The 70,451-nt window shown below is 42.5% G+C and overlaps 5 protein-coding genes and 2 long non-coding RNA genes across 13 annotated transcripts in view; 3 read left to right on the forward strand and 4 right to left on the reverse strand.

Moving 5' to 3' along the window:
• Nucleotides 1-533: 533 nt before the first annotated feature.
• Nucleotides 534-12,748, reverse strand: LOC134867221 (uncharacterized). 4 transcript variants are annotated; one of them, XR_010166131.1, is made up of 5 exons: nt 12,587-12,732; nt 12,434-12,468; nt 11,918-12,021; nt 11,039-11,413; nt 534-805 (listed from the first exon to the last, which is right to left on the reverse strand). It is a non-coding gene; the product is annotated as an uncharacterized LOC134867221 (long non-coding RNA). The 4 variants fall into 4 exon arrangements; XR_010166132.1 differs by lacking the exon at nt 12,434-12,468 and having other exon boundaries at nt 12,587-12,748; XR_010166133.1 differs by lacking the exons at nt 11,918-12,021; nt 12,434-12,468 and having other exon boundaries at nt 12,587-12,744.
• Nucleotides 12,749-12,787: 39 nt separating this feature from the next.
• nmi (N-myc (and STAT) interactor) lies at nt 12,788-20,397 on the forward strand. The gene is made up of 9 exons (XM_063887623.1): nt 12,788-12,998; nt 13,072-13,140; nt 16,603-16,761; nt 16,842-16,958; nt 17,161-17,323; nt 18,039-18,145; nt 18,546-18,732; nt 19,598-19,701; nt 20,019-20,397. Exons 1-9 carry the CDS (start codon nt 12,975-12,977, stop codon nt 20,208-20,210), a joined length of 1,122 nt encoding a protein of 373 aa, XP_063743693.1. The 5' UTR covers nt 12,788-12,974; the 3' UTR covers nt 20,211-20,397.
• Nucleotides 20,398-26,049: 5,652 nt separating this feature from the next.
• mmadhcb (metabolism of cobalamin associated Db) lies at nt 26,050-32,769 on the forward strand. 4 transcript variants are annotated; one of them, XM_063887019.1, is made up of 8 exons: nt 26,050-26,102; nt 26,451-26,502; nt 28,004-28,136; nt 28,546-28,763; nt 29,641-29,740; nt 30,023-30,153; nt 30,994-31,080; nt 32,071-32,769. In XM_063887019.1, the coding sequence occupies exons 2-8, from the start codon at nt 26,494-26,496 to the stop codon at nt 32,263-32,265; spliced, it is 873 nt and encodes a 290-aa protein (XP_063743089.1). In that variant the 5' UTR covers nt 26,050-26,102; nt 26,451-26,493; the 3' UTR covers nt 32,266-32,769. The 4 variants fall into 4 exon arrangements, with proteins under 4 accessions (XP_063743089.1, XP_063743087.1, XP_063743086.1 ...); XM_063887017.1 differs by having other exon boundaries at nt 26,051-26,275; XM_063887016.1 differs by having other exon boundaries at nt 26,074-26,368.
• A 2,880-nt stretch (nt 32,770-35,649) lies between these two features.
• Nucleotides 35,650-41,011, reverse strand: dbi (diazepam binding inhibitor (GABA receptor modulator, acyl-CoA binding protein)). Its single transcript, XM_063887020.1, has 4 exons — nt 40,848-41,011; nt 37,706-37,823; nt 37,377-37,439; nt 35,650-35,960 (listed from the first exon to the last, which is right to left on the reverse strand). The coding sequence occupies exons 1-4, from the start codon at nt 40,860-40,862 to the stop codon at nt 35,887-35,889; spliced, it is 270 nt and encodes an 89-aa protein (XP_063743090.1). The 5' UTR covers nt 40,863-41,011; the 3' UTR covers nt 35,650-35,886.
• Nucleotides 41,012-62,270: 21,259 nt separating this feature from the next.
• LOC134867395 (uncharacterized) lies at nt 62,271-62,779 on the forward strand. Its single transcript, XR_010166140.1, has 2 exons — nt 62,271-62,493; nt 62,726-62,779. It is a non-coding gene; the product is annotated as an uncharacterized LOC134867395 (long non-coding RNA).
• A 104-nt stretch (nt 62,780-62,883) lies between these two features.
• On the reverse strand, nt 62,884-66,938 carry LOC134867393 (uncharacterized). The gene is made up of 4 exons (XM_063887933.1): nt 65,120-66,938; nt 64,854-64,973; nt 64,158-64,451; nt 62,884-64,020 (listed from the first exon to the last, which is right to left on the reverse strand). Exons 3-4 carry the CDS (start codon nt 64,439-64,441, stop codon nt 63,636-63,638), a joined length of 669 nt encoding a protein of 222 aa, XP_063744003.1. The 5' UTR covers nt 64,442-64,451; nt 64,854-64,973; nt 65,120-66,938; the 3' UTR covers nt 62,884-63,635.
• Nucleotides 66,939-67,176: 238 nt separating this feature from the next.
• The window catches only part of c7h2orf76 (chromosome 7 C2orf76 homolog), a 3,485-nt gene continuing 210 nt past the window's right edge, over nt 67,177-70,451 (reverse strand). Inside the window, exons 1-5 of the mRNA XM_063887934.1 lie at nt 70,351-70,451; nt 70,182-70,232; nt 69,934-69,971; nt 68,150-68,231; nt 67,177-67,459 (exon numbers count right to left, since the gene is read on the reverse strand). The exon at nt 70,351-70,451 is cut by the window's right edge and continues 210 nt beyond it. Of these exons, the coding sequence (XP_063744004.1) occupies nt 67,383-67,459; nt 68,150-68,231; nt 69,934-69,971; nt 70,182-70,232; nt 70,351-70,451 (349 nt within the window). The 3' untranslated portion in view covers nt 67,177-67,382. The remainder of the gene's footprint in view (nt 67,460-68,149; nt 68,232-69,933; nt 69,972-70,181; nt 70,233-70,350) is intronic.

Consider the following 70,451-nt stretch of genomic DNA (forward strand, 5'->3'; position numbering starts at 1 on the left):
AGATGAAACACAAAAGGAGAAAGTAAAGAAAGTGCATTCTATCTGTAAGAAAGAAGTAGCGGAGGTTAGAGCGTTTGGAGAGCGAGGTGCAAGAGGAGTCATTTCAGGAGTGGCTCTTGGGGAAAATAAAGAGGAAATGAAGAGAAACATTAAAGGAGGAACAGTGGCTAGTTTTAAAAGATTGATGGCAACGCGGGATGGACTTAGGGTTGAGAGTACGTCACTATTTTTGGAATTTAAAGAACAGAGATTGCCTGAGAGAGTAATGATAGGCTTCATGAGTTTTTACGTCCGAGAGTTTGTTCCTCCCCCGATCAGATGCTTTAAATGTCAGAGGTATGGCCATGTAGCAGCAGTGTGTAAAGGTAGTCAGAGGTGTGGAAGGTGTGGGGGAAATCATGAGTATGGTCAGTGCGGGGAAGAGGTGAGAACATTTTGCAATTGTGGCGGGGATCTGTTGGAGCGTGGACCTGCTCTGCGTGTTCTTTTGAATGACGAGGAAGCGTTCTTCTTAAATTGAACACAATCAGCTTTAATAAAGTAAAAACAATAAGACACAGGTTACAGAGCGCTCTGGGCCACACTGTCCCTACACACAACAGAGAGTGTCAGGGCACGAAGTCTGACAGACTATATTTCCCTCAGCCCAGTTTTTATACATGTTTGCAAAAAATAGACAGTTAGGGTAGTGTTGATCTTTTGGGCATTGTTCCAGCTTCTCCTTCCGTCTCCCGCGTTCAAAGATTGTTGCTGCCTCTCCCACGGTGTCATGCCATGCAGCCGGTCTGTAACTTCTGCGCACCAGCTGTTGAGGGGAAAAAATATTTTTTGCATATTTTTTTTTAAATCAATGTCAGTTTTACTTAATAGTGTGTGTGCCTACATGCAATTTAAATCATTTAAACAACATTTCCACCAACTAACACTCATTAAACAGTGAATTTCCACTGACAGACAGTGTATCATTCTCTCATGGGGCGATCGGCAAAGTGCCCCTGACCGGCAGCTAAACAGCCAATCCGGTTATGGTTGCTAGGGGGAAATTATGAATAATTGGCCTATCAACGTCGCCAAATTTAACGCCGGTGGGGCGCTGGAAATTTAGCCCCAACTGCTACGTAAAATGCGTGAAGGTTTAGGATTGTTGTAGCTACATAAGGAGCCAGTGATAGTTTTTTTTCGTAGTGCGACTCCCAGACTCTGTCCTACGCTACGTGGGGAAAAAATACGCGCGACGACGAAGAGAGATGATGGCGATGGCGGTGACAACTGGAGTTCAAGAGCAGCTTCCACCAAATTCGGTGAAATCGTTAATAATATACCCTTTTGCGAGACGGACGACGGAGGAAAAACTTCTCGTTAAGGAGCTGGGACCCGACAAGCCTGAAATCAGCATTTCCCAGCAAATCAAGCTGAAAGATAAATCTTACAAACGGAGTTTTTGTCGGAGCTGGTTCAACCATAAGACGTGGCTGGCAGGTTGTGGAGCAGCCAATGCACTTTTCTGTTTCCCCTGTATCCTCTTCAGAAGTGACAAATGTGATTCGACTTGGACAAAGACTGGACTAACTGACTTAAAACACCTCTCTAAACGGATCAAGAAGCACGATCGATCCAAAGTTCACATGGAAAACTGCGTAAAGCTAGCTGTGTTTGGAAAGATTAGCATAGCAACGCAGCTCGATGATGGGCACCGCATCGCTGTCAGAAGGCACAATGAAGAGGTAGATAAAAACCGCAATATTTTATCTCAGATCATCGATTGTGTAAATTTTTGTGGTGCTTTTGAATTAGCAATGCGGGGACATGATGAAAGGGATTCCTCAGACAACGCCGGAATATTCAGAGGTTTAGTCAACCTAATGGCATCCATTGATCGGGACTTGAGGGAGCACCTTGAAAATGCGACCGTATTTAAAGGCACCTCGAAGACCGTTCAGAACGAGCTCCTGGACTGTATGCTGGCAGTTCTAAGAGAAAAGATCGTGGATGAAGTGAAGACAGCTGAGTTTTTAGCTATCCAAGCGGATGAAACTACCGACATTTCCACGCACTGTCAGCTAGTCCTGGTCCTAAGATACATCGATGGACACAACAACATACAGGAGCGCTTCTATGAATTCATCAAGCTACCCAACAGCTGTGCGGATTCAATAGCCGGTGCCTTATTGGAGAGCCTGCACAGCATCCTTCCTGAGGGACAAAAAAATAAGTTGATCGCCCAGGCATATGATGGGGCAGCGGTAATGAGGGGTGCCACTGGAGGAGTGCAGCGAAAGGTACAGGACATCTATGCAAACGCTCACTACATTCACTGTTATGCCCATCAGTTAAACCTGGTAATGCAGCAGGCGACCTCCCACATCCCTCAGATCAGTCACTTTTTCACCGACATGGGGGGATTTGCTTCTTTTTTCTCAAAATCGAGCAAGAGAACGGCAGTGCTAGATGAGCTGGTGGCGCACCGACTTCCAAGTGCATCCTCAACACGTTGGAACTTCAACAGTCGTGCAGTCAACACAGTCTATGAGCACAAGAATGATCTGGTGAAGTGTTTTCAGACCACCCGGAACAGTGAAGCATTTGATGGCCAAACGAAGAGAGAGGCTGGAGGCTATGTGAGAATGCTGGAAGATGAAGCTTTCTGTTTTTTCCTAGCCTTGTTCCACAAGATCATGCCACTTGTAGACATGCTGTATAATCAGCTCCAGAAGAGAAACATCGATGCTGTCTACATCGCAGGAATCACCCAGGCATTCATGAACCGCATGCAGGCTATCAGGTATGTTAAATGCATTATTATGTAGCATAGCCTAATTGTTAATTCTCTGCATATATTATGTGTAGCCTTAAATGCTTATATGTCATCTTATTCAAATAATTAATTTATTTGTGAAGTTTAGATGAAATATAATTGCCAGTAATTATAACAACCTTGGGTTTGGTTAATATATCCCTAACCAGTTTTCTTATGCATTGGATCAGGGAGGCTGTTCCTAATCTGGCTGAGGATGAGGAGTACAGGGGACCTGTTCAGGATCCACCCACAAAGAAACGGAGAACATTGGGAGAAGACACACAGCACCATTTGGCACTAGAGGTAAGCACTTGCTTACACACACACACACACACACACACAGAGGAACAGACACAGAGAGGAACAGACACACAGACACACAGAGAGGAACAGACACACAGACACACAGAGAGGAACAGACACACAGACACACACAGAGGAACAGACACACAGACACACAGAGAGGAACAGACACACAGAGACACACAGACACACAGAGAGGAACAGAGACACACAGACACACAGAGAGGAACAGACACACAGAGACACACAGACACACAGAGACACAGAGACACACAGAGAGGAACAGACACACAGAGAGGAACAGACACACAGAGAGGAACAGAGACACACAGACACACAGAGAGGAACAGAGACACACAGAGAGACACACAGAGAGGAACAGACACACAGAGAGACACAGAGAGGAACAGAGACACAGAGAGACACACAGACACACAGACACACGGAGAGGAACAGACACACAGACACACAGAGAGGAACAGACACACAGACACACAGAGAGGAACAGACACACAGACACACAGAGAGGAACAGACACATAGAGAGGAACAGAGACATTATCAAATCTAATGAATGCTCGCCACTTGATATAGTAGTCCAGACTCAAATGTATCTTGTCATTTGACGATATCTATGAATAATTACAGTTAACCATTTTGGTTTATTACACAATATAGGCTAGCTATTCAGAACATTGATTGTAGTGAGACATGTGAAGACCTAATTCTTTCCCTTTTTTAAAATTGTATATTATCGCATAGGTATGTGACACCATCATGAGCCATTCCAAGGAGAGGTTTTCTTTCACCAAGCACCTCATCAGCGCCACACTCTTGCAAGGAGACTTGTTCCAACAACACAGCAGAAAGTTCCCAGATTCAGCACTGGAAACCACGGTGGAAGCCTATCCCTCATTGGACAAGGCCAGACTTAAAACAAAACTGTCCCTGATCTACGAGAATGAGGAGTTTCAGAGTTGCAAAGGTGCACTGGCTCTCTATCAGGTTTTGATGGAAAACAACCTTGGAGAAACATTCACTGAAACTGTAAGACTTCTCAACATCATCATCACAACACCAATGACAACATCAGAGTCTGAGAGGTGCTTCTCTACCTTAAAGAGGATAAAACTTTCCTAAGGAACACTATGTCACAAGATCGGCTCAACGCTCTGGCTATGCTCTCCATCGAAAAGAAAATGACAAAAGACATTCCTGATTTCAACACCAGGGTCATTGAAAAATTTGCCTCCCAAAAACAAAGACAAGCGAAATTCTTGTACAAATAAAACCTAGAAAGAGAGAGAGACAAACACGCACACAAAGAGAGGAACAGACACACAGAGGAACAGAGACACAGATGAACAGAGAGGAACAGACACACAGAGGAACAGAGACACACAGGAACAGAGAGGAACAGACACACAGAGGAACAGAGAGGAACAGAGACACAGAGGAACAGACACACAGAGGAACAGACACACAGAGGAACAGAGACACAGAGAGGAATAGACACACTCAGAGGAACAGAGACACACAGGAACAGAGAGGAACAGACACACAGAGGAACAGAGACACACAGGAACAGAGAGGAACAGACACACAGAGGAACAGAGACACAGATGAACAGAGAGGAACAGACACACAGAGGAACAGAGACACACAGGAACAGAGAGGAACAGACACACAGAGGAACAGAGAGGAACAGAGACACAGAGGAACAGACACACGGAGGAACAGACACACAGAGGAACAGACACACTCAGAGGAACAGAGACACACAGGAACAGAGAGGAACAGACACACAGAGGAACAGAGACACAGATGAACAGAGAGGAACAGACACACAGAGGAACAGAGACACACAGGAACAGAGAGGAACAGACACACAGAGGAACAGAGAGGAACAGAGACACAGAGGAACAGACACACGGAGGAACAGACACACAGAGGAACAGACACACTCAGAGGAACAGAGACACACAGGAACAGAGAGGAACAGACACACAGAGGAACAGAGACACACAGGAACAGAGAGGAACAGACACACAGAGGAACAGAGAGGAACAGAGACACAGAGGAACAGACACACAGAGGAACAGAGACACAGAGGAACAGACACACTCAGAGGAACAGAGACACACAGGAACAGAGAGGAACAGACACACAGAGGAACAGAGACACACAGGAACAGAGAGGAACAGACACACAGAGGAACAGAGACACACAGGAACAGAGACACACAGGAACAGAGACACACAGGAACAGAGAGGAACAGACACACAGAGGAACAGAGACACACAGGAACAGAGAGGAACAGACACACAGAGGAACAGAGACACACAGGAACAGAGAGGAACAGACACACAGAGGAACAGAGAAGAACAGAGACACAGAGGAACAGAGACACAGAGGAACAGACACACAGAGGAACAGACACACACAGAGGAACAGAGACACACAGAGGAACAGAGACACAGAGGAACAGACACACACAGAGGAACAGACACACTCAGACGAACAGAGAGGAACAGACACACAGAGGAACAGACACACAGAGGAACAGAGAGGAACAGAGACACAGAGGAACAGACACACAGAGGAACAGAGAGGAACAGACACACAGAGGAACAGAGAGGAACAGAGACACAGAGGAACAGACACACAGAGGAACAGAGAGGAACAGAGACACAGAGGAACAGACACACAGAGGAACAGAGACACAGAGAGGAACAGACACACAGAGGAACAGACACACAGAGGAACAGACACACAGAGGAACAGAGGAACAGAGACACAGAGGAACAGAGACACAGAGAGGAACAGACACACACAGAGGAACAGAGAGGAACAGACACACTCAGAGGAACAGACAGGAACTGACACACTCAGAGGAACAGACAGGAACAAACACACAGAGGAACAGACACACTCAGAGGAACAGACACACTCAGAGGAACAGACAGGAACAAACACACAGAGGAACAGACAGAGAGGACCAGACACACAGAGGAACAGAGAGGAACAGACACACACAGGAACAGACACACAGAGAGGAACAGGCACAGAGAGTGTCTTTTATGTTTATTTTACATTCAATGGGCAATATGTAATAATATTATAGTATGTAATTGTAATATAGTTGTGGAGAATGCTTTGTTGTTTCTCTCAGGCTGTGACATGCAATGACAACTGTATGGCACTGATGCTGTTTTCTCCAAGTAAATGCATTTTTCCTTGAGAGAGGGTATTAAAATAATCTGTTTATGTAAAAATTTTGAAAATAACTTGGTTCTAAATTCTTTGTATATGTTACATTTTAATAGGAAAGTTCTGTTTCATTCTCTCTTCTCAACCCACACTCACTCATTCACTCACTCACTGTTGATTTGTATAGATTCAGCTGAAATCATACCCTTGTTGTTAATTTATCCCTTGATTGTATTGTATAGTATTTGATAGCATAAAGTCTAATATAGCTGTAAATTGTTACTTTTTCTGTGAAGCTGGAAACTGTGAAATTAAATTATTATTGTGGAACTGTAGTCATTTTCCGACTGTTCATTTGAATGCTTATGCTAGATTAGGCAGGGAAATCTGTTGGCACTCTAGCCCCACCAAGATTTTTTTTCACCAGCCGCCACTGGCTACAGCATCTGTGGACAGAGCATAACGACCTTGCAACACACCTCCTCCCCTTTTACCAGTTCCTGTCCTCATTCTTTGTTCTCTGTTGCCCTGTCCTCGACTGCCTCCAGCCCCCACATTTGCTGCTCTCCTTTGCCTTGAATGTGAGTAGCCCCCACCTTTGCTGCTCTCTTACTTTGTAGGTGAGTCCTCTGTCTGACCTGGTTTCACCCTGCTGCTCCCCTAAGCTTTGACCGCACCGTTTGTTATGATTCATACATTCTTATACAAGTAAGTAAATCAACATTAAAGTTAAGTAACACACTCTTGAGTAACACAATTACTAAGTATTAATCTGAATATAAGTAAATCATATTTCTAACCAAAACATTTAGCATGAACAACTGAATTTAACTACAATAGATCATACTGCTGCCTATGGGGGTTGTCGACTTGGAAAAAGGCTGTTGAAGTGCAGCAGGTGAGAGTAGCTAGGAAGCTTTCCTATGCTGATGCCGTGAAAGAGGTTGAGAAAGAGAGCAAGGAAACAAATAAAAGACAGAATAACATGCAGGGTGAAATCATGATTAATTCAGAACGTTTGGTACTGTTTATAGCCTATGTGATAAACTGTACTGTACCAAAAACAACACAGAGAAAATCAGAATCATAGTGAAGGCCGCTGCTAAGTTCCTAAATTTGAGTAATTTATCTTGGGAAAAGATAAGTGCTGATCTTAACAAGATAGACGAAGCACCTGAGACTATTCCTCCATCACCATTGACATAGTATATAGATAGTTGAAGAGTTTTTAGATGATAAAGAAGTTGTTTGTTTGAATGATGGTTCTTATACAAGAATTGATGTTGCAAAAGGTAGTGGGTCTGCCATAGATCTCTCAATTGCATCGCAAGCTTTGGCTAGTAGGTGCAGTTGGGAGGTGCTAAATGAGAGTACTTTTGGTAGTGATCATTACCCCCTGGTGGTCCAGTTGGAGATTGAGCTAGTAAGAGAACAAGTGGTAAGGAATGAGAGATGGATGTTAGAGGGCAAAGTGGGGATCCTTTTGGGTATTAGGGATGGTTTCAGTGTTGACCTCATGTGCCATGCAGTAACTAATAGCATAATTAGTGCTGCTGAGGTAACTATTCCTAAGTCAACTCCTGGTAGTGGAGGAAGAATGGTCCTTTGGTGGTCTCAGACATGTAATGGGGCTGTCAGAGACCGAAATAAGGCTTTCAAAACCCTAAAGCAGACCTTAAATTTTGAAAATGTAATTAAATGTAAACAGAGTGCAAAAAAGGAATATTGGAAAAAGTTTTGTGAGTCGATTGAAAGAACAACTCCAATTCAAAGAGTGTGGGGCATGATTAGGAAGATGAGAGGTAATGGGAGGGATTTTGAGTATCCAGTGATGATTGAGGAGCAAAGATTTATTACTAATAGTAAAGATAAGGCTGAAGCTGTAGCTAAGGCATTGGTAAAGGAAATTAGGAAATCTAACTCAGGAGGAAAGAACTGGAAGAGAAACAACACTAAGGAAATACAGAGAAGTTTTAAGCGAGGATGTAGGAGATGGGGAAATTCTTAATGCCCAGTTTACTTTGAATGAACTTAATAGTGCTTTAAAGAAGGTTGGGATGTCTACTCCAAGGAGGGATATGATTTGCAATGAAATGTTTGACAAGTTAGCTGATAAAGGAGGTAGTATTGAGGTTATTCATTAAGGTGTGGTTGGAGGGAGTTATTCCAGCAACATGGAAGCAATCTGTTATTGTACCCATCAGGAAACCTGGGAAGGACGCAAAGAATCCAAGCAACTACAGACCGATAGCATTAACGTCCCAAATTGGTAAGGTGATGGAAAGGTTAGTCAATGACAGATTGGTTTAGTGGGTGGAAACAAAAAATCTGCTTCACAACTATGGATCCTGTAGTTGTTCTAGAGAATTCAATCAGGAAAGCCCAGGTTAATAGAGAGACAGTTTTAATTGTATTTTTTGATGTGGAAAAGGCATACGACTTGATGTGGAGAGAGGGCCTTCTCATCAAACTGAGAGAGATGGGTATCAAAGGAAAAATGTTTAAGTGGATTAGTGACTTTTTAACTGGAGGATCATAGTCAAAATTAATGAAGCAGTTAGCAATCAATATGTAGTGGAGAATGACACCCCGCAAGGTAGCATTATAAGTCCAGTGCTATTCTTGGTTCTGATTAATGACATTTAAAAAAATATAGACAGATCAATTAATGTGGCACTATTTGCGGATGATGGGGCTATGTGGATGAGGAGTAGGAACGTGAACTATGTTGTCAATAACATGCAACAGGCAGTGAATAATGTTCAAATGTGGGCCCTTGAGTGGGGATTCAGGATCTCCATAGAAAAGACCAAAACAGTTTTCTTTACTAGAAGGAATATTCCCCAAGAGTTTAAATTGAATTTATCAGGTGTAGGTTTGGAAACAGTTGATTGTTTTAAATAATTGGGACTATGGTTTGACAAGAGACGTACTTGGTCTCAGGGGCGGATCTAGAAAAATATGCATGGGGTGGCAAGAGGGTGGCAGGAGATTTTGAGGGGTGGCATCCCCCGTCAGAAGTATATGCCTGTAACAGCTGAACTCGGCGATTACCATGTTGTTCAGCAAAACGCCTCACAAACTTATTTAGATCCAAAGCTTTAGAGCGTTTTGATTCTATGCTGAGTACAGCCAAACTTGACAGTCTCTTCTCTGTCATTGTAGACCGCAAATAACTCTTAATGATCCTAAGAGTTGAGAAACTTCTTTCACAGGATGCACTGCTCACAGGTAAAACTACTGCTATTTTACACAATCAGACAACTCATAAAAAACATCTTGGTATGGGTCCAAAAATCAGAGTGGTAGGACTTTTCCTTCTTCTTTCTTTTTAGTACTCTCCTTGTCTGATGTAACTCGTGTTTAAGATCCTCTATATTTGAATCATAGGCATCAGCCAATAAAATAACAGCCACCTCTCTCAAACAAGTAGTACTCGACGGATTTAGTGCCTGGACATCCTGCATTATGTTGCAATTTGTGTTAGAAAATCGTCTTTCTATTTCTCCAATCATCTTAGCCATAACTGGATAGTACACATTGATGCAAAAAGAGTGTTTGCTATCTGGAACTACATGCTGCCAAAGTGGAAGGGATTACACTACCTTGAAGTGTCCTTGTCATCTGTCTTGACCTCTTTGGCTTTCGCTGAGCTGTATCAGTGCTACTTCTTTCACACAAATCGAGCGTTTCACTCCACACTTCATCAAAAGAGGCTTCACTACGATATTGTACCAATGTCTCTTTAAGTGCTTCAGCTAGTTCAAATGCCTTAGCATAGTCCAATGGCTTAGAGTGGAGCATGTCTGACAAAAATGTATAGTCACTCAAGACCTTTCGGAACAGTACAAGGTATCCAACAAAATTCAGATCAATATGTGCCAATATCCCCCTAGCTTCAACAGCTGTTTGTGGATGGCTCTCAGAGACAATCTCTTCAAGCAGCTGTACTATCGCAGGTAACCTATCCATAACATTGCGACATGCTACATGCCTGCAGGCCCTACGTGTATCACTAAGCCTTTGGAATTCCCTTGGTGCACCGTCAAACATCTCCCGCTGCACTTCCAGCCATTTGTTGTGTACATAAGAACCAGATATGAACACATACATTCGTTCCAACAATGAGAAGACGTTTCCCGCATCTGTTACACTTTTGACAGAGTCTACTATGACTAAGTTTAAGCAGTGTGCACTGCAATGCACATAGAAAGCATTTTTGGCTATTTCTTTTATTTTCGCTTGGACACCAGCCTGTGCCCCACTCATCACTGCAGCGCCATCATAGCCCTGGCTTACAAGGTTTTGTTTATACTCCAGCCCATGTTTCTCAAGAAAACTTATAATCTTACCACTTAATGCAGCAGCATCCAGGCCTTCTGCCACTTCAAACTCCAGAAAGCTCTCGTGAACTACACCATTGTAATAGTATCTCAGAACCAATGAAATTTGCTCTTTTTTCTGGACATCTTTAGTTTCGTCTACAATAACTGCAAACTGCCTGCTTTTTTTAACCTCTTCAATGATTTCTTCCTTAACCATTGCAACCAAACATTCCAGTATCTCATTCTGGATTGTTTTACTGGTGTATGTTGCATTTTTAGCTTGCTGTTCAAGTGTTTTTTTTAAATCAGTGGATCATGGTTTCCCAGCAAATCTAACATAGCTAAAAAAAAACTCCCATCAGAATTTCAGCTAGTGTTTTAATGTAGTTTTGATTTTCAATCACCTTTTTCTTATTTTGCTCATCCATTATTCCCATCATTGGGGTATTTTTGTCACTCATTCGCTTGTTTTCTGCCCATGCAAACATTGCATTTACATGGCTTTCAGATCGGGCATGAGAACAGAAACCACTGTCTTTCATTGTGGCCTTTTTCCAGTTACGATACCCGTCAATTGAGGTGAAAACAGTCTTGGGGGCATCAGGTAAAGAGAAATATCTACAGGGGAAAGAATATGCGGAGTCTTTGGACTGTGAGTACTCAAGCCATGAATGAGTTTTGAACCAGTCCGTGCTGAAGCTCCTTCTGGCTCCTCCCTGAAGGGTCTTGGGGAAACTCCCCCGTTTCAGCTGGCTCCTCACACCTGGACTTGGATATGTCTAGAAGATGGGAGTAAAACATATTCAAACTGTAATAGAGCATTACTGATTACACATTATATCAACTAATTATAACACAATTTCTCTTCTTCTCTGTTGTGTTCTCCTTCCTCCTCATGTCCCTGCTCTTCTTCTCTGTTGTGTTCTCCTTCCTCTTCATGTCCCTGCTCTTGTTCTCTGTTGTATTCTCCTTCCTCCTCATGTCCCTGCTCTTCTCCTCTGTTGTGTTCTCCTTCCTCATGTCCCTGCTCTTCTTCTCTGTTGAGTTCTCCTTCCTCCTCATGTCCCTGGTCATCTACCTTGTCACTTCCCTGTCTGTCAGCTTCAATTTATTTCCTCTTTGGTGAGAAAAAACTTGCAATGCCACCCTTCCTCTTCATTTCTATAAGATTCAAAGTTAATTTATTATGTTTTCTTTTAAATTACTGGTTATCATTACGAATAATGGTGTTCAACTTAAAATTGAATGCTGTTTGAGCAAATGCATGTTGTTTTCCCACTTACTGTGTGCTTCAAATAACTGCAGCTTGTGGCCCAATCTTTCCCAATCCAAACTGATTCCTGAAGATCCCAAGTTATTATTGAAAGGCAGAATCGGTGTGTTTAGCCTTGACCAGGTTGTACATGTGTAGAAGTGTTCTTTTAGTGTCATCAGTGTAGTATACATCCGGTTACAAAAATAAACAGTTTCAAAATAAAATGGTTTTCAAAAAAGACAGTGTTGTAGTTACACATAATATTGATTTTTATTCCTTACAACATCCTGCTAAATGACTGATAATATAACATTTTTTCATGAATTACATTTTTTTTTAAAACAAAAGCTGCTAGCCTTACTACGTTGCACAGATCCAACCCCAGACCTAGCTAACATTACACGCACAGTAAGTAAAGTTACTGATAATAACGTTACTCAACCGGATTTGTATCGTTTCAAAATCAGCATTAACGTTATGATTCACATGGACATAATCTAACTTCTCTCTTTTCTGCAACTGGAACACATTAAGCTTTGCTTACATTTCACAGGAGAGACCTCTGAGCTTCTCGTCGCACTCCCAGAAAAGCACACGTAAAGTTAGCGTTATTGTTGTAGTTCCAAAGCATTGAGGAGTTCTGAGAAGTTATTATTGATTATTTTTCATTTTTTCATAGATAGTTGATCAGTCTTACCTCATTCCTTCCGTCTTCTTGGGTCCGAATGCTTCCCGTTTCGCACCGTCTTCTGCTGCATTTACTTGCACTCGGACATTAGAGATTCTCTCGAATAGATGAGCAATGAGCCACAACTTTTCTTTCAAATCAACGCTGCCATCTGGGGTGGCAACCTCATGCCACCCCGGTAGATCCGCCCCTGTTCCCACTCTCATCCACCTACCCCCGCCCCACCCCCCTCAACACTGCAGCCACTCACAGTGCGCTGCGTCAACTTCACTCCAGTTAACTCTCACTTTCTGTTCAGGAGGTTTCCCTGTTTCTTTGTCCCACACACAGAGCAGATTTCACCTCTCTCATTTGTGGTGTCGTATCTCATTTGTTAACACACTTTCGTGTTCAAGTCATGGCTGATATCCCAATAAATAAGGTAAGGATTACTGAAGAATACGAAGGCTTTGCTCGTTAGACTGTCGGACTAATGTATTGTTGTTTATTGTCAGATGGTGAGTTCCCTAGAAGAAGATGGTGGAGAACTGGAGGGGGCTAAGAAAGAGCTGGAGACCTGGAAGGTAAGAGGCAAAATACTGAGGCCCACAGCATTCAACCCTGTCCCGTGAACAGAGCCTTACGTTCCGGGGGCCGCGAAGGCACCATATCTGATCCGACGTGTTTTCGCGTTCAGGCTGAACAGATAGGCCAGTTTATAGAGTTAAATGTCATTGACTCTCCTGATACTATGAGAGATACCAGGCCTCCTGTAACAGCTGTCTGGTGTTTCTTAGCATATTGCTGCTTCAAATACATTTGTTGCGCAAAAATAGTTTAGGGCTACAAAACCAGTTACTTTCACTTTCATTTACGACTTTCTTATTGTCACTGTAGGCCTGTAGCAATGGGCTGATATACAGCTCCTGAACAAAACTGGATTAACTGGATCCAATACTGCGCATTATGTCTCTGGTGAGCTGATCATTGCTCAAGTGCTGGAGGACACCTATGACGTGCCGCATCCATGCACGCTCGGGTTATGTTACCACCATTAATAAACACTGAGTGCAGTTTAAATGCAGAGGATTACATCATTCAGTAAGTGGGAGAGTTTGACTGTCAGCAACATCAATATACAAAATGTGATTACTGAGCGTTGGGTTTGATAGGAGTTTCATAATGTCCACTTTCCCTGAAACATTAATACTATTAAGTAATTCCCAGTGTTCAAAAGCCCCAACAATCATAATCTTAGTAAGTAAATTATGATTTCACAAACAGGTTATCAAGACATGCCAAGGCCAATGATGAATAAAATTGCATATGAATGCGTTCTGTCATTGGAGATGATTCCCATGCCTCTAACACAGTGTATAGACATGGTGTTTACTCATGTGCATGTGTTTGTTCATCAGGTAAACACCCTGCTGCTCTCCATCCAAACTTTACCAGGAAGGGGATTTTATTTTTGAAATTATTTTTGAGAATTCCATCCTGCCCCTTACCACAATAATCATTTGAACATTTAGTAAGGTAAACATAATAACAAAAAAACATTGCTGTTGTTTTTAGGTTAACAGAAAAGCATCAGCAACAAACTGGAAAAAAACGATTGATATGAATGTACACTGACTCTTTATCACAAACTAATACTTTTACTGGTATATTTTGATGCCAAAACCTTTTTCTTTTTAGTGCATAACATTTACTTGTAAAATGATGTTTTTGCAGTTTTTACTACTAGTAAAATATCTGAGTACTTATTTGACCACTGGCAGTTATTGTGTCTGTTGTGTAAATGCTAATATATTCAATAGCATATGCACAAGGAACATAATGCTTCTACGATAAAATAACTCCTGTCTCTGTCTAATGGTTTATTTAAGTACTCATGCTAATCGGCCGAGCCTAGTGGAATAGACAGAAAAGTAGAGACCACATTATGAAACGGATACAATCATTCAACCAAAAAGGGTCTTTATCAGCTCAAAGGGAAAAGTGAACTGACTTATTAAGACAATTAATGATGAATATTACAGCATTATAATCCTCCTTATTAGCCTGAAGGAATTGTCTGAGAGAGACACTGACAGGTTTCTTTCACCTGTGGCTGACACTGGAACACTCTTTGTTATATATACAGCCGCAGAATAAAGTTAGAGACCACTTCAGCATTATCATTTTCTCTTGTTTTATTATTTACAAGTGTCTTTGAGTTAAATTGTTTTTCATTATTTTTTATTGTGTTCTCTAAACTACTGACAATTCTTCTCTGTGTTGGAATTCAACAGACACTGGAATGGCTGCCATACATAAAGATTTAAGAAACATTTGAAGTGGTCTCTTACTTTTTTCTGGAGCTGTACATTGTATATTGCAATTTAGCATGTTTTCTATGAAAAGAACAAAATATGTACTATGGTTCAGCGGAACATGTCAAAGCGGAAATATGGATCAAAAGGAGGGGCTATATTCATTTTACAGGACAGGTGACCTGGGTCTGAACTACTACTGCTACTGAGGTTATACGTTGAAAGGAAAGAAAACTTTGAAGGAAAATAATTATTAAAAATGTTTACCTCATCAACAGTTCTAACGTGTAGCCTTTTTTCTTGTGCTTGCATCCTAATTGATGAGTCATCAATAAAGCAGTTTGGTGTTTATGGTCATTAGGCATGTGTGTTTGTTAATTGGTTCATCATCACATAATCATGTGTGTAGCATTTTTAATGGTAGTGTTTTGGAAATGGCAAACAAATGAATATGTCAGATTACTGTCTTACTTAGAGAACTGTGTGCAGTGTCTTGCAAAAAGTTCCAAGTTTAATTGCAAACTCGCTGCAGAGCTGAAAATGTGTTCAGTTTTGGAGACTTCAGCTGAGATTTTGCTCTTTGAATGTCAGTTTAAATTCTTATGCTTTATGTGTTATTTTGCATTGGGGAACCATCAGGGCCTTCTAATACCTCTCTGAGGTCCTAAGATATTCAAAAAAGAAATATTTTTTATTAGTTATTCCTTAAATACTTGGTTTGATTGTATTTATTCATAATTGGACAACCAAGAATTAAAAAAAAAAACCCTGAAGAAATAAACCCTTCAAACATGCCTATTCAGTGTCTGTTGGAGTTAAATGAAAGAAGCCCATTTGGCCTCTCTGGAGTTACTGAGAAGATAGGAGCTGATTGTGGTCCAGCTATAGTAACTCAACGAGAGAGTAATGTCAGCGACAGTAAAACTGACCAATCATATATTCCCTCTAAATGGGTGGGCTTTATTATCTGCCCACTTTCAATCTAGGGGGAAAGTATATAAGCCTTCATTTCTATCGAGAAGGAATTGCTGAAGTCTTTAAAAGCAAAGGATCAGCTGCATTACCCTGCCATCAACTACTTCCTCCAAAAGGACAGGAGGGTGGACTTTCTGTTTAAGTAATTTGATCAACAAGTGTAGGCCAAAGTTATTTTCAATGTAGGCTGCCGTGCCGCCTTGATTAATTTTGCCTATAACCATAATTAGCCGCCGTGCTAGTTTGACCAACATTTTCTGTTTGTGTTGTGTTCCAAACGCAAGGATCGCTGTTCATTGTTGCCTGGCTGTAGTCGGCTTGTCACGATAGGTGTTCATATGAAAGGTGTAGTTATGGGTGATAGAGGGGGGCAAGTCATTCATGCGTTTTGCACCCCGGGCTGTTGTTTCAATATTCCGCTGAAGTACGCATGTGCTTCAGCTTTTATGATGATATGATTATTTGTTATTTTTAAATAAAACATTTTGTTTAATAAACAAGTCGTTTTTCTGTAAAAACTCTTTCTCTCTGCGTTGCATTGATAAGGCTCGACTAGCGTCTTAAGGCTGGAGGCTTTATTTTTTTTCGACGAGAGCAGAGTGCCTAGGTATAAAAGTCACTGCTCGCCACCGCAATTTTTTTTCATTTAGTTTGTTATCAACTGAAAACCCTCTTTAAAAACTAAATACAGCTTGTCATCTAAGAATAACTGCTTCCTCCTGTAACAAACAGCAAACTGTCCTCTGTGTCTTCTAGACTAAAGCAGAGAAAGCTGATGATGTGAAAGCCAGGTTGCTCTTGGAAAAACTGAATGAAGAGGAAGCCAAAGGCACGGCCATGAAGGAGTGTTTGGATTGTGCGGAAAGAGAAAAGGATTGTGATAAGGAATTCACTCAAAGCATGAGAGCAGTCGAGGTACAGTACAGGCTGTGGGAAAGATCTGGCAAACGACAAAAAAACAAGGACCTCAATTTTCACTTGATTTATTCACATAGGATGAAATCCTGAATCTTGGTAACCGCAGACAGGCTTTGCTGGACAAACTGAAGAGATGCCAAACTGAGCTGGAGGCCAAGAGGGCCGAAACCACCAAACTGAAACACAAATTTAAGGTGGGAATGAATACAGTCAACAGACCTGACTACACCCACCTGACACTGCATCGATTTCAGCGTATTGATTACTACCAATACAATACATCTTAATAATATAATAATAGGTTGAGATTTTCATAAATGAAAGTCAAACAATGATAATACATTCATTTGGTTTAAGTTATGCAACTCTGAGTATCATGTTTCCCCACCTGTCCAGATCTACGCCCAGATTCCAGACACAGATGTGAACTTCCGGAGTCAGTATCAAGAGCAAATAGGGGATGGCAGTGAGCCAATCAGAGGACGGTTCCTCATTAGCCAGAGAGCCTCTGTGCGTCTGCAGGGAGGACAGGCCCTCATCACCTTCGAGGAAGAGAAAGGTACATGCGGCTGAGCTCTCTCACTTTTCATTTTAATAAATAAAATAAACGTTGAAGAGTTCATCTGAAGTATATGTGTACACAAAACTGTAACTCAACCACTGGGAAACTAGAGCTTCATCCTTGAATCCACTAGGATAAATGCTTGTTCTCTGCCTCTCACATATAGTTAGCAGCTAGAGATTGTTTTTGGTTAAAATCAGATTAAATTGATTTCTTTGACAGTTAAAGACTTCACATTAGACTTAAAAAATGGGATGGATATTTTAGAAAAATTATGAATTGAGAAAATAATCTTCAAATGAATTGTTAATCACAAAAATGTTCAGTTGCACCCCTTAACGCAAAGCGGAACAAGTAGTTGAAGAAGAAATAAAGTAAATAAACAGTAGTAATATTGCAATCAATCATTTATTTTAAACCTCCTACAGTCACCTACGTTGAGCATTATACTGTAGTACAAACAAAGCTATAAACACACTGTGTTGGCACTCTGTGTGAGCAGGACATTTCGCAGATGCTCTATCTGAACACCACCTCACACACTGTACCTTGCCATCTTCAATTGCTTCTTCAGGATAAAAACAAAACACCCTTTTGTTTTGGTTATGGGTTTCAAAACATTGTGGGACTGTATCAGTAAAATACGGCCTCACTGGATAATTATGTGTGCCAATGAGTCCCAAGACTAACTGTGGACCTGTCTCTGTCTCAGTGGCCTGTCAGATCCTGAAGATACCAAAGTGCTCCGTGTCCTGTGAGCACAGCAGCGTGGACGTCAAACCAAAAAGAATAACTATGGATCCTGCTGTGAAGTTTGAGGTACACTGATAAACACACTCACTCATAAATTACCTAAAGTCTTTAGGCCTTAGGCTTTTATTTTTAATATTCTAAGATTTTTACTTTTCTATGGTTCTGTTGTCGACACAATACACTCAAGTTAAAACATCTTATTGATATTTCTTTTATCTTGTTTTTATTCGCATTGCATCTGATATTGAGGTAATCTTAAAGCGAACCGAAAGTAATCAGGCTACGTTACTTTTATATTTGAATACTTATAGGTTACTGATTATATTTTTTTAGAAGTAACCCTCCCAACCCTGGTTATCACTGTGTGTGTGTAAACCACAGATGGTCTTTACACATGTAGTGATAAGTGTTCTTTGCAGTGTCCATTAAAAACTCCCTTAATAGTTTTGAACTGTGGTCAATGTAGGTCCTCCTCGATGTTTCCAGAAAGGAGGTCAATGTTCACAACATCCCCACTTCCATGCCAGAGGACAGAATGAAGGACCGCCTTGAGCTGAGTTTCTGTAGGCCAAGCAGGGGAGGGGGGGAGGTGGAGAGGGTGGAGTACGACCAGAACGCTGGGTCAGGACAAATCACCTTTCTCCACCCTAGAAGTAAGTCTCTGCTGCCTAATTTTCCATCTGAGTAAAAACAGTATCTCATTAAAATAGTTGGTTAACATATTATTTAAGCAAAAAGAGTAAAAAACAGTTAAAAAAGAAATGATGAAGCAGGATAAGGCTCACAGGATATTCACAATCCTGAAGAGAGAGAGGGTGTTCTTACCTCTCACTGCTCTGTGTGTCTTTAACCTTGTGACCGCTGTCAGCTGGAATAAATACAACGTTCTGTGCTCTCCATAGAGATAACAAATAATATTCAGAAAGTATTCCACAGTGTTTTGTAAAGGAGTAAGTCTAATGTGGTTTCTTTGGCCACCATTGATGTTAATTTCACCGGACTTCTTTCTATAGATTGATATGAGTGCACATGGTCCCTTAATCTGAGAGTCCTTAGCAACTGTTTGCTATGCTTAGTCTGTAATCGCGGTTAGGGTTAGGTTAGGTCTGTGGTGGCAAAAGTCCATAGGGACTTAGCATGGGAACTGGAAGGTCACCAGTTCAAGTCCCGGAAAGTCCAAGTGCTACCGAGGTGTCCCTGAGCAAGGCACCGTTCCCTACACTGCTCTCTGGGCGCTGTGCATATGGCAGCCCACTGCTCCTAACACTAGGATGGGTCAAATTCAGAATGTAAAATGTCCCCTCTGTGGGACGACTAAGGGTTCCTTCTTCTTCTTTCTTTCTTAGTCATTTATACTTTTATGGTAAACCATGAAGCCAACCTGTTCATTAAATGTACCATGCCATCCTAACCTTAGGGTAACAGCCTAGAATCATCTTCTCCTGTGTGTGTGTGTGTGTGTGTGTGTGTGTGTGTGTGTGTGTGTGTGTGTGTGTGTGTGTGTGTGTGTGTGTGTAGTTGCTGATGGCCTGGCCCTGAGAGGGACATACCGACTGGATGTGGATTCTGAAGTGAACGTGCAGGTCGGACCAGTTTACAGTCACCAGCTGCGCAGGTTCCAGGTGAGCAGGTTTGATGGAATATTCCATCAGTGTTTTCTACACCTCCACTCTATCATGTCTGCATCTGTCCTCTGAAAAGTGTCTGGAATATTTTTATTACCACTGACCTACCATATAACTTTTTATTCAGGTCTTTTCTGATTCATATTTAAGTCTGGGGAAATATTGTACTTTAGTCTTTTAGTACCAAATCTAATTTTATGAAATAAAAGATAACAGCCAGGTTTAGCTTGGATTCAGTGGGACTTCTGTAAAGCATCTCCTCACCTGACTGATGGAGAAAAAGATGAACAAACTGATGTTGGTGCTTCCTTTAGACCTTTTGTGGCTCTCCCAAGCGAACTGTCCTACTCGAGGACATTGAGGACAAGGAAGAGGAGGAGGACCTGCAGGACCACCTGGAGATCCACTTCCAGAAGCCCAGTAACTACGGCGGGGAGATAGAGAGCATCAGATACCTCTCGGGGGGCAAGGCTCTGCAGGCCTTCTTCTGTGAGGACCAAATGTAACTCCTACATTTGCAACATTTGCACACGTCTGTTTTTAAGATTGTTTGGAATCAAAAAATCATATTTGTAAAATGATTGATTATGGTTTTCCTGCTGAGAATAAGATGAACAGATGTTGTGAATGAATCTCTGTGCATTCAATAGAGGGTATGCACTTCATAATAAATCATATCATATCATACATTAATATCACATGGTGAAGGGTGTTGAGATTGTGTTACAGTAACGCAACATACACACGGTTCCGTTCCGTCAACGCTTGCCGGAGGGCATATCTGGCGCTTGGGGTTAACGTGACCGGCAACCACTCACATTAAACTCCTGCCTGGCTCTGGACACTCAAAACAAAAATCCCACTTTCTAGAGCTCAATTATTCCATATTATTATATGGATTTATATGATGATTTATGGCATTAATGTCTATGGCGCTATTTTATGCAACATGCCATGCTAGCTTAATATACTGGATATTCCTGCTAGCTGTCCATTCAATGTTAAAACGAAGTACGCTGGATATAAACTCCCCAAACAGGCAAATACACACCAGTTTCACCCACTGTCTCTGCCAGCTCCCTCCATGCCTGGTTCCTCCTGTTTGTGGTCTTACAAAACCGGTTGATTCCCTACAGTTATTATCATTTTTTCCTCCATTTCTTGGTAAATAAGAAAATGAGTCGAGCTATGGCTCTCCCGGCATTTTTACAGCCACGCGATTTGACTGGCTGGCACTTCCGTCAACGCTTGAAAAGTTCAACTTTTCTCAACTTTCGAGGCGAGCAACGGAGCCGACGCGACGCAACGGAACCACAATGCAGTTTGGCGACGCTTGACGTCACCCCAGACAAAGCGAATGGGGAGGTCCATCAAGTGTTAACGGAACGGAAACGTGTGTACCGGCCGTAAGGCCTAGTCTGCATGTAGACTGGTATTTGTGGCAAATAAAAAGAGTCTTTTCTTCTCTGAAGCATATTCAGACCAACAATGAAACCGTTCAGAACGTGACACAGACACTTGGACTCAAATGCGCGACTCAAAAGAAAGTTTTAAAGTTCAAAAAAGGTCTTTATTTGTGATAAGGCAAAGTAAAAAAATCATTTATAAGAGGATGAACGTAAAAAAGCGAACTGTAAACTTGAGAACTAAATAAACTATTTGGAAAAGGACTATATATACAAGAGGTAATGAGAAACAGGCGGCAACAATCAAGGGAGGGGCTGACAATCACATTGTTAGGTAGACACACAAGGGCAGGAAGTATCTGAAATGAGAGGGAAAGGTAAGTACAAAATAAAACAGAAAGTGCAATGACAGGACAAGACACGGTGAACAGAGATACTTGACTAAACATAATTCTAACCAGACTATGAACTAAACATGAAGCATATAAAAGGAACCTGATTTACTAACTATACATGACATGAATAAATCAAGAGACATGACGGGATGTTACAGAAACACATGACCACAGAACATTTAAAATTTAAAATTAACTCATGCAGTGGATTAAGCTCATCCACACTATTTTTATTTTTTAATAGGTGGTCAACTGCTCAAAAATGACAAGTGCAAATTAATCAAATAGTGTAAAAAACATAATGCTAATTCAGGAAGTATGCCGAGCATGTATTGGACCGCAAAATAAACATAGCACAAAAAGTAAGGAAAATAATTTGTGTTTGGTAGCTTATTTCTTTGTTGTAACAATGCTTCTTGGCAATGAATCTAATACCGTTGGAATGCCTGTTATTCTCCTTTTTAAATTATCCCACATTTGTGAGGGAAATGCATTTGTGGGGTGATCAGCAGAGCTGAGTATGTGGGTTGCACCCATGAAAAATATGCCAAATCTCCTCTGACAATGCCAAACTGCAGGTGAGCATGTGCCCTTCTACAGGGGTCAGTTGGCGTCTGCTCCAATAATGTATTGTATGCCGTGAAGTGGGCGTCCAAAGGAGACAGAACCCCAACAAGACTGTTTCCTCATCCTGTCAGCACTTGGGGCAGTCTTTTACTGATTTGCAGTCAAGGTTTGCACATTGGAGTCAATCCTCCAATCAACCAAACAAGAGTCAACAGCAAAAAGATTTGGCATTTTTTTCATGGGCGCTACCCACATACTCAGCTCTGCTGCTCATCCCACAAATGCATTTTCCTCAAAAATGAGGCACCATTTACATGAGAAAATCTGGCTTTCCAACACTATAAGAATATTGCCAAGAAGCATTGTTACAACAAAGAAATACTCTACCAAACAGAAATGTCCTTACTTTGTGTTCTATGTTTAGTATCACCAACAACTCATTTACCTGTCAATGCTTCCTTGAGTCAGATGTGGCCTTCTTGGTAATGACAGTATAGTAGCAGCTGGGAGGAACAGCTTTCACTGAGCAGTAATTGTGTTTCCCTTCTCTTCCTATGAACACAATATGATGGAGAAATATCCACCCAGTGAATTCATTCTTTATATGTATAATACAGGAAGTGAATCTTAACATGACACAAGTGGGGGAAACATTTCAAAATAAAACACACAACACAAAGACATGACAGATACGAAACACGGATAATGACATTGTACAAGACACAACAGAATTAACAACCAAAAAGAAGAAACCTCCTTCTAAAAGATGGGTTGGGATATGGTTCAGTCCCCTGATTATATGGAATGTATCATAGTTAATGTGTAACCTAAGGAAATAAGGAAAATTGTGTATAATCATTTTTTATGATCCATATAAAAATCTATGTTGTGGAGATTTCAAAGTTCACAACCTATGGGGTGGCCATCACAGAAATAATGGAAGAATTGCTGGAGGAAAGATCATCGGTCTGCTTTAATGATGGTTAAGATTAGATGTGAGAGGGAAGGTTTTGTGTTTTGATCTTACATTCACGTTAAATAGCATAGTTAATGCATGTTGGTGGTCGGTCATTAATACATATACCATGGATGTGATGAATACCCAATACTGACTATGGTTAATACAAATGTCAACATACAAAAAAAATGTTTGATAACCAGGGGGCTTCCTAAAGCTGACTGGGAGAAGTTGGGATATGTTTTGAGGAGTCAGCACACTTGCCAGCGTCAGGAAGAAGAATAGAGGAATTCCCAAATCAAGCTAAGCAACATGCGGCAGATATGAGTATTCCTATAAGAACAACCAAGGCTATGAAGAAACTGGTGCCATGGTGGAATCAGGAATGCAGCAGAGATTTTGAAGAGTGAAAACGATGCATTTAGATATTGTACAGTAATAGTATCAAAGAAAAAGGACAGCTGCTCGTAGGAAAGTCACTCAACAAAAATAAACATGGAGAGAACTCCGTTCCACCATTGACAGAGGAGTACGGTTAGGTGATATCTTGTCTATGTTTAAGCACATCAGTGGGAAATGGAAGTCTGTTAAAAAGAGACTGGCAGATATTTTAGGAAGGACATCTGTTTTATCTAGCAAAATATTATCGTTTCAGTGCATAGTGGTGAACACCTCGATGATATGCATAGACAGCAGTAACAGCAGTTACTGATAGGAGACGAGACAGGGTCAAGACTTGATTTGGAATTTCCAATGTCTGAACTCAAATTAGACTTACAAGGTACAGGATATATAGTCAGAGGACAATACCGGTTATGCTAAACCATGTTCCGATAGAAACTGTCACTGAAAACTCACCTAAAATGTAAGTTTTATTGGTTGATTTTAATAATGTGATCACATGTTTTACTTTACCAAAGGGAGTGATATATGTTGTCAGATTGACACTCTCGCTATCTAGAAGTATCTGCCAGAAACCACTTGCGGTATTCAAAAGAGAAAACACCTTTGCACCTGCAAGCTTGGGTAAGATGTCAACTATGGCTTGCAGGACATATTCCTCTCTTTTCACAGCCATTTTCAGCTTTTTCTAGTCAACAAAAACCTTGTGGCTGCTCTATGTTTTTCTAGGTAATAGCAACTATTGGAGCAAACCACTCTGTTGGCTCTTTATAGGGCTGCATCACTCCAATGGCTACCATGCGGTCAATTTCCTTTCCACTTTAGGGTCAAAGGCACTGACACACGCCTGGTTGTACTCAAGTATGCTAAAGCATTCTATTTAGGGTGATTTTGATTATCTTTATCTTTAGCTTACCAATATTTGTTTGCTTTCAACTGCGATGTGTTCAACACTTATGACATACACTTTGAATCTGAAACGCCTCCCCTATCTTACAGTAGTAGCAGTATAATGGCCCATAACGTTCAGTTTATCACCTGGGCCGTCTAGTTAAGTCATTTGTTTTCTCAGCCGTGGCTTATTTCTTAGCTGATTAAAAGTCTCTAGTGATATGACACTTGTATCTGCCCGAGTGTCAATTGTAAAGTCTATTTCAAAACCTTGGATGGGCAGCTTCACTCTCAATTAGATTAATCCACATCTCTGATTTTTCCTAGAAATAGTGCTTGGCCTCCATCTCCATGGTTCAGCTAAATTCAGTACAGTTACACAGCTACAATATATACAGTCTCAAACAATTTGAATTCTGTGGTACAATCCCTGCAATGGAAAAAATACTTATAAGCAAAGACTCACTAAAATTAGTTAGTTTAGTTTATTGGTTAAGTTGTCATAGACCATGTACTGTACATAAAGAACTTAAATCTCAAAGAGATAAAATGCTTTGTACCAGATTATAGCAGCTGCTAATTTTCATCTGCAACCCCTTGGCACAGAATACAGCACAAACAATTCAACAATAACATTAACACATAGGACATCACAACAATTTTCATATATGCACACTAAAACTAATACACTTCACATAAAATGTACATTTCTGTCTTCAAAATAAAAGTCTAGATACTAAATAATTTAAATAAAATAGTACAAACGATACGTGCTTGCTTATTTACAATCCATTTCTTGATCTGGAGAAGCAGAAGAAATCAGCGTTAGCTTTCAGTTCATTCAATATTGTTCCATTCTTTTATCGCTTTGTATAAGAAAGAGGACTGACCAACTGTAGATCCTCTTTAAGGGATTCTGCACTCCCCAGTGGTGGACTTTGTAGTTCTGCATGTGATTTCAAAGCTGGACATTTTTTATTTCAAGGAAAGGGGAGCTGCATTGAATATTATTTTAAAGACTATGCTATGTGTACTGTATGCACATCAGCATACATCAAAACTTCTACTCGTGTTATTAGTATCACAGTTCTATTGCCACTCTAAGGGACAATGAAAGAGGTGTGGGAGGATCCCCCAACTGCCCCACAGTGGATAAGTGGTGTGAATGTATGCATCTTGAAGCTCTCATTTCTTCTTTATGAGAATTGGCGTTTACAATTTATAAAGTATGGACAATAGATGTGTTGTTATTATTATTATTATTATTATTATTTTATTGTGGGAAAAGTGACAGTAAAGAGTGTAGGTACTGTGGAGTTAAAGCAAATGTGGAACAATATTATGGGGCTACTGGGAACAGATGAGGAGGGGGTAAGAGCCAATAGAAATGCATTGTTAAACGACAGGGGTGAAACAGGGCTGTTTAAATAATTTAAAATAGTTAAATCATGGACGGATACTAAAATTAACGTTTATCAACAAACACATCAGTAGTAAAAGCTATGCTAAATCACTATATAGTAAGACCTAAGTTACACAGGAAGACATCTTACAGCAGTCAGGTTAGACGGATGAAAAACTTTATGCTGGTGTGTGATTATTTAGAGCTACGTCTAAAATGGAGATAGATGGCGGTTCAATTTTATATTCACCTTATTTTCTATTTATTTTCAAGTCCAGTAGTTGGCGGTAATGCACTAAATCGTTGGTTGCGAACTGCCAATTATACTAAAAGAAGAAGACAAGCCTCCCTCACTACAGCGCGTGCGCGACTTCAAGGTGAATAAGATGGATGTAGCTCGTTGTAGCTTTGAATAAATTCGCTCTGTATAAACGCCGGTACGGTTGCACACATATCACTGGATAGAAGTTTAAGGTCTCTGTGAGTCCTTGTTCCGCCTCAGGATGCAGCGTGAGCCTCAGTAACGCAGCCATCTACACCCAACTGTAATGTGAGTTACTTTAGAGCTCAGCTACAAACAGAGTGGTGACGTTAGTTTAAGTGTCGGTGAGTTCTGCTGGAGGACAGATACATGCTCATCCCTGTAGGTAGAACAGTCAGACTTTGTGGAGAACACGTTCTTTCTCTGTCTTCGTTCATGTTCTAACATTGTCCCCCCCCCACAGAAACGTTATCGCCACAACACTGCAGGAACACAGGCAGCCCAGGATGGCCCGGGTAAGTGTGTCTCTGCAGAGGTTACGGAAGTATATTTTTGCGTGTGAATGATGAAGCGTAAGTTACTGTATTTATTTTTAATGCCATGATCACAAGCATTTATTTAATGTTAACCCCCTAATGTCTTTAAATGTAAAGACACACCTCTAAAACACCAGATTACCTTCATAAAAAGGTAGTAGATATTAGTTTCTAATGTTGATATGGTGCTGGTTCTCCTTTCTGAGAACCAGCACCTTATCGTGGTGGAGAGGTTTGTGTGCCCCGATGAACCTGGGTGCTGTGTTCTCTGGAACATTGTGTTCCTGGTAGGGTCTCCCATGGCAAATTGGTCTCAGGTAAGGGGCCAGACTAAGATTGGTTCAAAAGACCTCATGGAAAACATACTTGAAAGCGAGGATACCCGGCCCGGAGGAAGCCTGGGGTCCCCTTCTGGAGCCACGGAGCCCAGCCGGGCACAGCCCGAATAAGCAACGTTGGCAACACCTCTGCTTCCCCGTCCCGCGGGCCCACCACCTACGGGAAACAGCGATGGGGTCGGGTGTGCTGCCAGAAGGGTGGCAGTGAAAGCAGAGGGTCTCGACGGACCAGACCGGGGGACGTGGAATGTCACCTCTCTGGAGGGGAAGGAGCCGGACCTTGTGCGGGAGGTGGAGCACTACCAGTTGGATCTGGTGGGCTCACCTCTACGCACAGCATCGGCTCTGGAACCTTACTTCTTGATAGGGGTTGGACTCTGTTCTTCTCTGGAGTTGCCCAAGGTGTGAGGCGCCGAGCGGGTGTGGGGATACTCACAAGCCGCCGGTTGATGAGTGCCGCTTTGTTGGAGTTTACCCCAGTGGACGAGAGGGTCGCCTCCCTACACCTGGGATATGGGGGGAAAACTCTGATTGTTGTGTGTGCTTATGCACCAAACAGCAGTTCAGAGTATTCAGCCTTCTTGGAGACCCTGAAAGAAGTCCTGTATGGGGCTCCTGAAGGGGACTCCTTAGTCTTGCTGGAAGACTTCAACGCACACGTTGGCAATGACGGAGACACTTGGAGGGGCGTGATTGGGAGGAACGGCGCCCCCGATCTGAACCGGAGTGGTGGTTTGTTGCTGGACTTCTGTGCTAGTAATGGATTGGCCATAACAAACACCATGTTCGAACATAAGGATGCTCATAAGTGTACGTGGTACCAGAGCACCCTAGGCAGAAGGTCCATGATCGGTTTTGTTATCGGACCTGAGGCCGCATGTTTTGGACACTCGGGTGAAGAGAGGAGCGGAGTGGTCAGCTGATCACCATCTGGTGGTGAGTTGGGTCGAGTGGCAGGGGAAGCCTATGGACAGACCTGGTAAGCTCAAACGTGTAGTGCGGGTGAACTGGTTGAAACTTGATTCTTTCCATTGCATTTATATCACTGAGGATAGGCTATATTAAAGAAACACCTCTCTACATAATTTACCATGAAATCAATGATCCAAATGATCATCCAGCTGTGCATGTGTTGTGTTCAGGTGCTGTGCAGAGCGCGGCTGGTCTCGTACCTGCCAGGGCTCCATGTGTTGGTGCACCGTGTGTGTGCAGCCAGAGCCTCCTCTGCTGCGGGATCCTCGGGCTCTGATGTAGCCATCCATCCCCCCGACATGGGTATTGTTTGTGTTTGTGTTGCACTATTTACTGCATACTATAGCATATTTCCTTGTGGTTTGAGTGGTAACATGAATGTTTGAAACAAATCTATGAAAGGCTGCTGTGATGTCTCTTCCTGTGCTCGCTGCACATTATCCCCCTTATATGACAGCTGCTTACTAAATAAGTCGACAATGTGACTGAGAATTTAGATTTGAAAATGATTTAATTGATTTGAAAAAGATCGTATTGCAAACTGCAGCGACAGCAACGCAACTTAAAATGACAGCAGCACAGATGGATGCTTTTTGTAACTATCCAAACTGACCAAACAATCGATTATTCAATCAAGTGTTGTAATGCGTGAGAACATTTGCTATATTATTTTTCAATAATGTTTTCCTCTTAATGTGCATCCATGCTAAAGGACTGCAGACAGTGTGGCCTGATGAGAGCATGGGGCCATTTGGGCCCCAGGACCAGCGCTTTCTGCTGCCTGGTAACGTTGGCTTTGTCTGCCAGCTGGAAGGCTTATCGGAGCAGAGGAAGAGCCTGGCACACAGGGTGGTCCCTGACGTGCTGTCGTCCACGTCCAGCAGTGAGAGACATGACTTCATTCTGGCCCAATTCATCGGAGACTTCTCTGTAAGTGTATTATTGCTAACATTAGAACTCTCTCTCTGCTCTCTACATTACTTATTACTCGACCATTATGATGTGTCGCTGTGTCAAACACAATGGATCACTGCTCAAGACAACTCTCTTGTTCAATAAAACCTAGGAAAAAAAGCCCAAATGATTATTTTGTTTAATAATAAAAGGGTTCATGTTACTCACACATACTCTATTTACCTTGTGTCTATATACAAGGTTTTAAAGAAAGAAGCTTGCTGTGCAAAATCCATATAGATATATATATTTGAAGGTTTTCGATTCAGGCTTTATTTTTGTATGCTAAAGATACACCAGAATAGCAAACTACTTCATCTTAAAGAAGGTCCTAGTGCAAAACTTAAGTGGATAAGCTGAATAAGTGATATTGAATGGATGAACGTTTAATTACAATTTGTGAAAATGACATCAAGTGGTACACTAGATAGAAGACACAACACTCAGTGGGCCGTCGCAGGTGGTCAATTTCGAGCTGTCGGGGAGAGTCCATCAGCCTTTCTGTTACCCTCTGTCGACAGTCTCGATCCAACATGAAGAGATGGAGCCTGTCGACAAAATGAATAATTCTGATGACTGTTCAGCTTAAGTGAATCAGTGCATGGGAAGGGAAAAGCACGTTAGGAAAACAATACAACAATGGACCACACAGCCTAGTGTGTGTGTGTGTGTGTGTGTGTGTGTGTGTGTGTGTGTGTGTGTGTGTGTGTGTGTGTGTGTGTGTGTGTGTGTGTGTGTGTGTGTGTGTGTGTGTGTGTGTGTGTGTGTGTGTGTGTGTGTGTGTGTGTGTGTGTGTGTGTGTGTGTGTGTGTGTGTGTGTGTGTGTGTGTGTGTGTGTGTGTGTGTGTGTCAGGACAAAGAGGACACAGCTGGTGTAGGTAGAGCAGAGCAGTACTTCGACAGTTCCAGTCTGGAGTGTGCGATACAGTCCTGCCCTCAACTACTAAAAAAAGGTAAATAATTGACTCCTCACACAACTATCCACAGCATCTATTAAATCATATTTATTTTTGAATGATTATTAAAAATTAATGCACAAAACATGTTTTTATGTGGGCCGAAGTAAACAGTTAAGTTCCTTTGAATGTGTTTTAGCTGTTACAGTGATTCTGTAATTCTAAATGTTTTGCTGACATCCACCTGAGAGCAAGAGAAGTGTTTATTGCTGATAAGAAGAGTGTTTCTGTCATTCATTCCTGTCATATGTGTATGTTTCCTAATAATGTGATGGACAGATTTCCAGTCCATGTTTCCTGAGGCTCCATCCACTGGTATGATGGTGGTCACAGTGACCCAGAAGACCGACAACGATATGACATCATGGAGTGCAGAGGTGGAACAGGAAAGGGAGCAGACCCTTAACAAAGTGAGCCCCTTCCTGATATCTTTCCGAACATGGTTGGGCGGGGTGTACACACAGTAGCTACTCAGTATACACTCAGTATACACTCAGTATACACTCAGTATACACACAGTATACACTCAGTATACACAATCAGTATACACACAGGTTATACACTCAGTATACACACAGTAATCACACAGTACACACCCTACTGAGTATACATTGCCAGAAACTGCTTTAACCTTGGACTACAAGGGCCATGTGTTGAAGAATATACTGGATTATGTTCTGTTTTCTCCGATACATTCTAAACTAAAGAGCAAAACCAAACATGGATATATTAGGTTTGATTTCCCTTTTCCAATTTGGTGTTCAGTGATCTAACCACAGTATATCTATTATCCCTATCAGTGAATCAAATGTTTTTTATAAAGCCCAATATCAGGACCAGATTATTCTCAGGGGGCTAGACAGTGTGTACAGCACCATTTTCCATTGGTATTGAGAACCAGTACTAAATTGGTACCGGCACCAGTCAGAAATATCGATAAGCTGCTAGAAAAGGAGGATTGACAACAAATTTGACCTCTGCATTTAATCCATCCTAGCACCAGGAGCTTTATAATAATACAGCACCTGGGGAACAGTGAAGGGTCTGGTGCCTTGCTCAATGGCACCATGGTCAGTCTACACCCCCAACTTTGGTTTGTTCTGGGACTTGAACCAGCCACTCTCTGGTTCCCAAGGCTTGCCCCTACAGACTGAGCCACTGCCGCTCAGCTAACAGACTACAAACTAGCCCTGGAACCTCCTCGCTGGAAAGGGGGTGGTCAATGACTAAGCTGTTCTTCTACTGTGCAGTTTGTTGAAGGAGCGAAGGAGATCTGCTACGCTCTGCAGAGAGAAGGATTCTGGGCTGACTTTATCGAGCCGTCCTCTGGCCTGGCGGTAAGATAGCACTGATTTACGAATGCTGTTCCAAATCTCTTCAAGTCTGAATTCTTAACCCTAACATGTATGCATGGTGACGTGATATTCTGGCTATTCCGACCCACAATCCTTTGCATGGGGCATATATGAGAAAGTTGCAAAATTGTATAGTAGCGTGTTCCAAATGTATGCTTACTGCATGCACATGTTCGTCAGGGCAGTTTTGCAATACTTCAAATAAAAAGAAATACCATGTGATTGGCACACAGCCTTCTCTGACATTCATTAGCCGACTGACTCTTGTTTATGCGCCTGGTGATTCGTTCTGTCTGCACGTTTTTCTTAGTGTGGCTCAGGAGCGGAAGGTGAACTGGCTGTTGTATTGTGAGCAGCAGTAGGCTGAGGCCGACCACTTGTCCTTCTCAGTTCTTCGAATATAATAAGGCTATGGTAATAGGCAACTTAAACAGTATTTAGGCCAAAGACACTTTCGCAAAGGGGCGTGGCCAACAGCAGCTCATTAGCATTTAAAGCTACAGACACAGAATCAGCACTTCAGGAACAGAGCTTAAACAGAGGGGTTTATGGAATGCTATAATTCATGATCTGTTTGGTATTTTTTGCAAAACACTTCACAGACATGTTTGAATATATCTGAGACCTAAAATATATTGTTGAAATATGGGATCTTTGATGTGAAATATCAGTTTAAAATGGAAGAATCTGAATAAGAAATTCTTTGTTCATCCTTGCTTCAAATTACACTTGAAATGTAGTTGTGTTTGAAAAAAGGTTAGCTCTTTTGAGCATGACAGTTCATGGAAGAATAAGTCTACAGTTTTAGCTCAAGTAGCTTGGTATTAGTGTGCTATATATACCTCACAAGGGGGAGAAAGCATGTGGTAACCACTTGGTTTGCAGATCACTGCCCTGAAGCTGTTCAAAAATAAATACACATTTTTTTTGGGTTCAAGTAACTTTATGTTAAATGTGTGTGCTCCTCTTCAGTTCTTTGGCTCGTACACCAACAACACACTGTTTGAGACGGATGACCGGTACCGTCACCTGGGCTTTCAGATCGAGGACCTAGGCTGCTGCAGAGTGATCCGACACTCTCTGTGGGGGACGCATGTTTTTGTGGGGACAATATTCACCGACGCACCACCCAGCAGCCTTATTATGAAGAAATTGCAGGGCAGCTAAACACAATTCAGGCATACTGGGCTGCCATTAAAACTCTGTAAACATCCAGTGTAGGAACTGTTTGATGATTTCTTTACTCTTTACTTTAGTTTATCATTTTAGCAAAAAAAACAACTTAAACTGACTCCTGTGTTTTAATCTGTGCAACATTTATGTATAATCGTCAGATGATTTTGATTCATATTTATAGATTACAGTCCCTTGGGATGAGAAGCTGCTGTCGACATATTAAAGTGTTTCCGGAACAAGAGCTTGTTGGATCAAATCACTGACCAACTCTCAACCTGTCTTCACTACTAATGAGATTTTATTGTCTCAACTATCATTCGATGTTTCTTGGAAGCCAAAGACTCGCTGCTAATAATTCCTGAAATTGAACTTTTATTGTACCTGCAATGTACAAAGTTAAAAATTGAAAGAGGCCTAATTCTTTTTTTTGCGGTGTTCCCTCTCTGTAAGTTTTTTTCTAATGTCTGCAAAGGTTTAAATGTGTTCCCTCCAGAAGGAGTTTCTCTTGTTTTATTTCCTTCCAAAACTCCTATAATTCTATTGAAACAGTTTTAGTAAGTGACATAAAATTATTTAAAATAAACCTATTTGTTTAGATGGGTGTAATACATAATCCATGCTCTAAATACCTCAATACGATGTATCTCCACATATTTGAACTGGGTATTGTGTATATATATTTTTAGGCATCAACAATACATAAAGGTTTTATGAGTGTGTACCAAAATCTCCTCTGCAAGTAAATGGTAGAGTTTACAATCAAGAACTGAAAACCTCACCATGACCTGACACATTTGGTTACGTGGACACACCCACTTCATGACAAGATGAAGTGGGAATCATCACATCTGGCAGACATGTTATATATGAATCTAATCTTCAGACAACCTTAAAAAAGTCCCAGTGTCCGAGTAAAGCATCAGGTTCTGAAAGGCTTGGTTTGATGAGATGTTCATCTAAGCGCATACATTTATTAGTGGGTGAGTCTAACCAAACAGAAGGTGAATGGTGCCTGCAGTATGTGAGCACACAGCACCGGAGTGCAAACACTCCACATGCTGCTCCCTCGAGCCGAAGACTGAGAACACACTCTGCAGAGGGAGATTCATCAGTCCCTCAGACAGATGCGCTGGAGATGTCAGACCCTCTTTCAGAATCAGAATCAGAAGTACTTTATTTATCCCAAACAGGGAAATGTTTGCGTTGCAGCAGCGAAATACAAAAAAGAACCAGAACAAATACAAATAATTAGAACTAAAAAAAAAGTGAAAATGAATAAAAGTTTGAAATATATAAATGCACAAAAATGCAATAATAATATAATGTACAATGTTAAGTGTGAAGTGTGAAGGAGTGCATGTTAAGTCCAGTTTACAGAGAGGCTATGGAGCAGTGAGTTGTCTGCCAGCCAGAGGGGAATTATTGTAAAGTGTTATTGCAGTGGGCAGGAATGTTCTCCTGTACCTGTCCTTGTGACAGCGGAGCTGGAGCAGTCTGTTGGAGGAGGAGCTCCGCTGTCTGTCCAGCTGCAGGTGGAGAGGGTGGGTGGGGTTATCCATGATGGACAACAGTTTGTTCAGGGTTCTCCTCTCCACCACAGCCTCAAAGTTGTCCAGTTTGATGCCGATGACTGAGTCAGCTTTCTTAAGCAGTTTATTGATTATGCTGGTGTCATGCCGGCTCTGACGCTGAAAAAAAAAAATTGATTTGATTTATTGGTATATCTCTGTACAAACTTTCAAAAATGGTCTCTCAAGATGTCACCGTTTTGGATGGGTAGTAATGCTTGTGGTTGTTTTGTGTTGAAGTTGTTCCACAGATCCCAGAATTGATTTGGATCAATGGCTTTCTCAATATCTTCAAGTTTCATGTGGGTATACTTTTTTTTTTTGTTCCTTAATGTACATTATATTTGTTTAAAATGTAATTTTATGTAATGCGTAAGGCTGGGTTGTTTGGTTCCGATGTTTTTCATTTGCTATTTTTCTCAGGTCTTTTCTGATGGTCTTGCACTCTCAGCTGTAATAGCTGCCCTATGAAATATCATATTGATATTATCAATGGCCATGTTTACATCATCCTTGGTAGGAACATATTGGTTTTGGTCAAATAGTGACATGTTATTCATCAGATCAGGTCAACGCCCTGGTGGATGTGTCTCCATCTGTAAGTAGGATTTAATTGATACAGCTTGCTGGGTTCCCTTGTGTCACTCATTTGATCTGAGAGTTTAAAGAACACATTTATTTGGTTATGGTCTGAAAGGGGGGATTACTGTCTGACAGTGAATGCACTGATAGTGGAGGGGTTCATATCAGTGATTGCATAGTTTACTACACTAGACCTTAGGGCTGAGGAGTATGTGAAACCTAAAGAGTCCCCTCTAAATCTACCATTTACTACGTACAGGCCTAAGGCCCAACAGAGATGCACTATCTCTTTGCCATTTAGATTTATTTCAGAGTCACGGTTTTTCCGATGGGTGACCGTTGGTGTGGTAAACAGGGGGGGGGGCTCACCAAATACATGGTGGTTGCCCTGTGTGTCAATGACATCCGGTTCAATTCCTGTTCATACGTTCAGATCTCCAGTTAGAAGCATTTCCCTGGGCCTGGAAATAGGCGATTTCTGAATGGAGGGTTTCAAAAGTCTTCTCCAAATAAGGAGAATCTACTGGGGGAATATACAGAGCACATATAGGTTCCTGTCAGTTATGCCCAGGGTTTGATCTATCCTTGACCAAATGTGTGATTTACCTTGTTTTTTGTGTATCTGACGGCAAAGATCTCCTTTATACCACACCAAGATCCCTCCCCGATGTTCTGCCCTTGCGTATGTTTTTTGATTTTATAGAGGGCACCATAACTTCATTATAACCTAGAGGACAGTGAGTGAGCAGATCATTTTGACACCATGTTTGTTAGATCAACCTCTTTGATAGATTCTAAGAAGTCTGGATGTTCACTATTTTTCTGTGTCTGAAATCAATCGCTCCACTGGTGGATAGTTCTTGTTTACACATGTCCATGTCAAATAATAGTTTGTCTTTATTCGAGGTAACGTAGTAAGGTTACTTATCTTTAACTGAAAACACTGTGGTTGAATGTAAGTTCTACTAATCACACATTACAAAGATTTGCAATAGTAATTTAACAATAAAAGTACTCTAGTCTAGTCTCCTCTGCTCTAAAAGTAGCCTGTAGTTCCAGCTGCCTCCTGCCTCCAGACATCTGCCATGCCCCTGTGAAACCAAACACCCAGCATGTGCACTTTGCTCTGAATCAGCATCGCTGTGTATCGTGCGATTCATCATTTTCACTGTGTTTAATAACAGATACATATAGAAGGAACCATTAGAGAAACCAAACACATAACTCATGGTATAAAGATTTTATATTGAAATGATAGGATTCTGTGCAGATACGCATGATGACATTGATTCATAAAAATGCTGGTAGTGTGGTGAAGGACAGTTCCTTATCCATGGTGAGCCAGGGCGTCCAGCAGACGCCCCCCGGTGCTGTAAGGACACACTTCAGTGCTTTAAGGCATTTCACAGCGAGGCAATGAAGACAAGGCGACTGCTGCCTTCAGTCCATCCAGCAGGTGGCGTTAGCCTCCGTACTTCTCCTTCAACTGATCCACCAGGCTCACATACTCGCTCATGGCATCCTCTTTACTCTTACCTGATAGTTAATGAAACATTGAGAAACACAATTAGATAAGTTAGAGACGAAATGGACAGTATTTCTATTCTACACTAAGCCGACTATTTCCTGAGGAAGCTGAGATCTTTCAACGTGTGCAGCAAGATGTTGGAGATCTTTTACCAGTCTGTTGTTGCTGGTGCACTCTGCTGGGGGGGCAGCATCAGAGCCGGTGACACCAGCAGAATCAATAAACTGATCAGGAATGCTGGCTCAGTCATCGGCATTGAACTGGACAATTTTGAGGCGGTGGTGGAGAGGAGGACCCTGAACAAACTGTTGTCAATCATGGATAACCCCACCCACCCTCTCCACCTGCAGCTGGACAGACAGCGGAGCTCCTTCTCCAACAGACTGCTCCAGCTCCGCTGTCACAAGGACAGATACAGGAGAACATTCCTGCCCACGGCAATAACTCTGTACAATAATACCGCTCTGGCTGGCAGACAACAAACTGCTTCATATCCTCTCCTTAAACTGGACTTAACATGCACTCCTTCACACTTCACACTTAACATTGTACATTATATTATTATTGCATTTTTGTACATTTGTATATTTTATTTTCATTTTTATTCATTTTCATTCCTTTTTATTTTTACTTTATTTTTTAGTTCTAATTATTTGTATTTGTTTTTGCTTCTCTTCGTATTTCGCTGCTGCAACGCAAAATTTCCCAGTTTGGGATAAATAAAGTACTTCTGATTCTGATAGACAGTGTTAGGGTTTGATAGCGAATTAAGGCATCTGTCTATGAGGGATTGCAGTTTAAGTGGAACTAAATAACTTTATTATTTATATTTTGATTACACAAATAGCCTTAAAAAGTATTTCTGCTTTACCATTCTACAGAGTGAAGACAATGTGAAGGATATAGCTTATAGGTATATTTTATTATATGTTAGCTATCTTTCCCAAACATATGAGCAAGATACAGGTAACAGGCAGACAGGCCCCATCGGACAGGAACACTTTTCAAGATAGCTGGACTAGTGATAAGATGGAAACTGAGCTAAAGAAAACATGGCTGCTGTTCAAACAAAGGGCAGAAACAGAGTCTGTGTCGATAACGTCCTTAAGGATTGGTGATGATCTGATCTGGGATAAATGAGTTTTAACTTTGGATTGTTATTTGTCATTTATGGTGCATTTCAGGTAATGTTACAGAGTAATCCTAATGTAATGTGACTAGTAGTGAAAATAATTGCTTTAAGCAGTGATTAATTTAGTAAAGTAAGGCATAACTCTAAAAGAAAGTAACTAGTAGCATGTGATGCATGCCTTTGTATGAGTGGGCTTTGTAAATCATGTCTAACCAAGACATGATTTACAAAGCCCACATTTACAGAGGGATACACACTTGTAAGGATGGCAGCATCTAGCCTGCACACATACCTTTCTGCTTCTCCCAGGCATCCCATTTAGCTTTACCAGTGAAATCAAACATCCCTGGACGAGCTTTAAAGGGAAGACAGACAAAAAATATGTAATTAAAAGAGGTTAAAGTCAATAAAAAAAATCACAAAAACTCGAATTGTAATGCATATAAGGTCAATCTAGAAACTGGAGCCAACAGGCTTTCTGCTCCATAAAGAACAAGGCAGCCTTTAAACCAGTGTTCCCAAAGAACAGCAGCCTGTAGTTTATGTTACGGTTAATCGGATTACCATAAAATATAAAGTAATGGAAATATGAAGAAATATCAGGATAGAATGCGTCCTCACCTGTGTTCACATCCCCGACTGAGGCCTGCTTGAACAGAGAGTAGACTTGCAGCATCTCTTCATCCGCTGGCTTCACCTTCAGCTGCTTCACCGCCTCTGCTGCTGCATCAAACTGAGCCTACAGAGAGAGGACGTTTGTGATTGAACTGCTTCATGGTGACATGATGTTGACAGGTGCTAATATCTGTGCAAAACCATAACTAGGCAGCTATATAATATTATTCACTTACAGTGGTATGCAAAAGTTTGGGCACCCCTCTGAGATTTCATGACAATTTGCTTTTCCTTTATAATAGAAGATCACAGCAACAACATTTGTTTTCCTACAAAGATGTAGACGTTTTAGTGTTTTCCAGACCAAAATTCTTAGGGTAGCATTACATAGTTTTATTATAATAAAATAAAATGCAAAAAATGGGATGTGCAAAAGTTTGGGCACCCTTATAAATAGCATTCATTTCAACACCTGTACGGATTTATAGCTGACAGGTTGCTGCACAAAATTGCTTTGATTAGCTCATTAGACCTTCAATTACAAAGACAGGTGGAACCAATCATGAAAAAGGCTATTTAACATAGGTAATAGCTGGCTGTGCCTGGCCTAGGTTCTTTCTTAGGGAGTGGCAAGATGGGGACCTCAAAACAACTCTCCACTGACCTGAAAGCTAAGATAATCCAACATTATAAATTAGGAGAAGGGTACAAAAAATTATCTGACAGGTTTAAACTGTCTGTCTCCACAGTCAGAAACGTAGTTGTGAAATGGAAGGCCACAGGAACAGTCCGTGTGAAGGAAAGGTGTGGTAGGCCGACAAAAATAGGGGAAAGGCACAGGCGAAGGATGGTGAAAATGGTCACAGAGAAGCCACAGACCACCTCCAGAGAACTACAACAACATCTGGCTGCTGATGGTGTAGTTGTTCACCGTTCCACAATCCAGCGTACTTTGCACCAGGAAGAGCTCATTGGAAGGGTGATGTGCAAAAAGCCTTTCCTGAGTGTTAATCACAAGAAGAGTCGCATGAGGTATGCAAAAGCACATCTGGACAAGCCAGAAGCATTTTGGAACAAAATACTGTGGTCAGATGAGACCAAGATTGAGTTATTTGGTCATAACATGAACAGGTATGCATGGCGAAAAAAACACACTGCATTCAATGAAAAGAACTTGTTGCCCACTGTAAAATTTGGTGGAGGATCTATCATGTTATGGGGCTGTGTGGCTAGCACAGGTACTGGAAAACTTGTTAAAGTTGAGGGCCACATGAATTCCTTACAGTACCAGGAGATTCTTGACAAGAATGTTCTAGAGTCAGTCACAAAGTTGAAGCTTCGCCGGGGTTGGATTTTTCAGCAGGACAATGATCCTAAGCACCGATCAAAATCCACCAAGGAATTCATGCAGAAGCACAGGTACAATGTTCTGGAATGGCCATCCCAGTCCCCAGACCTTAACATCATTGAAAATGTATGGATTTATTTGAAGAAGGCTGTCCATGCACGGAGGCCAAGAAACCTGACTGAACTGGAGACGTTTTGTGTGGAAGAATGGGCCAAAATACCACCTGCCAGGCTTAAGGGACTTGTCTGTGGCTACAGGAGGCGTCTACAGGCCGTTATTGCAGCAAAAGGAGGCAATACTAGGGTGCCCAAATTTATGCACATGCCTATTTTTGTTTGAATGCACATAAACATGTTTCTGTTTGACCAATAAAAGTTATTTCACTACTGAGATGTTTCTGTTACCATAAGGTATAACATATGTTAAAATGAAGTTGCTGCTTCAAAAGCTCAGCAAGTGACAAACTGATGCAGTGGTTTTCCTAAGGGGTGCCCAAACTTTTGCATACCACTGTATATCCTATATGTCACTACTAATTTGCATAGCCTTTTTATATACACAAGCTTGAAGAGCTTAACAATAAAATAGGTAAAGGCTATAATGAATACTGTGTGTGTTTGTGGCATATATTGTTGTCAAATTATGCCACAATGGGATTTAGATCCAAGGGTCAAGGTCTTTATTGTCATATGCACAGTAGCTACAGTGAACAAATGGAAATAAATTTAAAAAATCCAAAATTACAACAAGTTAAATAGGAAATAAAACCATTACACACTAATTTAAAAAATAAAAATAGTGCAAGCATAATACAGAAGAATATAGTACAATATTTAACAGTAAGTATATAAAGACTTTCTTCTAAAGGATCTGCTCTGCTGGCATCTCCCAAAGGAGAGGGGGGAGTCAAGGGACAGGACCATAGGACAGTGAGACTGGGGGGTGGGAGAGGACTTCACTATGTGGACAGCTGTAGGTCAGAAGTCAGGGAGGAGGGTCTGAGGCCCAAATCCAAACCTCACCCTACTCACTCCCACTTCGTGTTGGAGTGAACCCAGTCTCTAGTCACACGCCTAGAATGAGGGTCATTTCTTCCAGGTGGAGGGTGTGAATACAGCGACAAGCTTTGGGACGAACTCCCCTCTCTCCAGCAAAAAAAGGAAATCCACTCCAATGCAGATTCGCATTTGGGGGCGCTTTATAACCCACTACCCCTCCACACTTGTTGGTTTGATATAAAGTGCCGGACCTTACGAGCGAACGGAGTTGAGTGTATAGGGGTAGGGTGAAGGGGGCAGTTAGGAATTGGGCCTGACTGTCTGCCCCATTTCAACACAAAAGTGATCATCTGACCAACGTTTCTGTGAGTGCGACATGGACCTTCATTTTAATTATTTCAACGTTATTTTCATCTTCCGCTTAGCTTAAAGTCTTCCAACATGTTAACCCTGCTTCCGGTCATAAAACTTGATCATTATTTCACAAGGTCTCTGGGGGGGGGATTAAACAGAAGGATAACGGTGACCTGCTGTCCCCACTGACAGTCAGACTAACAGCACGCTGTGATGCTGTTATATTTGATATATCATATTATATTCATATAAATAAAGAGGCTACAAACAAAACAATACTGTCACTAGCTCGCAAGACAAGCAAAGCCGCCCGGGAAGGCTCGCGCTGGTTTGTACCTCTGACAGAGGTAACGGCACACTTACCGCCGTCTACCAGTACGCGCGGGGGTATCTCGCTGCTCTTCTTCAATCAATCAAAAAAAAAAAAAAAAACTAAGAACATACACACCTGGATATCAGCCATATTAGTCCGGAATTCGACAACCGAGAACCAATCTACTAAACGCACCGTACAGGGCTAAAGTCTACCAAATTTCCCAGAATGCAACTGGTGCTGTACCCTGTGACCCCGTCACACGAAAGCACCCTCCCCTTCATTCTATTGGTTCACTCAATGACTGACATGCCATCTGTGCCGGTCATTAGGTGGTGCGAATGTTTTAACCACTCCTCTAGAACAACGGTGCATAATAACCGTTTTGATGATAAGGAACCATCGTATAATAACCATAATACCGCAACATTTTTGAGTGAATCAAAAAATGCACTCATACACAATACCTAAAGTGATGAGTTTGAGGCAGACAGCATAAATTACTATTAATAAAATAAAAATCAAGATAAAAATACATTAAATACAAATGAACTGTCTTGTAGCATGTTTGGAACCAACACATTTGTTTGTTTTAAAAACGTATATTTGAATATCCCTTAAATCTGTCACAAAAGTATTCAATCCAGGGATATTTTTTTATATATTAGGAACACAAATTGTGGCCTTGCCCTTTTATGTTTCTTGTTGATCTTGCTTGGTTTATGCATTTATTGTAAATTGCTTTGGAAGAAAGCGTCAGCTAAAATAAATGTAGTGGAATGTGGGTTGGATCACAGCTTGGACCCCGTTAACAGAAACAACTGATTGTGACCTAGAAAGGCGTATCATGTGATTTACGGTGCTTAATAAACAACTTAAAACGTATACTGTAACAGCCTTTGTTTTGAGCATTCAACAGTACATAACTGAAAAGGTGAAATATGAACGTTACTTTTTTTTACTGAAGTGATCAAACAAAGACCACATTTCCCAGCTGTAAAGCTGTGTGTGGTTTGTTTAACTTTAAAAAAAATCTTTGAGTATATACACTAAGGCCTTTTAAAGATATGTTTTGCCTTTAATCGGATAGGACGGTGGAGAGTGACAGGAGGGTGGGAGAGAGAGTCGGGGTGGGATCCGGAAAGGACCACGGGTCGGGAATCAAACCCGGGTCGCCGGCGTACGGTGCAGGTGCCCCAGCCGGTTGCGCCACGGCCGGGGCCAAGGCCTAACTTATTTATAATAAATGCATTTATTATTATTTTGAAATATATTCACACAATCATACATATTGGATTGTGGATTAAGACGTGTGGACCAGTGGCGGTGCGTCAATAGTGGGCGCTTGGGCGCCGCCCACCCTGACTTCTTGAGTATAAAAACGTTATATATACAACATAATTGAAATAAGAAATGTACCGTGTTTATGGGTTAAATGTGTATGGGAGACCACTGTCAAGAACCGCTCAAATGTGTCCGGACATAATATATTGCCATTCGCCTTTTCTGAGAATAGGCAGGTCGGCTACCGTCCGTGGGCGCCGATAACATGGGAGGAGAGCTTATACTTTTCTCAGTCATTTTAGCAAGGATAGCTTTTCATTGGGGGATGAAACTTTTGCGCCCACAGCCAATGGCATTGTTTCTTAGTTCAATGTGACATTCTTAGATACGCGATTGGACTATTTCGGCGAATCAGCATCGTTATCATTCCCTAACCACAAGCGTAAAGAGCAGCACCGTAGCTAGCTGAAACTTAGATTGAGTGAATATGGCGACATCGATGGCTGAGAACTCCGTGCAAGCTCTACTTAAAACACCGTTTCATCGACTATCAGATGTCGAAAAGAAGAAATTGAAAGACTTGGGACCCGAGCGTCCGGATTTAAACATTCAACAGACGACCACTGATCGCGGGAGAACCTACACTCGGACTTTCTCCTCAAACTTGTATGCTAAGCGGAATTGGTTAGCTGGTTGTACAGTGAGCAATGCCTTTTTTTGTTTCCCTTGTCTGTTATTTCAAAGTCCTGGGACTGAAACACTTTGGACTACAACCGGGATGAAGGATCTAAAGTACTTCACACAAAAATGTAAGAAGCACGAATGTGGCCGCAGCCACCTAACCAACTGTCTTAAGCTAAACCTCTAAAAAAGTGCTATTTAAACCGTGCCGCCCAACTGCGCCCCCCCCAAAAAAATGTTCACCAGCCGCCACTGGTGTGGACAGTGAGGGTGACCCAGATAGCAGTAGACTCCGGGGCGGATCCGCCCTCAAGTCGGCAGCTCCGCCGTACTGTCTCACTCATATCCGCGATGCGCAAAGGATATGCCCCGCCTTCGGACAGCGCCGCGTCAAACAGCGGACCCGCTACGGATCCCAGGCGGAACTATGGAACGCCAACTGCGCCACTATTCGCCCGTTAGTTTCGCGCGGTTTTTCGAAAAACGCCCGTACATACGCAGAACATTTTGCAAAAATGTTTTTTTTTTAACAAAACAGCAACATAAAACCACACAGAAAAAACTGAACTTTGTGACGTGTCAAACAAGGAACTGACAAGAACAAGACAGAATAACAGGATTTATATACAGGGGAGGGGTAATTAAAAATGGAGGGAAAACACACAGGGCAGGAAGTAAACAGAGAAGACACAAAGACAGTTAACTTTCAAAATACATAATACTTCCACACATCAAACTTTTCTATAAGTTACCCCAAATTGGCCAGCCCAGTTTATGCCATTTTCCATGGCGCCTTCAAACTTCTCATAGGTCAGAAACACTGGCAGCCTCAGAACAAGGGCACAGGTGTTGGCCGTCGGGAAACTTGCTGGCCCGTCCTCCGGGTGGAGGAACTGCAGTTGTGGCTGTGTTGGAAAGCCTGCTGCAGGGATCTTCTGAAGGCCAGTGGCAAAGGCCAACACATCCCCCAACTTCAGCGTGCTTCCTCCATCTGTAGGAAAAATGTGAGATCATTTTGAGGTCTACATAATGATAAAAATCATTAAAAGTAATTTCACTGTTTAAGAGATGAGTATGATAATATTGTAGACTTGAATAGACAGTATACCAATGTTTCTGAAATGGGGGTACACTTATTTCTGTGGAAACTGGAAATCGAGAAGTCGGCCGGCTACGTCGCATGAAGAAGCCGGCGATTTTGGGCTGAGTTTTTCGATCCATTTGGCTGTGAACATTGCGAGAGAAAATTACGTGCAAATGTCAAAGGCAGGCTAGGCTATAATAATATAGCCACGTGTAAACGTTAAACACAATTAGCCTTGATAAGAAAACATTACGCTTATCCAGGTAGCCTACTAGTGAACAGTTGACAGACTATTATTAGACTAGTATAGAATTCAATAATAATCTTACCTTGATACGACAGGTTGTCAGCCATCCAAATAGTAGATTCGACAGGTTGTCTATCCAAATAGTAGTCTTTCCGAAAAATGCTGGTTTTGAAGGATGTTGGTCGAACGATGATAGCACAATGACATATACCACTAGATGCCGCTGTTCAGACGCATCACGCGATTCAGAGGCATATTTGGAGGCATAGCCCCACATTTTAAAACGTTTCTTTTATTTGTTTTTTGTTTTTTATTTTAAAATGCGTTCTGCAGAGAAGATAGACTGTCAGTCACGGTTTGGAATGAAAGGTAGAAAACATGAAAGAGTAAAACGGCGAATATCGCTATAGGCCTATATCTATATACATTTTTTTTTTTTTTTTCTGGAGACGTGACGTTAGTCAAGGCGGCAACCCCGTGTTGTTAAGGCGGCCGCCTTAACAGGAAAGCGCTGTGGGAAACCCTGAATTAATCTCAGAGCATAGAGCACAGAGATGCTAAAGCAACAGTGGCCAAATTGTTTCCCCTCTCCTGTCTAAAAATCTAAACCCTGTTTCATATGGGGCAGAGCTATCTCTTCAAGAGCATTATGAAAAACCTAACCGGTTTGAAACACATGTCACTGAGCCGGCTATGAATGTATGACAACATTTGGTAATTGTCCTTATATTCCCTAAAATACAAGTTATTTTTATATCATATCTACCTGAACTTGGGGAACAACCTGAGATGTGCCGGGTAATGGTTGAGGCTGGGAGGGATCTTGATTTTGAGGTGGAGCAGCACCCTGTAAAAGAAAGGGGCTTACTTTAGATCTACAGAATTAAACAGTGGTCAATGTTTCATTTATTTTATTTGACCTGTTGTTTAACAATGTAAACATTCATCTACCTTTGGCCGAATATAAAGGTTGGAACGGCCCAGTGCATTGCCTGATCTAATGTCCCTTGGACACATTGCATCGAGGACAACAAATTGTACATTATGTACAATATTTACGTTAATTATAATAGCCTTTGTGTAGTACGATGTGTTACATAAAGTTATGCATGGCTATTATTCACCAGGTATTATGTTTATTATGTACAAGTAGCCTACTTTGCAGTTACTTCAGTGCATTTAAAGGGTTAATAAGAGTGATCATTGTGGATTCAGAGGTGGTAAATATAGTACCAATAGCCTACTTCGTTACTGTATCAGTACACTACTTATTTTTCTGTCGACTTTTTATTTCTAAACCTTACATTTTGAACACAAATACCCATAGGCGGCGCGTGAGGCTCAGGCTTGGGAAGGCTTACCAACTTCTCTACCTGGTCTAGCGACAATAACCAACGACAATCTGTGTGTATTTTTAATGAATAAATTAAATGCATATGTACAAAAGGCTCTACGTGTACGTTCATTATAATGTAGTTATATACAGTGGGGCAAAAAAGTATTTAGTCAGCCACCAATTGTGCAAGTTCTCCCATTTAAAAAGATGAGAGAGGCCTGTAAGTTTTATCATAGGTACACCTCAACTATGAGAGACAGAATGAGAAAAAGAAATCCAGAAAATCACATTGTCTGATTTTTAAAGAATTTATTTTCAAATTATTGTGGAAAATAAGTATTTGGTCAATAACAAAAGTTCATCTCAATACTTTGTTATATACCCTTTGTTGGCAATGACAGAGGTCAAACGTTTTCTGTAAGTCTTCACAAGGTTTTCACACACTGTTGCTGGTATTTTGGCCCATTCCTCCATGCAGATCTCCTCTAAAGCAGTGATGTTTTGGGGCTGTCGCTGGGCAACACGGACTTTCAACTACCTCCAAAGATTTTCTATGGGGTTGAGATCTGGAGACTGGCTAGGCCACTCCAGGACCTTGAAATGCTTCTTACGAAGCCACTCCTTCGTTGCCCTGGCGGTGTGTTTGGGATCATTGTCATGCTGAAAGACCCAGCCACGCTTCATCTTCAGTGCCCTTGCTGATGGAAGGAGGTTTTCACTCAAAATCTCACGATACATGGCCCGATTCATTCTTTCATTTACACGGATCAGTCGTCCTGGTCCCTTTGCAGAAAAACAGCCCCAAAGCATGATGTTTCCACCCCCATGCTTCACAGTAGGTATGGTGTTCTTTGGATGCAACTCTGCATTCTTTCTCCTCCAAACACGACGAGTTGAGTTTTTACCAAAAAGTTCTATTTTGGTTTCATCTGACCATATGACATTCTCCCAATCCTCTTCTGGATCATCCAAATGCCCTCTAGCAAACTTCAGACGGGCCTGGACATGTACTGGCTTAAGCAGGGGGACACGTCTGGAACTGCAGGATTTAAGTCCCTGGCGGCGTAGTGTGTTACTGATGGTAGCCTCTGTTACTTTGGTCCCAGCTCTCTGCAGGTCATTCACTAGGTCCCCCCGTGTGGTTCTGGGATTTTTGCTCCCCGTTCTTGTGATCATTTTGACCCCACGGGGTGAGATCTTGTGTGGAGCCCCAGATCGAGGGAGATTAGCAGTGGTCGTGTATGTCTTCCATTTTCTAATAATTGCTCCCACAGTTGATTTCTTCACACCAAGCTGCTTACCTATTGCAGATTCAGTTTTCCCAGCCTGGTGCAGGTCTACAATTTTGTCTCAGGTCTCCTTTGACAGCTCTTTGGTCTTGGCCATAGTGGAGTTTGGAGTATGACTGTTTGAGGTTGTGGACAGGTGTCTTTTGTACTGATAACGAGTTCAAAAAGGTGCCATTAATACAGGTAACGAGAGGAGGACAGAGGAGCCTCTTAAAGAAGAAGTTACAGGTCTGTGAGAGCCAGAAATCTTGCTTGTTTGTAGGTGACCAAATACTTATTTTACCGAGGAATTTACCAATTAATTCATTAAAAATCCTACAATGTGATTTCCTGGATTTTTTTTTCTCATTCTGTCTCTCATAGTTGAGGTATACCTATGATAAAAAATACAGGCCTCTCTCATCTTTTTAAATGGGAGAACTTGCACAATTGGTGGCTGACTAAATACTTTTTTGCCCCACTGTACTTGCCTATAGTACTTGTGGGTATATGTTTATGTATGCATATAATATTCTACATTCGCAGTGATGGCGTGTGTAGCCTGCTACGCTAATATGTTAACGTAGTTATGTGCGTGCGGGTTACAACGTAGTTGTACTTATTATTTTCATGTTCTCTTTTGTTTCAGAACCACACACACAAAATCAAACACAAACCCCCTGTAACCATACGTCTGTTGCCCTTGGTGGCTTGAATATACATCAATACAAGTGGTTAAAACATCCTGTCGTCGTCTCCTTGCCTTCTCCAACGTACACCTCATACCCTGAACATCCTGGCCGTGAAGCAGTGTTCTGGCTGACACTCCAGAGTGTGTGCGATGACAAAACTTGAATAGCCCCTTTACTGTCCTACACATCCACTAACCCTCACCCACAGCATATATAAAAAAAAGCGAATTTGGCGCCATTATTTTCAAAAACCGCGCCAATACCACAACTGCAACTAGCAGAGTAAAGGCGAACGTAATGCTAGAAGCGGGAGAGGCAGACAAGGTGGATGAACTTCGTGAAAATACAGAGAGCAGCGGAGATATTCATCTCCCTCACCCATGGCGATACAGTAGATAGGGAGATGTTCGCTATTATTGGCGCACAAAACCATTCATGACGAATGCGAGGTGAACTTTTGGCTTTCAAGAATTCGCCATCAGCAAAGTCTCTAGAGTTTCAGGCTCAGACCGACACATAATTATTGTTAATTATTCGTTTAAATTATTTTTATATTAAAATGACATACCTTTCCACAAGGTCTCCTTGATTTGGTTGCTTTTTTTTTTTTTTGCTGCTGGTGTTCGGACAGGTTTAACAACCTGTCAAAAGAACCATTCATTCTGTCTCTTAGCTCAAGTAATCTTCTTCTCATTTTGCCGCAAATTCGCGCCAACATCAGACACTTATATAGCCGCGCATTAAAAAAAACTCAGAGACCTTCCGGGGGTCAAACAGTTGCGCTCAACTTTCCCGTCAGTGTTATAACAATTACATTTTGGTCAGATTTACATTTTCATGTTTTATTGTAATTAATGTTACTTAGCCTTTCCGCAAACTAGCACCTTATCGCGGTGGAGAGGTTTGTGTGCCCCGATGAACCTGGGGGCTGTGTTGTCTGGAACCTTGTGTTCCTGGTAGGGTCTCCCATGGCAAATTGGTCTCAGGTAAGGGGCCAAAAGACCTCATGACAAACAAACTTGAAAGCGAGGATACCCGGCCCGGAGGAAACCCGGGGTCCCCTTCTGGAGCCAGGCCCAGAAGGAGGACTCGTCAGCGAGCGTCTGGTGGCCGGGCTTGCCACGGAGCCCGGCCGGGCACAGCCTGAAAAAGCAACGTGGGCAACACCTCCGCTTCTCCGTCCCGCGGGCCCACCACATACGGGAAACAACGATTGGGTCGGGTGCGCTGCCAGAAGGGTGGCAGTGAAAGCAGAGGGTCTCGACGGACCAGACTCAGGCGACAGAAGCTGGCTTTGGGGACTTAGAATGTCACCTCTCTGGGGGGGAAGGAGCCGGAGCTTGTGCGGGAGGTGGAGCGTTACCATTTGGATCTGGTGGGGCTCACCTCTACGCACAGCGTCGGCTCTGGAACCTTACTTCTTGATAGGGGTTGGACTCTATTCTTCTCCGGAGTTGCCCAAGGTGTGAGGTGCCAAGCGGGTGTGGGGATACTCACAAGCCCCCGGTTGAGTGCCGCTTTGTTGGAGTTTACCCCAGTGGACGAGAGGGTCGCCTCCCTACGCCTGCGGGTCATGGGGGGGGAAACTCTGACAGTTGTGTGTGCTTATGCACCAAACAGCAGTTCAGAGTATTCAGCCTTCTTGGAGACCCTGAAAGAAGTCCTGTATGGGGCTCCTGAAGGGGACTCCTTAGTCTTGCTGGGAGACTTCAACGCACACGTGGGCAATGATGGAGACACTTGGAGGGGCGTGATTGGGCGGAACGACAAACACCATGTTCAAACATAAGGATGCTCATAAGTGTACGTGGTACCAGAGCACCCTAGGCAGAAGGTCTATGATCGATTTTGTTATCGTATCATCGGACCTGAGGCCGCATGTTTTGGACACTTGGGTGAAGAGAGGGGCGGAGTTGTCAAATGATCACCATCTGGTGTTGAGTTGGGTCGAGTGGCGGGGGAAGCCTCTGGACAGACCTGGTAAGCCCAAACGTGTAGTGCGGGTGAACTGGGAACGTCTGGAGGAGTCCCAAATCTAGGAGGCCTTCAACTCACACCTCCGGCGGAGCTTTTCAGGCATCCCTGTGGAGGCTGGGGACATTGAACCAGAGTGGGCGGTGTTCAAAGCCTCCATTGCCGAAGCTGCGGCGGGGAGCTGTGGTCTCAAGGTTTTAGGTGCCTCAAGGGGCGGTAACCCTCGAACCTCCTGGGGGACACCGGTGATCAGGGAAGCCGTCCAACTGAAGAAGGAGGCCTTCCGGGATATGTTATCCCTGGGTACTCCTGACGAAGTTGCAAGGTATCGACGGGCCCGAAGGGCAGCAGCCTCAGCCGTGGCCGAGGCAAAGCAGCGGGTGTGGGAGAAGTTCGGAGATACCATGGTGTTCTGTCCTCACCAGGCGCCCATTCACTTGACTAGACAGACAGCTAACAATAGAACGATGGAATGACTTTCTGAGGCAGAAGTGGGTTTTGAACATTTACTCCATCCTTCAAGTTTACAGAATTCTTCCTTTTCTCCTTCGTAAACTAAATAAACAAACAGAAATGTACATAAAAGTGTGTTTGCTTCATCCTTCTACATACATACACAGTGTAGCATAGAAATCACGTGAGGAAAATAACATACTAGTTAGCTTGCTCGCTCTACATGACTTGCAGAAGTTCTTCAGACATTCTATCTACACAAAAACGATTTATTGCCATTAATTTGACTACAAATTAACTTAAGATGCATAAAAGCATAAATTGGTCCTTCATACACAAAATCATAAACATTGACTTACAAGCAAAGCCTTAACAAGGGCAAGAACGTCCTTCAAGGATGAGCATCTCTTCACCTTGGCATGTTCTGACTCAACTGAAGTAATGAACTTCCTACTCTAGCTAGATTTGACATCACCGGAAGTTACATCAGCTGAAGGTAAGTATCAAAATAAAAGGCAGGATTAATAATGAGTGTTTCCTCACTAGAAAGACACTAGGTGGCGCTAAAACCCCAAAAAATTCCAATGCCATGACACTCCTCGCCTGGTATTGCGCGATACCACTATAATTTTAAACTATATAAACACACCAATTACAGTCTCTAAGCACAGTCCTGTAACTCTCAGCAGTGGCGGTTCTTCCATTAGGCAAACCTCGGCAATTGCCTAGGGCCTCAACCAAATAGGGGCCCCCAAATCTGACCATCCCAGTCACAGTAAAGACACAAAAAACGAATGTTAATTTGTTACTTAAGTGAAGTAAAAAAACAAAACACATTTCTAATAAAAAAACAAGAAATATCAGCATAATACCGAATTAATGTCTAAATAATAATTGTCCAAGCACACATACCCCCCTCCATTACTGTGCATTGACTAGTCCATAATATGATGACGTAGCAATAATGACGTGCCTTCAAACCAAAGCAGCGGGAAGTAAACTGTATGCGACTCGGTAAAAATGAAGCGGAGCTACGAAAGTGGTTATTCTAAAAGAAAGAGAGCAAAAGAGAGCAAAAGAATTGCAGATACACTGCCAAAATTAACGTCCTTTGGCTTTTTTACATCTCCTGCTGCTACAGCATCCGCTGTAGTAGCTCCTGAACTTGCTAGTTCTACATGCTCAGCAGGTATTGATGAGGAACATGTTGAAGTGGAAGGAGAGGTGGCTATGGGTGCCGAAGGAGAAGAGGTGGCTATAGAAGCCGAAGCAGAGGAACAGGTGACTCTGGATGATGAAGACGAAGGTGATTTAGTGGTGAGTAGTGCTAGGCCATTTACCACCAGCAGTGGAGATAATTTAATAATAGGCGACGACCCTGCACATTGGCCAAAAAAGTTAACAGACAGAGAGCGTTGTTCAATAGTACAGAAAGGACCAGTGCAGATACGAGGAGATTTCCCCCAGAACACTCAGGGCAGACGATTCACAAACACTTACTACAACATGAACGTGAAGAATGGCGAAAAAATCCAGAGGTCCTGGCTCGTGTACAGCATGATGAAAGACCGCGCTGTTTGCTTCTGTTGTCGGCTGTTTGGCAATTGCAACAAGCAGCGGTTCAGCTCCGATGGCACAAACGATTGGAAAAATTTAGCAGCCATTTCAAGAATGAGGGCCCCATGTCTATATTTTGCCTAGGGCCCCAAAATGGCTAGATCCGCCCCTGACTCTCAGTTGTCGTGGGACATGAGAAGCACTGTTTCAGATATAGGCCTCTGGTAGGTCTTGGCTGCTCCGTTCTTGAAGATCTTTACCTCGACCTTTCTGACCTTACCATCTTTGTCTGGGAAGGTGTTGTTGATGAGCCCCATTGGCCAGTCGTTGCGACTCACCTGCTGGTCTTTCAGCAGCACCAAATCTCCAACTTGGAGGTTTGGACGGTTGGCCTGCCACTTTCCTCTGCTCTGAAGTGTCCCAAGATACTCCCTTCTCCATCTGTTCCAAAACACCTCTGCGAGGTGCCGCACCTGCCTCCATTGCTGCCTGTGCAGATCTTTTGCGTCAAAACCTCCTGGGGGAGGAAGAGGAGTGCAGACCTTTTGGGTGAGAAGCATCGCTGGCGTGAGTAGGAAAGGTGAGTCTGGGTCTGTCGTGATAGGGGAAAGTGGTCTCGCGTTGATTATGGCTGTTACCTCTGCCATGAGAGTGGAAAGCACTTCATGTGTCAGCTGAACGTGGCTGGATTGGAGAAGCATTGCATCTAGGATGCGTCTGGATACCCCTATCATTCTCTCCCAGCTGCCTCCCATGTGAGAGGAATGAGGCGGGTTGAAGACCCACGTGCAACCTTCTTCTCCTAGGTACCTTCTGATGTCGGACAGGTTTGGGTCTGTCTGCAGGAACCCCAGCTCTCGACAAGCACCAACAAAATTGGTACCGCAGTCAGATCGAATCTGTTTGGCAGGTCCACGCAAGCTGATGAACCTCCGGAAGGCATTGATGAAACTGGAGGAGTCCATTGACTCTATCAGCTCAATGTGGATGGCGCGTGTACTAAGACACGTGAAAAGGACAGCCCACCGCTTGCTGTTCGTCTGGCCTCCCCTGGTGCGCCGTGTGACAACTGACCAAGGACCAAATACGTCCAGGCCCACAAAGGTAAAGGGTGGTTCCATGCTCAAGCGATCGGGTGGTAGGTCTGCCATCAACTGAGTGTTTGCTTGGCCTCTGAGTTTTCTGCAGGTGATGCAGTTGTGCAGGACGTGCTTGATCAGTCTTCTTGCTCCAATGATCCAATATCCAGCAGATCGCACTGCTCCTTCTGTGAAAACTCGACCCTGGTGCATCACTCGCTGGTGATGGTGCTCTACGAGCAGTTTCGCAACGTGACCCCCTGGAAGAACAAGAGGATGTTTCTCTTTGAATTCTAGATCGCCATGTCTGAGCCGTCCTCCTATTCTCAATATTCCTTCGTCATCACAGTAGGGACTGAGTTTGTGCAGAGGACTATGTGTGGGGATGTCTTTTCCAGCGGCTATGCAGGTAAGTTCCTCCTTGAAGGCCTCTTTCTGCACACCTTTGATGATTATGTTTTCTGCTTTTGCCAGCTCTTCAACGCTGCGTGGCTGTTTGCAGTAATGCCATGAACGGCATGTCTGATCCTGTGCTTTGTTTTTGACGGATTGGACAATATGGACTAGCAAGCTCATGGCCCTGATCAGCTTCTTCCATGTAGAAAACCGCTCGAACCTCTGACATTCAAGCTTAGACCCTTCAGGGAGCAGGTGAGTGGCGGCTGCTCGTACCTCCGCATCTGAATCAGGGTCAATGAGGTCGTAGGATTCTGTGTCTGGGTCTTTGCTGGCATGTGACAAGAATGCAGGCCCCTTGAGCCAGGCGCTGTCACTCAACATGGCTGCAGACACAGACCGAGTGCCCATGTCGGCTGGGTTACAGGTTGTGGAGACATAGTGCCATTGCATAGGTTCTGACGATCTTCTGATACGTTGCACCCTGTTGCCAACATATACGTAGAACCTCCTGGTCTGGTTACTAATGTATCCGAGGACTACACGACTGTCTCTGTAGAATTCAACAGCATTCAGATCGATGTCCAATTCACTGGCGATGACCTCTGCGATTTCCACGGCTAGAACAGCAGCTCCCAGTTCCAATCTGGGGACGATGTGCACAGACTGTGGAGCTAGTTTGGCTTTGCCCAGCACAAATCCGACATGAGGCTTCTCCTCTGCGTCAATGACTTTGAGATAGGCGACAGCTGCAATAGCTTTCACTGAAGCGTCTGAAAATACATGTAGCTCTTTCCTTGTTGCCGATGAAACTGTGGTAGCAGCATAAGGTCTTTGAATCTGTAACTGCTGAAGATCGCTGAGAGAATCTCTCCATGTGTTCCATTCAGCTTCCCTGTCTGCAGGAAGGTGAGAGTCCCAATCCAAAGCCTTGCTTGAAAGCTCTCTCAGCAGCATCTTTCCCTGGATTGTGACTGGCGCAGCAAACCCCAGTGGATCGAATAGTCCGTTGATGGTGGCTAGGACTCCTCTCCGTGTGTAAGGTTTCACTGTGTCGGTCACTTGGAAGGTAAAAGTGTCTTTGGTTAAGTCCCATCTCAGGCCTAGGCTCCGCTGAATAGGTCTAGCATCAGCATCTAGGTTAAGCTCTTTGAGCCCTTTGGCGCGGTCGTCGACAGGAAATGCTTCCATGACTTCCTTGCTGTTGGATGCCACTTTGTGGAGACGGATGTTGGATATGGCAAGCATCTTCTGTGTCCTTTTCAGTAGATCAATGGCTTCGCTGGCTGTGGGTCGTGACAGAAGTCCATCATCCACATAGAACTCCCTCTCAATGAAGCTGCGTGCATCTGAGCCAAATTCCTCCTCGCCGTGAGCTGCAGCGCGCCGAAGTCCATATATGGCAACTGAAGGAGAAGGGCTGTTGCCGAATACATGAACCTTCATGCGATACTCACAGAGGTCTTTGGCGGGATCATTTTGTTCGTGCCAGAAGAACCGCAGGAAATCTCGATGGTCTTCCCTGACAACGCAGCTGTGAAACATTTGTTCTATATCCACAGTCACTGCAATGGCTTCACGTCTGAACCGCAACAAAACGCCGACCAAGCTGTTGTTCAGGTCGGGTCCAGACAGCAGGACATCATTGAGTGATACGCCATGGCTCTTCGCACTTGAGTCAAAGACCACCCTGATTTGGCCAGGTTTCTGCGGGTGGTAAACCCCGAAGATGGGTAAATACCAGCACTCTTTCCCAGCTGGGAGAGGAGGAACCTGCTCAGCGTGGTCACGATCAAAAATGTTCTGCATGAAGGTGACGAAGTGCTTCTTCATTTCAGGTCTTTTCTCCAGAGTGCGTTGGACAGAAGTCAGCCGCGTGAGTGCCTGGTCACGACTCTGAGGTAGGCGTTCGCGAGGTGTTATGAATGGCAGTGGGGCAACCCAGCTGTTCGCATTGTCCATGAACATCTCTTTATCTATGAGCTCTAGGAACAGTCTGTCTTCCACAGAAAGTCCTATCTTGTTGTCATCTTTGGTTGTCTCAAAGATTGTGCTTCCTAGTGTGCATTCAAACGATCTGTGAATGTCTGGAACGGCTGTCTGTTCAGACAGAGACCCAAACTTCTCCTTGACATGAAGCCTGTTAGGACAGGGGCTGAAGAAGGAAGGGCGTTTGTTCTCTAGGATGTTGGTGCGGTAAGTTTGAATAGCTGCAGGCCTATGAGTGCTCCCTAAGCAGACGTCACCTACGATGACCCATCCCAGGTCCACTCTCTGCGCATATGGAGCATCATGTGGACCATTCCGCTGCTCTCTCACTTTGTGGACTCTGAGTATGTCGCGACCCAGCAACAGGAGGATCTTGGCTTCAGGATCCAGTGGTGGGATGGAGTGAGCTATGGGCTTGAGGTGAGGGTGGTATAAAGCCGCTTCAGGAGTTGGGATCTCTGCACGGTCGCTTGGAATGTTGTTGCATTCTATTAGCTTGGGCAAGGTGAGCGTTGTAGTTCCATCTAGTGACTGCACAATGAATCCTGTGGCTCTTCTACCCGTCATCTCTGCTGTCCCAGCGCATGTACGCAGTGTGAAGGGCGAGTCTGATCCCTTGATGTTGTACATGTCAAAGAAGTCGGGTCTTGCAAGAGACCGGTTACTTTGGTCGTCTAGAACCGCATAAGCTCTTGTCACTCTCTCTGGGTGTGCTTCAGGAAAGACCTTAACTAAGCAGATCTTGGAGCAGGACCGTGCACTTTGACCCTCTCCACACACCTCAGTACAGCTTGAGTCGACAGTTGGTGGCGGTGTTTCTTCTGCGCTCTCCCCGCCATGCACAGGTAGTGCCTGGTGGCGGTCCAGGATGGAGAGCTGTGACGTGCCTCTCACTATCACATTCTTTACACTTAATGACTGCAGTGCACTCTTTGGCCATGTGACTTGTTGATGAGCAGCATCTAAAACAGACACCGATGTCCTTCAAAAGGGCTTTACGTTCCTCTAAGGGTTTGCTGCGGAACCCTCTGCAGCGCTTGAGAGGATGCGGCTTCTTATGAAGGGGACATTGCTTCTCAACATCACCAGCTTTGTGGCCTGAAACCTCCCTCTTGTCTTTCTCTTGTGATACGTCTGTTTTGTGGGCAGACACTAGACTCCTCTGCGGCTTCTTACCAAGGGCGCATTGCTTTAGGTACTCCGTGTTACCAGTTTGCAGCCTGAAACCTGGATCGTTGCGTGCTCGTGCCTCATCGCTGACGAACTCACAAAAGAAGGAGAATGGAGGGAAGGTTACACCATGAGTGGCCTTGTACTTGTAGCCCTGCTTAAGCCACCGCTCTTGGAGGTTGTATGGTAATTTCTCCACGATAGGAGAGACGCCACGTGCAGTGTCCAAGTAGCTAAGGCCAGGGAGATAGCCTTCTAGCTTAGCAGCTTCTAATTCGTGAAGGAGGTCGCTGAGTTCTCTCAGCTTCACTGGATCCTTGTTGGTGACCTTTGGGAAGTTTGTGAGCCTGTCGAAGAGTGACTTCTCTATGATCTCTGGGGAACCGAAGCATTCTTCTAAGCGTTCCCAAGCCTTGGTCAGTCCGGTAGAGGGGTTACTTACATGCACAGCTCTTATTCTCCTGACGTGCTGTGCAGATTCTCGCCCTAACCACTTAGTTAGGAGGTCCAGCTCTTCACTGGCGCTGAGGTGTAATCCAATAATGGCGTTGAAGAACGATGATTTCCACGCCCAATAGTTCTCAGGAGAATCATCGAACTGTGAGAGGCCGGAGGTTATCAGATCTCTGCGTGCCAAGTATCTAGCTACATCGCTAATGTCTGACTGCCATCTACTGGCCGTTGTGAAACACTTTTGTGAGGTGAGAACTGTCCTGCACCAGCTGTAGGTTGCCATGGAGATGTGTGATGAGGTATAGACTTGGTGGGTTGCGGTGCTGGTCTGGTAGGGTTGGGCATTTTAGAAGAATGAGCTTCAAGTGTGAACTCAGTAAGGCGCTGTCTCGGGGGAGACTCAGGTTTCAGCACATGAATTATTGGTGATATAGGTCGTACAGGTGGCTTAACATTTTCTGTTAACTGTAGCTGAACATATTCACGCGTTCTCTCTTCCACTTCTCGGCAGAGTGATTTATCGTCAACCTCTTCAGGCTCATCTTCTGCTTCAAGTGCGTTAGCTTCTTCTAAAGCAGCCATCACCTCCTTTTCATGTCTGAGATTGTTTAATCTAGCTTCAATTTGTGCTTTCTCAATCAGAATATCTGACTCCTTCTTGGCAAATTCAGCTCGTGTGCGGGCTGCTTCCAATTTAGCATGAGCTGCAGCTTTGGCTCTGCTAGATGATGATTTGATTGATGCAAATTTACCGGAAGACGTACGAGCGACTGACCTGGTTTCCATAGTAGATTTAGGTGCCGTTTTGGGTTCTACTGCGGGGTGTTGAGATGACTCTTCAACTGTCGTTTTCCCATCCATCATTCAGATATGCTGTGAGCCGGGTGTGAGCAGTGTTGAAGATGATGAGAAGTAGGACACAATTGAAGATGACTCTCCTTGAGTAGTTCTGCCCGCTGTGCTGGATGCTTTTTACTGTTCTGTCCTCACCAGGCGCCCATTCACTTGACTAGACAGACAGCTGACGATAGAACGACGGAATGACTTTCTGAGGCAGAAGTGGATTTTGAACATTTACTCCATCCTTCAGGTTTACAGAATTCTTCCTTTTTCCTTCGTAAACTAAATAAACAAACAGAAATGTACATAAAAGTGTGTTTGCTTCACCCTTCTACATACATACACAGTGTAGCATAGAAATCACGTGAGGAAAATAACATACTAGTTAGCTTGCTCGCTCTACATGACTTGCAGAAGTTCTTCAGACATTCTATCTACACAAAAACGATTTATTGCCATTAATTTGACTACAAATTAACTTAAGATGCATAAAAGCATAAATTGGTCCTTCATACACAAAATCATAAACATTGACTTACAAGCAAAGCCTTAACAAGGGCAAGAACGTCCTTCAAGGATGAGCATCTCTTCACCTTGGTATGTTCTGACTCAACTGAAGTAATGAACTTCCTAGCTAGATTTGACATCACAGGAAGTTACATCAGCTGAAGGTAAGTATCAAAATAAAAGGCAGGATCAATAATGAGTGTTTCCTCACTAGAAAGACACTAGGTGGCGCTAAAACCCCAAAAAATTCCAATGCCATGACACATGGAGAAGGACTTTCGGTCAGCACCAAAGTTGTTCTGGAAAACCGTCCGACACCTCAGGAGGGGGAAGCAGGGAACCATCCAAGCTGTGTACAGTAAGGATGGGAAGCTGTTGACCTCAACTGATAGTGTGTTAGGGCGGTGGAAGGAACACTTTGAGGAACTCCTGAATCTGACAACTCCGCCCTCTATGTTAGAGGCGGAGCTGGAGTATGAAGGGGGATCAATTCCAATCTCACGGGGGGAAGTCACTGAGGTAGTTAAACAGCTCCACAGTGGCAAAGCCCCTGGGGTGGATGAGATCCGCCCAGAAATGCTGAAGGCTCTGGGTGTTGAAGGACTGTCATGGTTGACACGTCTCATCAACATTGCGTGGAAGTCGGAAACAGTACCGAAGGAGTGGCAGACCGGGGTGGTGGTTCCTCTTTTTAAAAAGGGGGATCAGAGGGTGTGTGCCAATTACAGAGGCATCACATTACTCAGCCTCCCCGGGAAAGTTTACTCTAAGGTGCTGGAAAGGAGGGTCCGGCCGATTGTCGAACCTCAGATTGAAAAGGAACAATGCGGTTTTCATCCTGTTCGTGGAACGACGGACCAGCTTTTCACTCTCGCAAGGATCCTGGAGGGGGCCTGGGAGTACGCTCATACGGTCTACATGTGCTTTGTGGATTTGGAGAAGGCGTATGACCGGGTTCCCAGGGAGATACTGTGGGAGGTGCTGCGGGAATATGGGGTGAGGTGGTCTCTACTCAGGGCCATCCAATCTCTGTACTCTCAAAGCGAGAGCTGTGTCCGGGTCCTCTGTAGCACGTCGGACCGATTTCCGGTGAGGGTTGGCCTCCGCCAGGGCTGCGCTTTGTCACCAATCCTGTTTGTGATATTCATGGACAGGATTTCGAGACGTAGTCATGGGGGAGGGGGTCTGCAGTTCGGTGGGCTAAGGATTGCACCACTGCTTTTTGCAGATGATGTGGTCCTAATGGCTTCATCGGTCTGTGACCTTCAGCACTCACTGGATCGGTTCGCGGCCGAGTGTGAAGCGGCTGGGATGAGGATCAGCACCTCTAAATCTGAGGCCATGGTTCTCAGCAGGAAACCGCTGGACTGTCCACTCCAGGTAGGGAATGAAGCCTTACCCCAAGTGAAGGAGTTCAAGTATCTTGGGGTCTTGTTCTCGAGTGAGGGAACAATGGAGTGTGAGATGGGCCAAAGAATCGGAGCAGCGGGAGCGGTACTGCGGTCGCTTTACCGCACCGTTGTGACGAAAAGAGAGCTGAGTCAGAAGGCAAAGCTCTCTGTCTACCGGGCCATCTTCGTTCCTACCCTCACCTATGGTCATGAAGGATGGGTCATGACCGAAAGAATGAGATCGCGGATACAAGCGGCCGAAATGGGATTTCTCCGCAGGGTGGCTGGCATTTCCCTTAGGGATAAGGTGAGAAGTTCAATCATCCGAGAGGGACTCGGAGTAGAACCGCTGCTCCTTCGCATTGAAAGGAGCCAGTTGAGGTGGTTCGGGCAGCTAGTGAGGATGCCACCTGGGTGCCTCCCTAGGGAGGTGTTCCAGGCACGTCCAGCTGGGAAGAGACCGAGGGGTAGACCTAGGACCAGGTGGAGGGATTATATCTCTTCGCTGGCCTGGGAGCGTCTTCGAATCCCCCAGTCAGAGCTGGTTGATGTGGCCAGGGAAAGGAAAGTTTGGGGATCTCTGCTGGAGCTGTTACCTCCGCGACCCTGACGGAAAAGCAGGAGAAGATGGATGGATGGATGGATGGATGGATAATGTTACTTACAGTTTTACTAATAATAATGATTAGAATTATTAGTCATTCTTGTTACAAAATATGTAGTTAACATAATTCTCAGATTTTATTTTAGATAATTTATGTTACTTTTTAATGTTTTGGTTTTTATAATGAAGAACCGAAAAAGGCATATAAGTGATCCCAGAGTAAAAGTGAAAATTAAAAAAATAAAAGCCAGGAGAATATAATGGCCCCTCTGCAAAAGTGAAATGTGTTATAATACGTTATTTACATTTCAGATTGAGTATTCTTTGGAGTCTATAGTTATATGATCATAAATCAAATAAGAGACATTTTCCACTGCTTAAAATGATTCTCTCCAGTGTTGGCTGTCGGCCCCTACAGAGAACGAAGGACAGCATTTGTTATACATATTTTAGTACTATTCTTTCTGGCAGATTTCCTCATTATGGCAAACTTGTTATCACCATAGTCCCTACATTGGGATTCAAATCGAGATAATTTTTCTGGCGGAAGAACTCCTTTTGAGCTGCTGCACCTGTGAGTTGTGTTACTCTCCTGCTCCAGTCAGCACATGACTGTCAGTTGTTCCCCAGTGCTCATCTTACAGAGGGTGAGCAGCATTGGCAGAAACCTAAAAGTATGGCAAGTCTGAGAACAAAGTAATTGTTAATCAATAACTTAAACTACACAATCATCATGTCTCATACATACATCATCTCATTATTTCTATACCTTGCTTGAATTCACAGGGTGTAAAACCAGGCCCAGTAGAGAACTTTGCTGTGATGTGCACAAATGCTAAGCAGAAAACAATGTCAGAAGTAAATTGAGACATTTGAGTCAAGTTGAGACAAATTTTGTTAAAGTAACATATGCACACAGGATAGCTTTTGTAGTAAGACAACTCGCGTGTTTCATGAATATGTTTATTAGAAGCAGTATATAGTTTGAATTTGGTGTTTAGGCTCGGGCCTAATCACGCCACATATTTACATAGAAAATTGAATGATGATTAGATAACTATCCCTAGAGCCTACAGATGGAAGCTGATCTGGCAGCTTAAACACAGTGGCAAGTTATGGAGACTGTGTTTGGATGGTTGTTAGAATGGCAGGGGGCGTTATGTGCAAATGCATTATTGGTGCTCGAGTTGACTGCCTGAACTAGCTCGCAGACTTCGACCCACATGTGTTAATGTCTCTGAATTTGCTTCAAATAGGAGCAGCACACTATCAAAAGACAACAGTGGAGAGCTGCTGGATCTGTCTGTCTTTAAAGTACCAGATATCTACAAGGACTTCACCCCTGCTTCTAGTGCCACTAGTGGACTCTGCTTTCCCTAAAGATCAAGCTGGCAGTCTCTTATCATATCAGCAACCCAGAACTGCAAGAAGTCACACAGCTGCTTATCATGGCCAGATCTACCACTGTTTGGCTAAACACTGCATCTATCTGCATGCATTTTAGTTTTTTCCGTGAACATCAACAGCTGCACTTAAAGGGTTAGTTTTGGTCTTTTGAAGTTAGGTTGTATGAGGTACTTATCTGTAGTTATTGTATTATATCCAGACAGGAGCAATAACATAGTTTAACCACCTTAAAGGGGTGCACTTGCAGAGGAAGATACGCTCATTCAACACAGACTCTGAGTGACGTGTTCCCAGTGATAAAGGAGAGAACAGACCTCTTTTTTCTCTACCTACATGCTTGTATAGTATGTTAATATTTATGGCTTGTGTCAATAAAGCTGAATGATGAGAAGTATGTCTAGTGTCACTAAAATCACAGTATTTTTTAAGAGTATGACAACAAATTAATATAGCAATGCTCATATTTCGAACAGACAGCACCCTAATCAATACAAAACATCTTTAGCCCGAAGCATACCACTTTATCCTCATCTTATCAAACTCTTTCTAATAATAATTTATGCTGTTACATTCATATTGTACCATGCGATGTGATCATATCTTACATGCCATGGATGACATACATGGCTTAGCTCAGAGCTTCACTTATTAGCCAACATTTTTTTTCCTACAGTATGTGCTTATGTACCGTGGTGTGATGACATAATGCAGGGTGTAGTTAAGTAACAAGGACTTGTTTATGTTCAGTATACTTATGCCAACTAAGTTCCAATTGTTATTTGAAAGTAGAGTTGCATATTATTGTTATTTTATTACTGTATGTTGTGTTGTCACATTTGATTGTTCAGAAGAAGTGATAAATTGCACAGGTAATTGCTTATTTCCACCACAGGGTTGCGCTGGAGGGCGTGCAGTGGAGAAGAAGCAGAAGAGTCTGCTGGTTTTTTTTAGATGTTGACAGAGTTGTGCTGAGAAATAAAGTTGTCACGAGAGCGATAATACAAGTTTGCTTGATTGAAGTACAACAATGGCACTAATTAACAATGTTAAACTAAGGGATATTGTTCTGCCTTTGCAGATGAAAAAGTTAAAAGTAATAAGTTAAGTTAAAATTCATCAGTTCATACGTAGATTTAAGTGTATGTTCTTGGTTGTAAGAAACTGCGTCAGAGTGAGTGGTCTTTTCTTTGGTCTCGAGAAACCGCATCGTAGTGAGCGCTCAGTGCGTTAGCAGCAGCTATGTAACCAGCGCGGTTGTTCTCCTCATTACATGCTCAGGAGAGCTGAGGCACGCACAGACAGATAAGCAGACTGTTAAAATCATATTGTCAAAGGTTACAAACGCTTTTGCCTTGGAGAATATTTGTCTGTAAGTATTATAAGTGGTCAAATGTGTATTTTATATCAAGACCTACTTGTTGTGTTTTTATGAGTATAGCCTACTCCGCTAACGTTAGCTCATGCTGAGATGCTAGTTTGTGTTAACATGCTAACTCTTCTCAGTTTGTTCATTTGTGGAGGCTAATTGAAATGTACTCATTCTATGCCAACTCACACTGTGTTTTAAGTAAGTAAAGTGTGTTTATTTCTGTAATCTGCAGTTTTACGGTGATGTTGGAAAAAAGAAGACTTCATTAAAGGACAAGAAAAGTCAAGCCTTGTGGTTTTTTGGAGGGCTTCTAGCTAACCGTTATCTGACTGTCTAGCCTTGCATCGGCACATGCACTGCGAGGGCAGTACAGATATGTTTTGTAATACATCAATGTCAACACCGTTATCTGGTACATTTATTTGTTGAAAAGACATCCAAATGGTCCTGACTATAAGAAGCCCAGTCACCATGGCAAAGTGGAGGCCACAAGCAGGCGTAGTAACTGTCATGACATCGATGAGAGACCATTGTTTATACAATGTCATTTATTTAATAAAAATGTATTAAAATACACTTCCATATATACACCCACACAAATTACTACAACTAAAATATAAAAACATAGGATAGACATACTACACACTAAAACATTGTGGAAAGTATTTTCATTTTTAATGCAATGACTGAGTTCAAAGTGCAAAGAACAGCCTGCGGAGGAGCCGCTGTCAAATGTGTGTTGAACCATGTCCGTGACGAAATCAAAAAGCATTTAATGTTGCCATGAATGACAGCATATTTCGGATGATGCCCAGTCCAAGATCTTCTCTACGACCAGCAGGAGGATCAAACTGTGCGGTGAGCTGCTCCATGTCCTCATCTCTTAGCAGGTGCTGGTTTGGAGGAACAGTGACCCTCTCTGGCCAGTCCAATACAACATCCTCTGCATCAGCTCCACCCTCTCTTTCTGGCTCCTCCTGAGCATCTCCTTGTCCTCCACCAAAGACGCTCTGCATGGCAGAAGTGGTCAGGCCTTGCCGTTCCAGGCAACCTTGGGACGGAAAGTCGTATGGGACTCTGGTGTCTTTCGGTCCTCAAACCATTATTATTCCACTGGTCCAAAAAACCCTGTAGGTCACAGTTTATGCGTGGGAGATAGACATAATGCAGGGCATTTCATTGTCTATGTGTATTATGCCTTCACTCTCCAAGAAGTTGAAGAAGTCGTAATAGACATTGCTAACAACTCGCCACAGGTCACCCCAGAGCCGCTCTATTCTCTGGTTGCGAGTGCTTCTTCCACAGAGAGCACTGCCTCTGTGAGAGCCTCTGAAGATGTTCATCATTAAGCAGACGGAGTTGTTTTCGCCCCCATGGTCGGTTCTGACCCTCGAGGGCACACCATACGTGGCCACCGCGTCCATGAAGCTGGCCATCACGATGCTGCTTCTATTGTTGTCTGAGGCCCGGAGGAAGACGACAAGACGGCTATAGCCATCTATACCCCCATGAATGACAATCCTCCACCTAAAACAAAAATATGAAAAGTATAAATAAGATGCACAATACATACACTGAAGCAGGAGTTTGGGTTTTGTGGCCTATTGATAGAAATGATCCACCTTTCAAAAATATACTCCAAGTCTGGTATTGGTCATATTTACCTTATTAATTTGTGGTTCCCATCTAGGTGCCACAAGGAGTTAGGTCCCGCAACCTGGTATGCTCTACGGTGCAGTCTCTGTGACATTGCTCGTAGTGCAGCTGCTTCTGGGTTTGTCCGCTTCATGCTGTCCCACACTCTGCGTCTCTGTATCCACATCTGCTGGGCCTTCAGCTGTGCCCCGACAGATTCAGGGCCAATCTGGTCATTCCCAGCGGCTATCTCCTTGATGAGGTCGTCTAGTGCAGCATTTGAGATGGTGGAGTATGTCCCAGAGCGCATCATGTGGAACTGCCTGAAACATAAACATGTTGTAAATATATGATACCTACGGTATTCAGATTTACTTTACACCATGCATAGTGTAACATGGCTACAACCCCTCCTTGGGATGTTTACAATAATTTGAGACAACATGGCATTTCCAATATTGAAGAAATTGGTACATACCTCAAACGCCATCTCACTGTGTGGAGAGATACTTTTTGAATCAGGGCCATCTGTGTTGCTTTAAAACCACAGGTCCCCAAAAAAGCGTAAAAGCTTAAAAACACTTTTATATTTCTATTACCAATCTTGCTAAAAATCTATTAGTTTAAAATGTTTTGGCCTGTTGGCAACTTACTGCTCAACAATAAACACACTGTTTTCTCAACGATAGAGTATCCTAATATGAAAAATAATCACATCGACCTACCTTGTTGTGCGGGTGTGATAGGCCAAGATCTCCGGACTTCCAGTATATATTCCCGAAGGTCCTGAAGTAAAAGATCAGCTGCCCCGTGACCACTCGAGGCTCCTTTCCATGGTTTCTTACCTGCCAGGAAACGGTTTGGTGAAATAAGGGAGAAAAAGAGAATTGGTTGGTAAGTGTGAAAGAGCTTGAAACAACCTGTTTAGGCTAGATGCTAAAACAAAATACTTTCATTTGTGTTGGACAGTAGCGATAGGCTGGGCCCTTACCTCATTATTGTGTATTGTACCACTGCAGGACCAGCATCTGTTTGAAGAAGTCTTGTGCAGTCAGTTAATGTCCTTTTGCAACGTATGATGAAGTTTCTCATGGACATTTTTCTATTATTCCACAACTACCACCAATACACGAAACGGCTTCTTCTTCTTTTGCTGCTGCTGCTGCTGCTCCTCGATGATACTGCCATCCTATTTATACAACTTCTTACCTGAAGCTGCCCTGCACATTTGTTTAACTTCTGGTTCCAACACAATTCGGAGCTCACAGCCCGCTAACGAATCAGAGCGCTGTGTGGAGAGTGTCAAGCTGTCAAATCATATTACAGGATAAAGGAAATACAGTTTAAACTGCTGTATAAAGGAAAGACGGCCGGGAAAAATCACATACTGTGTGAACGTGAAAATGTATAGAATATCACATTATTACATTTGCAGCAAGCAAGCTTACTTCAATATCTGCCAAGACATAATTAACCAGAGCAAAGTAACTCAGAGCATTGCGTACAGTCCATGGTACTGTAACTGCAGACGCCGATGTGTCGCCTTTTTTTCATTCAATCACATCATAATATATATTTCCTTATCTGTGTCCACTCCTCGAGCCGTATCTTCCCATTTTGTTGCTGTGAAACATGAATGCAGAAGACAGAGTAGCACCTCAAAACTCTGGAGAACAGACAGCTGTTGCTAAGCAGCAGGTGCAGTTAAGGTAAAGCAGACCTTGCAATAAGTTGCATTACATACAAAGACTGCAAGTGATCTTAAAGATATAATAAAAAAAACTGGAGATAAAACAAGTTTTCGCAAAGATTCAAACCCGGGTCGGCAGGGTTGGCAGGCCCACACTTAAACCACTGCTCCACAAGCAGGTTACAGCACTTCAGTAGTTTGGATTCATTATACTTATAGACAAAACAATAAGGCAATTTCATTTTAAAAGACAATGAAAGCAGGGAAATATTGTTATATAAATATTTCTTTATGCCTATATTCAAAAGGCAAATGAATACTTAGTCCTCTCGATCTGGAATAATGTACAATTCACAGCACGGCCTCACAATTTCAGGAACTTTTCATCTACACATTGCTTTGGTCGGGAGATATTATTTTAAAAGACAAAGAAGGCAGGTTATATTGATATATTGATTATATTCAAAGGCAAATTAATACTTTGTCCTCTCAATCTGTACTAATGTAGCCTACAACTCACAGCACAGCCTCAAAAAATCCGGAACTTTTCATCTACACTTTGCATTGCTCTGGCTTTACTCTTCACTGATTGGTTACAGAAACTTTGAACTTAGTGGATATGTAAATCAGGAGGGGCTCATTATCATATAAAAAAATGCCCGTATATACGCATGTTTTAAATAATCCCGTATATACGGGTGTTTTTAGAAAAAAACGCGCAAATAGTGGCACTGTTGGCTTTCCATACACATATCCATTATTCCTTAAACCCATGACTTTTCACACAGAGGTCAAGGAATAAGTCCTTTCTCATTTCTCAGTTTCCACTCCTCGACTCCTTGCCTCACGTCTAGTCCCGCCCACAGGAGATGAGGGCGAAAGAGTCGAGGAGGGGAACCGAGGAGAGAGGAGTGGAAACAACAGCCGTTTAGAGAAATGAGAAATCCTCTCCTCTGAGCGTACATTCTGAAGTGATGTCCATTAATGATTACATGAGCTATAGCAGAACCCTGTCTGATGATAACTATGTTCATGACAATTTATATATCTACTTTAATTCATTCACAATGTGGTATAATGACAGACTAACTGGTTACAGATGCGGACAGCCGCCGGGATGATTTGACTGAGTGAAATATTTTTCATAACACACACACACATATATATATATATATATATAACTAAAGTGTAACACCCTTTTAAGTAGTGTTTATTAAACAAGAGGCATTTCATTAAAATGGCATGTAAGGGAGAAACTGCCACACTGTTCTCATCATGTCAAACTGAGCATGATTAACATCGTTTTGGAATATTGCAGTACATTTTAATCTGAATACTGTCAAAACATTCAAAACCTCATCTGTCAGATAACTTTATTCAGCACATTTTTAAAACATCAGAAAATAATGTCCATGGACACCATGAGAAGAAAAAAAGAATTGTACATAATAGAGCATGCCAGAACCTTTTAAAAACAACCCCACAAAGTAAACATGATGATTCCATTCTGAATTTCCTATTTGTTTGTGGCAGACTTATTGAAATAAAGAACATAAAGTAGTGGTTACCAAGCAGTTTGGGGATTTGCTTTGAAGAGACCATAATCTTCCTTCCTGAAGAAGGCCACTTCTGTTTCATTTGCTGAAACAACAAACAGAAAAATGTTAACATTTTGATAAAACTAAACTTCCTGTAGCAGATCATCTATGTGAACCTATAACTTTATTACTTAGTAATGTTTGTTAAGTTATTTCTTCTATCTTATTTTATTAGACTTATATTATTGGCTCCAGTATATCATTCAAACACAACATTCTGAACTTCAAACATTTTTGTACATGGGGGGAAACATAAAAGTAGACTTTTTGATTTCTACAATTAGATGACATTGTGCTTCCAAATGTGTAGTGTTTGATTAAGTGAATGCTCAATTTAAGAAGCAGTAAGGCATATACAGCATATAATCATTGGCCCAACTGTTATCTTTCAAAAATATATTTTTCTATACATGTTAAAGCTATGAGGACACAAAAAGTTAGGTTAAAGTATTTTATTATACAATAAAATTTGAGTTCTAAACGGTCCGTTTGAAAAATAAACTGATCCTGTTGATCTCAGTTATTGAATACACAGTGTAGTGGTAAGGATCTATTTTTAGCTAATGCAGTAAATCTGAAAGCTACAGTTCTTGTTGCTGTGGAATTCTGTTGTCAACCCCAATTAAATAAAAACATCAAAGTCAAATAAATGTATTTGAATGATGAAAGTTAAGATCATGACTGACATTTAACTTGAGGATCAAGTGGAATAAAGTACTGTTTTTACTCTTACCAATGCCAGCAGCTTGTAAGGTTTGTCCTTTTTGCAGAATGAGCTTTTCATCGTCCTCTAAACTCATCACCAACTCATTAGTCTGCAAGAAACAAAAATGGACACATCAACATTCGTTCTCATGGTAACAGAATACCAAAATGATATGCATTTGTGTATGTAAAGCTTATTAAACTACTATAAGAAATATTTGATGGTTTCTGAGGTTAGACCTCACCTTGAGAACAGTTTTTAAAATGGACAGATCGTTTTCCCCCAAACTTCATATATTTTAACTGCAGTGAGAAACCTCATGTTTCGCAAGCAGTTGCACATACTCAACGTGCACCTCCTTTACTGATTGCGCTATCAATATAGAGTATGTAAAAGTATACCAGCCTCAAGATTTTGGTATTGCTATCTGAACAAATATTTGATAAGGTGTCACCCTCACATGGATCTGTGTGTGCGTACTTGTGTGGAGCATAGCTGTTTCTAATTTCTGAAATGTTCGCGTCCTCAACCTTCTGGAAGTCAATCTCAGCACACCATCTTACAGATCATCAGAATTATTGAAATGCACATGGAGGATCAAGAAGGCTCACTGGAGGAGCTATGAACAAGAATACTCCAGTGTATTTTCCGTGGATGTATTTTCTATGTGATGTTTAAGAGGCTGGACACAGCTGGAAAAGATGAGCAGCGCTACGTCACTGCCTAGCAATATATACGACATTACTCGCTGTTTCAGAACAGCACTACTTGTTGTGTGTAGGACTGTATATGTAGTATGGGACCATCTGTCGCTGTGTGGTCTCAATATATTCAGTCTTTGATAGTGCTTTATTATGCCCTGTTAATCGTTTGATTCTGAAATCATATACTTGTGTTATTATTTAGCATGTCTACAGGACATTCCATAGGTAAATCAGTACATTTTATTTTATGAAAAAGATTTCCCTGTCATATCATCCTGGCCTCTGCTTGCATCTGTAGCCTGTTATTGTCACATTACATTTGAATTAAAAGTAAATATATAAGATGTCATAAACACGATCATGGTCATCTGACAGAGATGATTCAATAGAGAGGTCCAACAAAACAATGAACAGACTGGAACATCAACGTTGGGACTGAAGTTCACTCAAGTTTTAGGTTATGCACATTCTTGGTCTAACAACTGCCGTTTAAAAAGCCTTGTAACCAATGTCACAAGTTGTCCATCAACATGATTTCTTCTGAGTTTGTCTCCCCTGTTTCTGCTCTTTCCATGATACTGATATGTGATGATTTTGCAAGTGATTGGGTCATTGTGGTGGCAAAATAAAAATAATTCAAGAAACAAAAAAAACAAAAAAACTTGTGTTGTACTGACAAGGTAATATACCCTGGCAGGCACGGTGTGAACCTGCTAGTGTTTGTCATTAATATTACTGAATGGTGACCAGGGCTGTCAGCTCATGTTGCTTTTGTATTTCTGCTAGCGAAACTGGCTCTGCTATTTGTACACAATTTTAGCAATAAACAGCAAGACTGTTGCTCCATACCTGAATTTTTTGAAGGAACTGGTGTCATTAAAGTAACCCACCATAGTGAGGGCACAAAAGGCAAATGATTTGACTAGTGCTCAGAAGTTGTATCTGTCAACTGAACAGGGACACACCTTTTTAATGTTTCGTATATTATTAAAACAATTGTTGCATTATATTAGCCATTTTTAAATCTTGGCTGCTAACATTCAAGAAAGTTGGCCTCCAGACACACATCTGTTTTCAACGTGACACTTTTTCCTAGGCCCTAGATACCTTGGCTCCATGTGCTTGGTGGATAATCTTCATCGTATCTAAAAGAAAATACAAGAGGATAAAATCAGATGTGGAACATGTATCTGAACAGGTGGTACAGACTGAAATGTATACAAGATTATACATAATAAGAACCCAGGACTACAGACATATTACAACTTTAGCCATGATTGCGCTCGCTCGCACGCACACACACACTAACGTCTACTACTCATAAAACTACTAATATTGTTGTCAGAAATACACACCATAAGCGTATTTCCTAAACGGTGGAGGAAGCCCCGGCCTTGTTGCTATGTCTGAAAGAAAAAAGGGTTATCATGACTTGAAAACCACAGAGGATATAGTATCATGGGAGACAAAAAGAGAGGATACAGCGTCGTTGGTGATAATGGAAGCTGGAACAGTGGTCCTCACCGTGTCTCACGAGCTCTATGAAGTCCTGCACCGTATTCTCCAGGTTGACCGAGTGGAACACCACCGGTTTGAAGTTCCTGTGTTCGAAGGACCTGACCAAC

The sequence above is a fragment of the Eleginops maclovinus genome, chromosome 7, assembly GCF_036324505.1.
Source record: "Eleginops maclovinus isolate JMC-PN-2008 ecotype Puerto Natales chromosome 7, JC_Emac_rtc_rv5, whole genome shotgun sequence".
Lineage (NCBI taxonomy): Eukaryota > Metazoa > Chordata > Actinopteri > Perciformes > Eleginopidae > Eleginops > Eleginops maclovinus.

Excerpts from the sequence above, each read along its gene's own strand:
- nmi (XM_063887623.1), top strand. The coding sequence starts at position 12,975 with ATGGCTGATATCCCAATAAATAAG. Across the intron at positions 13,141-16,602 it reads AAGAGCTGGAGACCTGGAAG|ACTAAAGCAGAGAAAGCTGA; the intron begins GTAAGAGGCAAA and ends TGTGTCTTCTAG. Across the intron at positions 19,702-20,018 it reads ACCAGCTGCGCAGGTTCCAG|ACCTTTTGTGGCTCTCCCAA; the intron begins GTGAGCAGGTTT and ends TGCTTCCTTTAG.
- mmadhcb (XM_063887019.1), top strand. Across the intron at positions 28,137-28,545 it reads CATCCATCCCCCCGACATGG|GACTGCAGACAGTGTGGCCT; the intron begins GTATTGTTTGTG and ends TCCATGCTAAAG. Across the intron at positions 28,764-29,640 it reads AATTCATCGGAGACTTCTCT|GACAAAGAGGACACAGCTGG; the intron begins GTAAGTGTATTA and ends TGTGTGTGTCAG.
- dbi (XM_063887020.1), bottom strand. Across the intron at positions 37,440-37,705 it reads AGTCGGGGATGTGAACACAG|CTCGTCCAGGGATGTTTGAT; the intron begins GTGAGGACGCAT and ends TTCCCTTTAAAG. Across the intron at positions 35,961-37,376 it reads TGCCTGGGAGAAGCAGAAAG|GTAAGAGTAAAGAGGATGCC; the intron begins GTATGTGTGCAG and ends ATTAACTATCAG.
- LOC134867393 (XM_063887933.1), bottom strand. The coding sequence starts at position 64,441 with ATGATGCGCTCTGGGACATACTCCACCATCTCAAATGCTGCACTAGAC. Across the intron at positions 64,021-64,157 it reads GGGAACCACAAATTAATAAG|GTGGAGGATTGTCATTCATG; the intron begins GTAAATATGACC and ends TTTTTGTTTTAG.